Consider the following 71861-nt stretch of genomic DNA (forward strand, 5'->3'; position numbering starts at 1 on the left):
TCTTGTTTAGTAAATGCATATTGTTTACTTTACACTTTCAGATGTGTAGGAACCACTGGTCTAAAGCACCTCTGAAAAATACTGGCCACTACAGACTGGGAACACCCCAATCGAGCTGCACTAAAGCATAAATAAAGCACCGCTCCGATAGTTACCGATAGTTACAGATCAAGAAACAGCAGTTGCATTTTGTAATACTCTGACCCAGCCGTCACTAATGTCCAAAATCCTTTCCCACTTCTATCGCATCAACCGAGTACAAAACGTTCACTTGCTTCATCTTACTTCATCCTCTTGTGGTCGTAATGCTTTGGCTCATTGGTGCATAATTATCAGAGAAAAAGGTAGTGACCGTGTTTTGGGAGAACCCTGTTTGCCTTTGAATGAACTATACGCAACAGACGGGACAGAGAAATGCTGCAGAATGGAGAATTAAAACATAGCTTTGTCGGGATTAAAATGACAAGTTCACATTGTTTTGTTAGTTGTCCCATCATAGCCCTAAGATATCGAAAAGATGTTCCTGTGCCCTAGATCTGTCACGGTACAATCTACTACAGGTAATTGTTTTATATAGTCAAAACATTCATAAATTTAAGTTAAATACACAGGTGTCAATATCAATCCTTCATTTCATTTCAATATAAATCCCACTTGTAGCAATAGTGGGTAAGAAGTAGAGCACTTTTAGGTCAGAGGAAATAGGAAATATTCACCTTTATTCTATGTTCATAATGGATATTTTAAAAAGGATATATTAAGTCAATGCATTTCTATGGCGATAAAAAAGCAATGCCACGCTTATGGAAAAAGTGAAAATGCCGTTTCTTATTGAAAGGGACAGCCCAGTATTTTGTATAAGAAGTTTTAAGAGAGACTTAGTAATATTTAAAATGTACTTGGAAGATACAGACAGGAACTATGGTACTACGCATACAAGTTACAGTGTTTGTGTGTGGTTTTAAATGCTTATTTCACAAATTAACGCGGAACTATGCGACATCTAAACTTAACGCCATAATGCGAAACATTTCATCGAATAACAGAGTGAAGTACGAGCATTTATTTCATCGATTGTGTTTTTAGCAGTGGCGGAGCTAGCTGGGTGCCCGGGGTGGCGTGGGCCCCCCTGGGATTGAATAAGCCACCCCACTGAAAATGGCTGTACGTTACAAAAAATAAATACTACTAATGTCTAATTGATGGGTTTATGACTTCAAGATTAATGCCTATAGACCTGCAAGAATTCATTCTCTTTTTAATTTCTCCGATCCGATAGGTGGAGGCATTTCTCGGCAAACCGCAAGTCTCTCAAAGAACCTTTTTCGCAAAATACCAAACCACCTCTTTAAAAGTTCAAGTCTTAGCGAGATCCATTCGTTTCCAGCAATGCAATAATTTCTTGAGCGACATAACATTTGTAAAAAGAAGAACATAACATTTGTAAAAGGAGGTTGTTGTCGATGAGATGCAATGGATACGGGGATGGTGTGAATGAAAAAGAGAAATGTTATTTTTTTATTATTAAGTTGCAACTCTCAAAACAAAACAAAAAAGAAGAAAAAAAAAAAAAGAACGTCTTTTCCAAGTATCTACAAAAGAGGACAAAGAAAAACAAAGAGCGCAAACTATTCCACATTTCTTGACGGCATTCTCCACTCATTTGGTTTTTCAAAATAAAAGTTTAGGGGGGAAAAAAGTTGCAAAAAATTCATTCGGAATATATTTAATTTACAAATCGGTTGCACGTAGCGCCGCTAGTGCAACCCACAAGAGTGGTTTCATGTGCCAAAACCGTCCCCACGACGTATAGGTTTCGTACAGTGCAGAGGGAGGCTCCCAAAAACCCACAATATCCCAGCATTTTTGTCCCCCCCCCGTCCACCCCCACCCCCTCCCGACAGCCACCGCAGATTTACAACAAAAGGAATAACCCAGTGTTTTAGAAAAGAGGGTCGGGTTTTGATGACCTGGTCCCGACAGCAGACAGTTTTGGAGGAACAGGAGCAATAAGTCAGATTTTCATCGATTTTCATGTATTGATTTCTTATTAAATGTCTGGTCGCACAGTTGCCAGGGTCGGGGGTGGGGGATCTTTTTTGTTTAAACTGTAGTGAAAAGATCGGATACAGGTGGCATACAAGCAAAAATGTCCGAATCTATTGCTCCGGTTCGCTCCTCACGAAGTATAAATACTCGTCCATAATACCCTCCATTTTGAATTAGTCACCCGGACCCTTCTTTTTATCCAAAACACTGACCCGTCCCTTTAAATTTCACATGAAGAAAAAACAAGAAAAATGATTTACACAAACATACAGAATACAGCAATTTCGCTTTGTACACGCACTCACACCGAAAAAACTGAAAACGGCAACGTTAGTTTAAAAATAGTCCTATCCAGAAGAACATGATTGAACCCTGGTTTTGTTTGTTGCCGTTTGCTGTAAAAGGGAGAGTGGGAGGTAGAGGAAAGAAAGAGAGAGAGAAGGGGGAGGAGGGTGGGTTGGGTGGGAGGGAGGGGGTGTCGGGGCGGTGGGACAGCCAGCAGAGGGCGCTGTGATGTGGGAACAGTAGTGGGTGTTATTTCTTAGCCTTGGCGGCCTTGGCTGAATTTCGCGGAGGGGTGACGGGTCGACCCGAGCCCAGGCCGCCCCCTCCTCCGTACGGGTACAGCTTTTTATCGGCTGGCTTCAAAATCTGAGGAAGACAACAGAGGAAGAGGCCGTTAGTTTGGAGAAGCAGGCGGCAGCGATACGATACGAGAAGTAACTGAAGGGTTGCAGTCATTTTAGGTTATGCACTGCCTGCCCCACAAAAGTCTCCTGCTGGTTCCCTAAGTAAGGACTAAACATGATGAGTGTCCAGCTAAAATGTGGAACAGAAATAGTCTAGTATGACAATGTTTAAGACTCATTTGGCAGCTGAAATATTTCATTCAAATTATTTGGTTTGGTGGAGTCCAGGTTTATACAGGCAGGGGCAAGTCAAAATTAATGCTTTTTACTGCCCAAATAATATATTCTAATGCCACAAAGACATAAAAATCCCAGCATATTTCATTTCTTGGAAACATTTCATCAAAGGAAAGAGAATTGGACAAAATGGGAAACTTTTGAGCAAAAAAACAAAACAAAAAAACCCACATTGAACATGTTTTCAAATTTAGAGCATCATTTTGGTATTTTTAATGAACTTGTACAGTAAAAATTGCTGAGTGATACTTTTCGAATAAATTCTGATTTAATGCCAGTTTGAATTAAATTTAAACGAGGTGTCCATGATCTGAAATAACTGGACAGTTATTCTGATAATGGACACCTCAGAGTCAGAGTGCATTATCTCGCTTATACCAGGGTCCCGCAAACTCCCGAAACTATTCATTGGGGTCGGTTTGCTTTTTTTTTTTAAGTCCTGGGCAGGAGTTTTAATTTTTTTAAATCAGTTTTACCTGAAGCTAGTTCCAGCTCAATTGTTTATCGTTACTATGGAAACCGCTGCAGTGGAGTGATATACGTCTGTTAAGTGGTGACATCACAGCTCTACTTCTGTGCGAGAAACTACAAAAAACTCTTCAACACAACTATCAATATTTCTGAAACTCAACGCAGAGTTACTAAACATACTTATTTATCAGGCCCATTAGCCAGAAATGCTGAACCTACTGCTATTAAAGTAATATTTACCAAAATAGGTACATCCGGGTTTAGCAGAGATAAATGCTAATGGCGCAGCAGCTACGCTAACCCCGGAAGTAGAGACTTAAGTAAATAATACTTTTTTAGCAGTAGGTGCGGCATTTTTGGTTCAGTAACTCTCCCTTGAGTTTCATAAATATTGATGGTTGTTTGTAAGAGTTTTTTATATTTTTTTTCTCGCATAATTGCCGGTCTGCTAGGACCTGGAAGCGGAAGTCGTGACGTCAAACGCAACTGTTGCCGGGCTAGGTGTACATTATCACTTTTTAACGGACACCCTCCAGCCAATCGCAATCGAGTATTCCCCCAGACCATGGTATAATGCTTTTTTAATGTCATTTAAGGCCTTGATTTTGGCAAGATTAATTTAATGGTTAGTTTGTAATGCCTCGAGGAAACGCTGTGACTACTCATGTTTCTTATTAATTTTGTTCTCCAATTGAACTTTTATGTGTTTAATATCAACAAATAGAGTTTGATTGACGGCCTTAGGCTTTGATGACGCATTCACTGTGGCATTGTTTTAATAAGCTTCTGCAACAACAACAATACAAGCGTCCAGTGTTACATAAACCTGTCAGAGATCTTGCATTGATGGGAAAGTCTCCAGCACATCCCAAAGACTCTCAGATTAAGATTAAGGTACATTATAAAATCCCACACTGAAAATAAATGTATTTTTAGACATGAAACCCTCTTAATTTTAATCATTTTGGATCAGCAGAAATAAGTTCTTAGCACCATTGTTCAGGTGTTTATTGGTGTTGGCAGGAAGTGTCACCGGGCGAACGACAACAGACGAGACGATGCTTTTGTCAAAATATTTCACTGGAAAGACATTTAGCTCGAGGTGATGGCACTGAACTATCACTGTTTTGACAGCAGCTGCCAAGGACAATCAAGTAAAAGTCATGCTTTGTTAAGGGAGAGTTTGGACGGGTTTCTTTTATTGTTTGCAAATGAAAAACTGCAGCGTGACACATTCATGTACAGACTGTACCGTACAGTGAAGGTGATGCTAGTCTCTATTATTGAATGTTTGTCCATTTCGGAGGTAACTGATCACGAAGATGTATGTTGTGGTTAACAACTTTAGAACAAGCCCCTTTGGCCTGCATGTGCTCAGTAAAGATACGGAATGTGCATTAAAGGGACAAAGGTCTTTTAGCTGGAAAAGTGCTGTAAACAGAATCCCATGACGACTGATAACCTCCACAAAGATCACATGAGGCACTTTAAATAATCTAGTAACCGGGCTCTATATGTGCTTCAATAATAAGCCTACTGTGCTGACATCAAAGTATTGGCTCAAGCGATAAACTACATTACAATAATCGTGAAGTCTTCCATTATACAGAGCTGTACACTTATTTGGTTAACATTGGAAACATGCTCCCGGGCACGTCCTCCGCGTTAACGTTTCACTTTTAAAGATCACAAATTACTATGTCTTTGTATAGAAAAGACCTGCCCTTCTTAACAGCTACTATCTTGTTTAGAGCAGGGAAAAATAGAAATGCAAGCGTTCCTTTTTATGACAGCAAACAAATGAGCTGCATTTTGAGAGCAGAACTCCCCAAAACAGGTCCGGTGATGGTTTAATCACTTTGAAATATGCTGTGGACACATTTGAGTATTTATTGCATAACAAAGTGCAGGAAGTCCCAACCAGCAGGATTGAAGAGACTGTCTCAGTGCACAAATGAAGCAAAATACTCCAATAGTCACTTTGGAACGATACTGCAAGTTTTATTCAGTCTAGTTCTTTTCATCTTTGATACATTTTGTGACATATTTAACCGGTCAGGGTTTTTATACAGGCAGAAGCAAATGCTTTTTAGTGCCATTGGTAATGTCTAAAAACTACATTTTAATGCCACAAATGCAGCACAGATTTCATTTGCTATTGATATTTTGTTTTTACCTGTACTTTGATGTTAGGGTTGAACGATATGTACAAAATTTGATATTTCGATATTCATGCCAGATATCTCGATATTGATACAACTATGGGTTAGGTGAAAACCAAGCATTTTTCAGAAAAATAACATAAGAGTGCAGTTTCTATAGATGAAAATCAATACCGCTTGCTTTTTTTATTTGAATGTTTTGAATGTTCATATCTCAATAAATATGATAACAATATATCGTTGCTTGTTCGATGTTAATATCTTGAATGTTCATATCTTGATATTGATACGATAACGCTATTTTTTCAGGCCTATTACATGTCACTGTATACTTTTTATTAGGGCTGGGACAAAATATCGGATCGGACTTGGATCATAATACTTTGTGCTGCAATACCAAGTATCGATACTTTATCAAGTATCGCAATACTTTCAATACTTGTGTTTGGAGGCATTTTTTTCCACACACTCCTTTTCCAGTAACAGCTACACAGCACATTTGTGTTAATGCACTTTTCAATCTTAACACTTCAGTAAATGTCAAATAGCAGTTGGTTTATAACTTTGGATAACTTTTCACTGCTGACGGTCCCTCTCACAAGAAAATCTACAAAACATGGAAAGTGATGGAAAGTAAAGGCACCATGCTGACCACTCATACAGCCGCTGGGTCACTACAAGGTCAAATAGGCACAGATACACTTTTTTTCCCACACAAAAAAGCTGCATAATGCACCTTTAATCTCACTACAATACGCTGCTTTCAATCAAAAATGCAACAAATTAAAAGTCAGAAATGTAAAAGTTAAGATATCTACCACTTCAGTGTGAGAGAATTTACCATTTGAAAATCTGCATTATGATTGTCTTTTTTCATCTCAAATCCTACAGGCCAGTTGGATTAAAGGGATGTGTTTATGGCTCACCTGGAAGGAGCACATGAGCGTTTCGTCCACGCTCATCATGGCACCGGCATTGTCGAACTCCCCGCAGTAATTCGGGGCCGAGAACAGTGTGACGAGTTGCCTCTTGGCGAAAAACTCATAACCGTCTTCCACCACCTGCAAACAAAGACCAAATATCACCGCCTGGTCCGAAAGAGGGGCTGGTATTTTGCCGTACAGATTCACAGTGCCTGGTCATCTTTACCTGGTGCGCCCTGCATATTAGGTCCATGTCGTGTTTGTGCAGAAACTTGGCCACTACGTCGGCTCCGAAGGTGAAGGAGACGCCGCGGTCGTTCTCTCCCCAGCCCAGGACGTCCTTGTCGGGGTCGGCCCACAGCAGGTCGCACAGCAGGCCCTGGTCCGGGACGTCTGTGGGTCGCATCACTCTGCGGATTTGCTCCATGGACTGGAGGTCCGGGGACAGGCCTGGCCACAGGGGAGGGGACATTGGAGGTTAGACACATAGCATCAAATCTGCTCCTAAAATAAAACAACTGAAAGTGGCCCAGGAAGTTCTGATGTCGTGATATTCTACAGTCAAGTCTGTTCAAGTTGTCCGAGGGTTAATACAAGTACAGTAAGCATTAAGTCCTGACCTCCGTGGCAGCAGAAGATTTTCTCGTCGACGATGGCAGCCACAGGTAAACAGTTGAAACAGTCTGTGAAGGTCTTCCACAGCTTGATGTTATACCTCCGCTTACCTGCACACAAGCACAAAAACGGAGAACATATCAGAAGAATGCTTTTTGCCATTTTTTGCAACATTTAACCTGAATGTTTCATCGTTGTATAAGGTTAGGCCAAAAAATACCATTTATGATCATATGTTTTGGGTGGTGATGTGATTTTTTTCATATTGTGACATAATTTGCATGCATGTTATCTCGTTGACGTCTTCATATACCCTTTATATTTCAAGATTTTTGATCCAAATATAGTTTTGTGGCGCTAGGCTAGTGCATGTCTATGGTAACTAGTCTGACCCAAGCACAGTGCACCTGAGGCAAATCACTTATAACGCCAGACTACTGATGTAAATGTCTGTGTCGATAGAATCATTTTTGACATATAACTGACCTTGCATCACACGAATTACCACATTCTGAGGGACTATTTTGCAGCAGATCACTCCGCCGCTGCGTAGTTTACAACAACAAAGCTGATGCTGCTCAAATATAAGTTATTTTAAATGCAAAACGGTTATAATGATTCTATCAAGACAGACATTTACATCATTAGTCTAGCGTCATAAGTGATTTGCCTCAGGTGCACTGTGCTTGGGTCAGACTGTTTTTAATGCAGGCTACTAGTTACCATAGACATGCACTAGCCTAGCACCACAAAACTGTTCAAATATAAGGCCTGCATGAATAAAAAAAAAATATATATATTCAGAAAACAACAACACTCCGGAAAACTAGGAAATGAGGCCCTATGTCAAAAATCCGGAAATATCGCTTTAAGGTTGGGGAAAATACCGCTGAGTGGGATCTCCAACCAGTAGCTCTCCAAACCTTTCATGGTCGCTCGCCAAAGGCTTTCTACATTTCTACATGAGCTTGAAAAGCCACATCGATGTATTTTCCTTTTATTCTGAGCATTTTGGTGAATAAAGTAAAGCAATACAATTCAAGTCTATGTCTTTAATTTTGTTGAATTATTTTGATAGCACTCTGATAGCATATGTCGCTCTGATGGTTTTTGGTATGTATAAGTAGCTCTACGGGTAAAAAAAGGATGAAGACCCCAGATGTAGAGCTAATTAAAATAATAATATGGCCTTAAATGAGTTTGCCCTATCAGTTTATGGTCGAGATTTTGAAGCATTTCCTGTCTGGTGTCATAAATAAAACCAATTGCATCGTTACTGCAGTATTTCCCCTTTCAACAGTATCGCCCTGCCCTATTGTGGGGGTACTTCAATGCTTTTACAAAACTATGGAAAGAGGCTACAACACTCAGTAGCTGTTGGACCGTTCCTGCTGCACTCACACTCGTCGTAGAAGCCGTAGATGCGGTTGATGGAGGCGCACTCGTGGTTCCCCCTCAGCAGGAAGAAGTTCTCGGGGTACTTGATTTTGTAGGCCAGCAGGAGGCAGATGGTCTCCAAAGACTGCTTCCCCCGGTCCACGTAGTCGCCCAGGAACAGGTAGTTGCTCTCCGGGGGGAAGCCTCCGTACTCGAAGAGCCGCAGCAGGTCGTAGTACTGACCGTGGACATCGCCTACAGGGGGCAGCAGAGAGGCAGGTCACAAACTGTATGGATGGGAACTCAGAAAACGGACTGGGGGATCTATTGGTATTTACTCGAAATAGAGAAATAGGATGAAGCAAATGCCTAAAATGAGAGAAGAGCGATGCCACCCTTGAGTGTGCGATATAGCGAGTACTGACCGCAGATTTTGAGTGGGGCCTCGAGCTCCAGGAGGATGGGCTGGCTCAGGAAGATCTCTCTGGATTTGAGGCAGAGGCCGCGGATCTCGCCCTCCGTCAGCTGCACGTTCTTCCCCGGACGAGAGCCCTTCACTGGGAACAAAGAGAAGCAGGCAGAGTTCACTGAGGAGGCAAGCACGTCTCAAAGTACACCATGCTTCACTTGATAAAACGCTGCCGTGGCCCCAGATGGTCCATTCTTCTTCCCCGTGGCCTTAAAAACACGGTGGGGCTATGTTTCCGTTTTATGCAGCTAAAAAAACTACTGGAACTGTCCTGCTAGAGATGTGAGAAAGGCCTACAAGCCAACAATGTTCAAAACCAGGCTGGAGAGGGGTTTATTGGGCTACACATGAGACAAATGTATCTGCACTTTTAGTTTCTAATTCAATTCAATTCCTACTTTGTGTAGGGAGTATGTTAAAAAACAAACCGGTTTTTACTGATAAAAACAGATCATAAACATATTTTCTACTCATGTATTGTAATAAATGCTTTTAATTTTGTTCCCCCCAATAGTGTTTGTACTTGTCTTCATAAATTATATAAAGCATTTACTGATGGCTGACAGGCTTGCTTTTCTTTGTATTACTGCGACAGTGACCTTGAAAGTGGGAAAGCTGAGAATGAGTCATTTAGTTTTGGCCACAACTAACTTCAACTTTCATTCCTTCCTTTATATTTTTTGTTTGTTTGATTTTTACAAAAGAATGTGGTATAGGGCCATAACAACTAACCACTTAATTGATTTAGCGAGGGGTTAATCGTTTTCTGACTTACACAAACTCAGAAAGACTAAAAATGCCATGAAGATTTTGTATTTTTGATGAAAAACGACTTCGTTTTTAAGTGAGGGTATGTGCAGTATTGTGTTTCGTTCATTGCAAATTCCATAATTATAATCCGTGTCTCGGAAAGCAGAACGAGCTCCACTCTTATTGTTGCCCGATTCTAAAGTTATACCAGTAACACCAAGTATTCAGGCGTAGTGTTGGACAAGACAGTCGTTTAAAAAGCACGTATTAAAACGGATAAAAACTGTCAAATTTAATTAATCCCAGTTCAGATATACTCGCCTTTAAATGAGCACAGATGCAGCCAAGCTTTATACAGGTGCTCATCATATAATTAGAATATCGTTCAAAAGCGCATTTACTTCTGTTATTCAACTTAAAATGTGAAACTAATATATGATATAGACTGATCCAAAGTGACATATGCCAAGCCTTTTTTGTTATAATTGATGATTATGGCTTACAGTCCATTTTCAAAATATTCTAATTTTCTGAGATTTTTATTTTGGGTTTTTTACAATAATCAACGTGATAACAAATAAAGGCTACATATCTCACTTTGCATGTAATGAGTGTCATATATTAGTTTCACAGTTTAAGCTGAACAACAGAGGTAGATGAACTTTTTCATGATATTCTACGAGCACCTGTATGCATGCGATGATATTTTCACATCACAAAAGATAAGATAAGCCTTTATTGATCTCACAATGGAGAAGTTCACTTGTTTCATGAGCACTCTAGAATACAGAAAATGCAAAAATGACAGGAAAAAAGGCCATCAACTAAATAGTAAATGGAGGTATCTTATGTACAATGAATCAAAAAAAGCTTAAGGGGAAAAAAATTAAATTAGAGCAAACTATAAAAGGTTGTGGCGCAAATATTGCATCATAACTTGGCCTCTATAAAACAACACTGTGTTACAGCCGCTCCAAAGCCTGTGCTAAACAGGCACTCAAAACATGACATTAAAAAACTTGTTCAAAGACATATATATTATGACAATTTACTGACATTCGAAAACAGCATGAAATGTTCAAACATTAATATTTTCTACAGGATTTGGCCCCACAGCCAAGAGAGAATGTTTGTGAAATCTTGTGTCGAGGCAGGACATAAAACAACGCAACGTTATGTGAACTTTAGATCCTCTACCTTTGGACTGAAGCTTCTCTGTAAGAAATGCAGGGACGTCATTAACTGTTCGACACCTTCGTCTCAAAATACAAACCAGAGAGAAGTATTGTACAGCAAAAGCAAGTTAACAAAAACTGCAAAAGTATTTTATCTCCACAACCTCACAATATGCAATTTTCACAGTAATAATAACACATTGATTCTAACACTCTGTAAGGCATTAACAATCCACCAAATTACAATCCGAGGCGTTCATGATGGGATCTTGCTCTATTTAAAACCTACTAGCCTCGTTTAGACCTCTACAAATTTGAAAAGCGGGTGAATTTTGTATGAGTTTAGTTCATAATCCAGTCTAATCTGAAATATTAATGAGGCCTCGACTTGCGCTCGGCATTCAACATCCTCGAAGTTCGCTGGAGAGACAATAATAACTCGGGACAGAGACACTACAGAAGGTGGGAGAGACGTGAATGGAAAATGGCTTCAGGCTGCGCCGACGAGCGACCACACCGACACACAGCTCTGAGCCCGATGTTTGACACCTCCCACGAGCGAATGTGACTCACTGAGCGGGACGTTTCTGCAGGTAACGGAGCCAACACAGAGAGAACTACAGAGGGGATAAAACGGCTTTGATTCACAGGAGCAGTGCAGAGCCGTAGTGAAGTACAGTAGTTCATCATTCAAAATTACTGTAGCCACATTTCAATATGTCTGTCTGCGTTTCAGGATTCTGGGAGATTCCTCATAGACTGTGACGCCCTAAAGCTACGATCAAAGTGTCTGAAATGTGCAAATCCCTGTTTTGTGCCTTTTTTTTTCTGCATCGAGTTGCACAGCTTTTCTCATAATAATCCAAAGGGGCAGAAGAGACATTTCTTTTGAGAGCATACAGATAAAGATTAAAGCTCTGTCTGGTCTGTCGTTTTGGATTGAAAATGTCTGGTGTCTGTCGAGTATATGAAGGTTGAGCAATTAATTGGAATATTTAGATTCATGGCACAAACTTGCAACTCGATTATATGTAGCGTTGAAACATATCCCTTCCTTAGTGAGTGTAAAGTCACTCTCACTTGCTCTGGAATCTGAACAGCCCTACCTTAGAAACTAAGATAAAATTCCTCTCTTCCCTCAACTCCGTGGGAAAGCTGCCAACCCCTATAAAACACAGCACAACACAATCCAAAACAACCCTGTCGAACATGCGCAAAACCACAAGACACGGCTGAGAAAAGAGCAAAGGAAATGAGAGGCAAACTGGCCTGTCTGACTCAGGTCTGCAAATACATACGTCTCCAAAGGCTGAATATTTAAATAGTATGAAAATGGCCACAAATAGCAAAATCAAAAAAGCTGCAATGAAAACTAGAAAGAAACGCGTTATCCTCAGCAAATACTGCAAGTATTCTGCGTCTATTTAAGGGGATAACATGAATAATAATCTGCTAACACTTTAGACTTTAAGCCTTCACAGATATGTTCCGAAATGCATGTGCTTTTTGAGTTCGTTTAGCAGCAAATAGAATTTTAAGTGGTCATATCCTGCTGTGTATGGAGCTTAAAATAGTGCCTCAGCATTGATATCTTATGTTGTACTGGTGCTTGTCATGTAATTAGTATATCATGAAAAATGCATTCACTTCTGTAATTCAACTTAAAAGGAACAGGCCACCATTTTTCATACTGAGATATGTTCCAGACCAGACGAGTACATGCGTACTCGTCTGGTCTTTGTGCACACAAAAAGACCAAATATGTTGTTAGCATTTGGCCTCTCCCAGTATATTCCTATAGCTCCAAACAGCGGTTAAGTTAGAAGTGACCATGCTCTTCAACAGGCACAAAGACCAGACAGGTACGTATCAACTCGTCTAAGCTCAGGTAAGAACTTATCTTAGTATGGACAAACGGTGGCCTGTTCCTTTAAACTGTGAAACTAATATATGAGAGACTCATTACATGCTAAGTGAGATACGTACACCCTTTATGTTATCATTTTGATTATTATGGCTCAGCTTGTAAAAAACACATTAAAAATCTCATAAAATTAGAATATTTTGAAAATTGACTGTAAGCATCAACATTAAAACAAACAAAGGCTTGACATATCTCACTTTGCATGTAATGAGTCTATATCATACATTAGTGTCACATTTTAAGTTGAATAACAAACTTTTTCATGATTTAATGTAATGTATATGAAAAGCACCTGTATGCGTCTTTGTAAAGCTGGATTCACACCAACCACACGGTCGCTGTTTGGGGGGGGGGGGGGGGGGGGGGCGACTATTTGTCTGCTCAGGTTTCCTCTCATCTGCCCCCTTCTCATCTGCTAAGAGCAATTTCTCCTCTGAAGCGACATGAACCCCAGACCAAGCCCGATAGCCGCACAGTGCGCATGTTTGCGGCGTACGACTCGCCGTAAGCTGCAAGCAAAAGCCTCGGTCGGTTAACCCCATGTGGTGGTAGTCTCTCATTGAGTCCCAATTTGTACATTTTTCCCATGTGTTGATAAAACAGTGCTAGCATGTATTGCGAAATTAGCCAGAGGGAGGCAAATTTAGTGAGTTCAATCACTCAAAACACAGCAGAAAAGCTCTCCTTCTAATATCCAGCTGACTCACTGGCCAGTCATCATCTTTTCTCTCAACTACAGAGAGAAGGTGATGACTCAAGAACCTTCATCTTGAAAAGCTTTGCTCGAGGATTACTCAAAACGTGAATGTTGTGAAATATTACTCCAGGAATATGGGAGCAATGCTATAACATGATTTAAAGCTAAAAAAAAAAGTTAATTTTGCATGATATGTTTATGTAAGCAAGTCAACGTTTTGACACTGTCCTCCTTTTACGATGTGCTCTTGTGAAAAATATCCCCGGGGAAAGTAAAAAACAAATTGATTTTTTTTGGCAAGCTCAAGACTCAATCAAGATTCAGTTCACTGTGCACATTCAAACATGTCCAGGAGCATTAACATTTGAGAGGAGACTGACTTATGAGCTGCTAAATTAATACAAGACCTACCCGCGAACTGACTTTATAGATTTAATAGATTTTAAATGTCTCGTTCTTCTCGGTGCGTCAGATTTATGTTTCATTTGCAAAACCCAGGCCACTTCCTGCTCGAGCTGAACTGAAGAGTGTGCGACGCATAATTGGTTTCACCTAAATGTGCATCGAATTAGGGAGAAAAGTCTAACCACAAGCTGCATTCAAAATGGCCAGGTCTCAACAGCTGTGGATGTTGTTATGTAACCGAGAGAAAACAGGCTGCTTCTGTACAGTTCCGCCATGAAATGTGTGGAATCCACGTTTTAACGCTTCTCACACTTTAACTGTGAGATAGGAACGCAATCTAACTGTTCTGGAGTACCTAGTGAATCTAAAAATGTTAAACTGGAGGAGCAATGATCCATAAAGCAGGATGAAGAGAACAAGACGCCAACAAAAGAAATTCTAATGTCATCTTTGATCATCTCGTACAAGCCGGAAATGTTGATTTAACCCACTTTTCGTCCATCATTTGGAACATTAGCAGTCAGTATGGGAGAGATTGAGTGCAAAACAAAAGCTAAAGATGACGGGCCAAGAAACGTCGCAGCAATCCTTTCCAGATAAACACACAAAAAAAACTGCAAACTAGGCGACTTTCTCTTCAAAGCAAACCCGGTTCAGAATAGAATCAATGTCTCCCGATTTTCTGGCAGAGGAGCGGTTGTGTTTGCGCGTCTCTCCCACTCAAACCTGTTGGTACCAGCTGTCCCTCTATCAAAATGGACTTCGGCATTTTCTAGGTCAGACTTTAAATGGAATACGCGGAGAACAACAATTAGAAATAAAACTAGTCTCTCTCTCGATATGAACAGACGCAATTAGCAAAAGACTTCCAGTATTCGGGTCACGCAATATCTTCTGCGAAACAAAATATCCTGTCTCTCAATGGGGTTTTATATTTCCTCGTATTAATATAGCTTTCACCAACATGAAAAACACAGACCTTTTATATGGACCTAGGTGCCAATTACCCAACAAAAATCTTCCATTGTTTCCTGCAAACACCAAAACCAGTGCCATAGAATTGGCAATTAAAAAGCCCCATGACGATAATTGAAATTGAACAAAGCTGAAAATTGCGATTTCGATTAGATTGTTAGACGTTCTGTTCATTCGCATTTTGGTTTTGTTGCTTTCACTGAGTTTAAAATGTGGACTGAACCTTGATTTAAAAAGGAATAGGCTACCGTTTTTGCAGACTGAGATATGTTCTTACCTTTGACGAGTTGATGCGTACCCGTCTTTACGTCTACGCATCGAAGTCGAAGTGCTTCTTAGGTATTATTACGCCTTACAATATAGTTCCTTTTATCCACTTCGAAAATCGATAATTAGATCATGTAAACGCTCACGTAACCGTATTTAAATAGGAAAAACGTGAAAGAGCTAGGTAGCTTCCATCTTAACCGTTTGGAGCTTTTGAGGAGAGGAGGCTAAATGCTAATGCTGTCTGTGCTGTGTTTATGTGACTGAGGGCACGCATGAAGACCAGACGGGTACAAATGAACTCGTCGAAGCTAAGAATATCTCAGTATGGAAAAACGGTGGCCTGTTCCTTTAAAGACACCAACTGCAAAACTATTCGCAAAGCCTTCGTCAGAAAACTACCTTTATTCCCCCCAAAAGAAAGAGCCAGTGGCACGGATTTCAAACATTAACTTAAGTTCTCCTTGAAGCATGAAGCAACGGTGAAGGCAAACAGAGCAACTGCAGTTTGACAGCTGTTAAACACACAGTATCTCAGGTGTGCGTCCCCTGGCCATCAACATCATGAGACGAGAAAGCAAGGACATGTAAACAGTCATTACAGGCCAGTCATCGCCTCAGCGCACACAGACAAAGACGTAAGAGCCGAAGTAACAATAAAATCAGGGAGCCCCATGCAAGGATTAGATTGGTCTCAGAAAGGGCTCTTGCCAAGACTCCGCAACATACCTACAATGTTCAAAAGATTCAAAAGATTTTATTTTGTCAATTCATTTCACAATGAATCGAAATCGTTCATTCTCTCGTCCTTGTTGTGGAACAGGGGGAGTAAGGGGTCGAAGCACAGGGAGGGCAGGGAAGGGTGGGAGGATCAGTGCAAATAAACATGGAGATAATGATTGCATTGAGCGGAAAATGTGAAAAAGAACAAGCATCAGACTTTAAAAAATTGCAACCATTAGTACTTTCAAATGTCTTGTGCTTTTTATTGACCTTGTGCCAAACAGTGTTGTCATCTCTCCATTGTCACATCCCACAGAACAGAAGCAGCAGTGACGATTCGACTGGATGTGTATTTATCTGACGCACGAAGTAATCGTGTAATTACAGTTTAAAACAGAGATTCTACCAGCGACTGTGGTTAAAGTGATGTCCATAACAACATCAAATTCCCACAATGATGGGAGCAAACAGATTGTGTTTAGATGCTGATTTTGAACCAAAAAAAAAGATGGAGGGTAGGGCATATAAACTGGCAAGTAAATGCGTCTGAAGTGGCATGTCTAAATTATGCCCTCCTGGTACATCTAAATTAAATATTGGTGAACTTGTGCAACCCACCCAAACTGCTAAGCCTGGAGCGCTGCCATAGATAACTGTCTCCCAGTTTCCTTGGACATTTAAACTCCTTTACTGTTATCGAACAGACTTTAAAACATCTGTGCTTGCTTGTGTGCAAGGCTTTTCATGGTGTAGCACCAAAGCACGTCTGACGGGTTAGTGCCATATGGACCATCTCGGGCTTTGAGTCTTCAGCTGGTCCCAGAGTCAGGACTAAAACACAGGTTGCATTATGTTTTGTCCAGTTTATATGTTCAAATCCAGGCTGAAAACAGTTCCATTTAGCTTGTACTGCTGTTATGAGGACTGATCTCATCGTATGTCATTTTATGTTAACTGAAGCACTTTGTTTACGAATTGTGCTCTACGAATAAACTTGCTTAGCCTTATAGAAACAGCTAACCCTAAAATATAAACAAAACTCTAAGTGGAATGGTCAAATCCATCATGGTGGCAGACTGGAGCAGTGAATCTGGTTTTAAAAATACCAGGCGCTGCACAGTGGAAAGTAAACAGCGCTGCTTGTGACTTTAAACCTGGATTAGACCCGGCTAAGCCCCGTTACAGCTTACGCCAAAGTTAGCCCCGAGGCCATGGGCAGCGGAGGCCTACAGCAAAATACATACAACCACCACCACCACCACGGCCACCATAGCGGGTGGGACGTCCGGAAACTGAGCCAGCATGTTTCAAAAACAACATGTCTGGATAGGACGGTCCGGGGTGGACGTTGCTAGCTAGCCGCTCGGTGGGTCTTGGAGTTCACCCAGACCTGAGAGCTAATCCAATTGAAAGTGTCCCGATATCCAAGTGCTTTTAATTGGTTTGGTCTGAAGACACAGTCAGGGGACAGTGGGTTCACCTCGCTCTTATTGGCACGGTTTGAGTCATGAGGAATTGTGTGGTTGAGATGAGAAAGTGCGAAAAATGTACATTTCTGACTAAGGCCATCTGATTCTGGAAAGTGAGATTTGATTTGCAAATTATGTTTTAAAAAAATCATGATGGAGTTTGACCTGTAGATTTTGCACTTTTAGGAGTAGCCTTGGCTTTAACTTTTGAAATGATGTAATATTCACTTTTTATCTAATACAAGAATTACATGTATTTCAGAATATGTTTGGTAGCATCTTAACGAGAGGGTTAACACGTCTAAAATGACAGATCACATGCATACAGGACTTTGTTTGCAAAGCATGTTGAATTGCCTTGTATAAAAGCATTTTTTGCATGTCACTAACTACAAACATTCTATTTGATTATCCTTATTCTGACTGTGTTTTATCTCATGTCGTTGAAAGTGGAGTGAAAATGGTATGTTGTAAAATGTATGTTGATGGCCCCTTGCCGTTTGACAGCAGTGGTTCTGGGCTAATAATAGGACCCCATTTTGTCACCGCCAATGTTATTGTGACCCATTTTCCAGAGCATCAAAAATGTGTTGCAAAAATCAATACTGTATTTTGGGTGAACACCGAAACTGCAGTGTGATCAATGTCACTTTTTTTCATGCACTCGCTGCCTTTTCCATTAGTGTTCATGACTTACAACGAATTAGTCGCACTGTTCTGGCAAGATTTCAAGCCAGATGAACAGGATGCGAGATCGATCACGATCTAACTGAAAATTGCAATTTTAATGGTTAGAGTTACAAAATAACAATGGCCGCAACTACTGAAGTAACAGTATTGTTTTCCAAATAAAATATGCTTCCGCCTTGGACTCTTCTGTAAAGTATATAATCTGTTATCCCTGAAGTGTCGACCTCTATACATGTTCAGAAAGTCGAGCAATTATGGACCAGGCTCCTGAGGGAAACCTATTGTACATATTTTTAGCGGTAGGGGAAATCTGAGCACCCGGAGGAAACCTACGCAGACATGGGGAGAACTGAACATGCAAACTCCCATCCAGTTAGTACCTGGATGACAGCCGATTAGGGAATAGGTCCCCGTGTGAGTCAGTGAGTGGTTGGTGATGGTCGGATGGTTTCTTGGCGCAGATGTGTGCAGCCACGCATGTAGTTTACCAATACAGAGTATGAGAAGTGCTTTGGGTGAGGTATGTCATGTGACAAGTGCCATCCAACTAAGATCCCTTCCCCCGATATTTCAGTCTTTCCTCAAACAATCTGATGTTTTCTCATTATGTGTTGTACCAAGCAGCTAATGTATGTTTGAAGTGAATGTTGATTCATTTTGGTGTTTTGGGATTCTAGGATTTCTTTTGTTTCACTTTCAACAGGAAGTGATGATGTGCAAAACCTACGAAGAGAGAACTACGTGAACATGTAGGTTCACAGAGCATTGATCCCACGCCTACGCTGGACTAGTCTGCTGGATTGAGACCGTACTATTTAAAAAGCCTCTATACTCAGACTTTGGACGAGTAGAAGAAGGTCGACGTGTTACATAAGAGGATATTTATACTGCCACTATCACGGCCCTGACTGAATTTGGCTGAGGTCTTATCACAGTCGAGTTTGGACCGTTCTGCAGCACAGCGTCAACCCAGAGTCCAGACAAGTGGAATATTTGAAAAAATAAGCCCAGTCACCTCCAGCGGCTTAGGGCCGTGTCTGCATGTGAGGAGAGCAAATAAACACGGGCTAAATTTGCATTAATGCCTAAGAATGTAGGGGGAAACACTAAGACGTAAATCTGAACAACATCTAGATCACATGACGAGAATCTCTTGTGCAGTGATGGTCAAGACTGGAGGCCAAAAAATAAAAGGTAAAAACAGTGCAACTATAAGTCTCAAAGACACTGAGGTGAGTGCTCAGTGTAGAGACTGTTGTCTTTGATCAAGACTCTGCGAAGAAGTTAAATGTTTCATAGACTTACCAAAAGAATCTATTTAAAGACTACCATCTGAGAAAGACTTCAGAAAGCCAACTTCAGCAAAATAAAGAGGGAAAGCACCACATTGTTAATCAGAGCAGAGAAGTTAAGAGAAAAATAGACCGATATTTGCACTGAGATTGTATTCCGCATTTTTTGCACAGTCCATTCACTACTTTTTGTTTGTAGTATAGATACTACAAATAGACTTAGACACATATCTCTAAGACTTAATAGGTAGCACTGCTGACCAAGATCTTGGCTCAAGACCTTACCACCCACTACTCCAAACAGGGTCTCTACCTGATATGTTTTTGTTTACAGACAATGAAAGCAGGATAGGTTTATAAGCACATCTTACGAAGAGAACAATTGTCACATTAATATGAAGAACAAGTACTACCCTGGCTTGTTCACGGCTGCCAAAAACACTTCAGACACAGAGCACAAAGGTCAGGACAAAACATTTTATTCTCCTGCACGAAAACATGCATAGGGCCTTTAACCAAGCTACACTCAATGATGGGTCAACAAATTTCCCAACACAAAACAAAGTGACACACCCAGAATATTGATGTTGGTTGCAAAGATGAAAACAGCGTTGTTATCACTGCAGACACATTCAGATTTACAGTTCCGGCGCAGCATGGCTAAACCTGAATGTTAACCATGTTTACTACAAACCGTGGCACTGGACACAAAGACCGAACTATAATTAGCCGCTCCACTCTTCTTTGCTTCTGTGATGCAAACTCGCCCTGTCCATTCAATAAAGCGGCCCAAGGAGCAGAGCAGCTTCACCTGTTTGACAAGGACAGCTCTGGAGGTCAGCGGTTCATGCATTTATTATAGACTTCACATGAGGCTGTGCGGCGAGAGCAGATTTATGCTTGTTATCTGCGCCGCCGCGGTTACACAATCGTCATGTGCTGAACATAAAGCCAGGCCTGTTCAGCGCATGTTTACTCTGAGGACACACACCAAGGCAGAACAGAGCCTCGACTGACTGTACAAGCACAGGAGGTAAACATATAGTCAAGTTGTTACTCATTTTAATACATTTATAAGACTACATATGTTTACTTGTTTTAAAGAAAATACTGTAATGTTTCTTATGCCAAGGCGAAAGAATTATTGTGTTTACACATGGCAGAAAATGTAGAGTAAATTATGAAAAAGCTGTACCTTCAAACAGGACAAATAACCATAGAAACACATACAAAAAAGGAGGAAGCAAGTCTTACCATTTGCTGACAGCAACCACAACCACATATCGTGAGGCAGGAAAATATTGCAATAAATGATGTTACGGAAGATTTCTAGCTTAAAAAAGTAAAGCTTTGTGCGAAAATGCCGCATCTTAAAATATCACACAAAAACATGAAAAATACAATGAAGCACAAATTACATTGGATAAGAAAAAAGGTACTACGTTGTGAGAAAATGCATTGTTCATAGGGAGGAATGATATGGCCAAAATCGATATTTATGCAAGACATCTCGATATCGATACGATATAACTACAGGTTCGGTAAAAACCTAATTGTTCATCTGTCATTTATTGAAGGATACAGTAATCATAGTGACAGCCCTACACGACCAGTAAAATTACAATTGTATCCAGTTGCGATTGTTAATGTGCAGCCCTGGTAAAACCAGTCGGGCTCAAAAACAGTATTTCTAATGATTATAAGGAACATATCTGCAAGAACTCTCGCTTCGTCAGTGAAGCGCTGCATCTTTTTACAGCTTTAATAATTTACACACTATTTGCTGCCGCTCACAGCAAACACACACGTATCAGTGAAGAAAGAAGTTACGTAATTATCTCACATTATGATTCAAATGTGCGAGCTGCAGAAGGGTAAAAGAAAGAAAAAAGAAATCAAGGCACATTTTCTCATTTAACATAGAGTTGACACAAATGCGTATTTACAAGGATTCTCTTTAAATAGTCCTAGCAGATGGCGTATGTACAGAAGTAGTAACTGAAGGTTTGCATTAGGGCTGAACAATTATTATGTGCCACATTACATTAGAAGAAGCCACAATATAAAAAGGCAAAAGAGATTTACACACTTTGGTCCTGTTTTTGTATTTTTTGTGTGTGATTTTGCCCAAATTTAATGGCAAAACTACATTAGAAATGCAGCACTGTCATATTATCATCGCAATATGGAAGACAGTTAACAAATATTGCAATTTTTCTCCTATCGCATAGGCTGCAGCTGTGGGTCAAGACTAAAACTGGGGTTATGAAGTGTAAATGAATGACTAGGCCCCAATCACTGTTTGCAAACAACGGGTCATGGTCAGACACGGCGCTATAGAGATAAACTGTAATAACAATCGGACTAACAATACATGTACAACACCTTTTAGGTGCACTGGAATATCCAGAATTCAGATTTTTTAGTTAATATAATTCTCTCTGCAACCAACAAAATACAATCTCAATGGGGTTTGTGCTGTATACAATATTCTCTGTACATTAGACCTCCATTACGTTAAGTGGCAATGCTACTGGCCTTGTTTAAAATGTGCAATATACTTAGTATTGCTTCTAAATCGCAATAGAAATAATGCAATTGCATATTTTTTTGCATATTTTAGGAGTAGCCACTGTGGTGCTAAGAACATCAAAGATTACTGAAAGATGCCCTAGTGACTCGGGGGAAAAAACAACTCCTGGTAAGTTTTGATGAGAAAACAACTTTGTAACATGGTAAAAAGCTCTTAAAAAGTCGATTTTGCATTGTACCTCCCCCCGCCCCCCATTAAAGCAATGTTGACGAACTGCAAATCTGACCTCGTTAGCGAAGCATGTCTTTAAAATATCAAGCACCCTTATTCTTACGCTTCTAATATTTCAGCATTTTGAGTTTTTTTCCCAACCTTGAGCACCCATGGGAACTCTCTGTGGACCTTTAGTCCTGTTTGATTTATGGATGCTACAAATAAAACATGATGTCCTGTACAGCGGAGAAAAGTAAACAGCTTGGTGCGTATAAAAGTCCTGGCCCGGTCACGCTGCTTGAATGGGCTCAGGTCAGCTTTACATTACAAGGAGGTCATTTAAATTGATTAAAAAACGGAAATTGAGAGATGTTGAAGTTGCCCTGCTCTAAACTCTCATGTTGTCCACGTTTGTTACATTAGAAGCTAGAGCCGCTCAATCATATGAAAATTAATAATCAGTTATTTTTGTCACCGTTTCATGATTATCACGGTCATCTTTGTTGTTTTTTTTACAAAACAAAGCAATATGTTCTTTGAAGAATTAAAAAAGATTAATCATCACTGAGAAGTGCAATTCTACGATGCAATTGGATGTTGTATTGATACTTCTACGAAACAGATTACTGTATGAAGCAGTGGTGAATGTTAATGAAATGGCCTGAATTGACACACTTACTCATCGGACCGCGAGTACGCGCCGATCAAGATCAAAGGGGTGTTGTTTGGCATTTCGTTAGCACGTGGATCCGAGGGAGGAGGCGGCCAGCAGCACATTGTAATCACATCTGAGACATCTGACGGAGAGCGGAGCCGTGCCCGTCACCAACATCCAACTCCCGAAGCACCCATTCAAAAACATCCTCCCGATATAGTTAATTCTATGGCCTCATAACACAAATGTCTTCAGGGTCGTTCAATTAAGAGGATGGGTCGCGGATGAGCTCGTGGAAGAAATTAAATTTGGTTGAATCAACTTAGGTCATTACACAACTTTCAGACAAATCACACAACTTGGTGTAAGCAACTTAACCATTACAAGATAGAGGTTTGCAGTGTCCGGTACTGCTACAGTGAAATCAAAATGGGACTGGTTGCAGTTGGTTAATCGTAAAAGCTGCAACTATTCAGTAGTTAGTAAGTATATAGTATGCAGTATATAGTTAGCAATGAACAAAATATCCTTTCCTCTCAGTTTAGCAGTTTATATTTGAGTCTTCTCCCAGTGTTAAAGGAATAGGCCACCGTTTTTACATACTAAAATATGTTCTTACCTCACTTTAGTCGAGTTAATATATCCCCGTCTGGTCTTTGTCCGTGCGCTCTGCCAGGCAAACGGAGCACATACGCAGCCTCTCCCACATGTCACATAGCTCCGAAAAAGCTCACGATAGAAGCTACCAAGCTCTTCCACGTGTTCCCTATTTAAATAAAGTTACGTGAAGTGTTTTCATGCGAAGTATATTTACACAGAAATGTAACATGTCGATTTTATAAGCAAATAAAAAGGGGGACTATATTGTGAGGCGTAATGATACGAGGAGCAAAACATCCGCGCAGTAACTCCTAAAGGTTATTGACGGAAGTGAGCGGGGGAAGTCTTTAGGAGTTACTGCGCGGACGCTGTGCTCCTCGTATCATTACGCCTCACAATATAGTCCCCCTTTTTATTTGCTTATAAAATCGACACGTTACATTTCTGTGTAAATATACTTCGCATGAAAACACTTCACGTAACTTTATTTAAATAGGGAACACGTGGAAGAGCTTGGTAGCTTCTATCGTGAGCTTTTTCGGAGCTATATGACATGTGGGAGAGGCTGCGTATGTGCTCCGTTTGCCTGGCAGAGCGCACGGACAAAGACCAGACGGGGATATATTAACTCGGCTAAAGTGAAGTAAGAGCATATTTCAGTATGTAAAAACGGTGGCCTATTCCTTTAATGCAAATCTAATTGCAACAGCCTAGCCTGGTTTTACCATAACCTCGTACTCATTGCGTTTCGTACAAGGGTCTGGACCTTCACAACTGAGCTCCGTTATCAGGTGGGAGGGGTGAACTCCTTTGAAACGATTGGATCTGATTTTCGCTAGTGTTTGGTCGTGATGTACGTAATGCGCCCGAGTGAGTGAAGCAGCTCAATCATAACTCCATCATAACTCTTAGGAGCATCATTCGAAGGGTTCAATTTTAATTTCTAGACATTTGGGAGCCAAGCCAGAAGGGATTGAAGAGCTTCCATTATTTCCGTATCCGCCGCAATTGCCAAACTACAACCAGCAAATGCGGCGCAAATGCTGGACGTCACCTACAACACCCGCCTCCCCCACTCTCTGAATGGTGGGTTGAAATTCAACCGATGTAGCGCTGCCACGTGCATGTAGGGAAATTATAATTGACTGGAGTATACGGATGGCTATGGCCAGGCCCCCTGTTAACGAAAGTATATCAGTCACCAAGTGCATTTTGCGGCTGCTGGACATCTATTTACAGGAAGCAGAGAAAGAGCAATCAAGAACACAAAATGATTCTTGTGTCCAGGTGGATGTGAAAATATTTACAATTGACCAGTTAAAGGGACCCACTAACCTCGCCCTTTTGAACTACCGAACTCTGTCTTCTTCGTGTTTACTTTTGGTGGTGGTAATCCTGACTCTGCACTATTGTCTCTAGGTCAATAAATGTTAAATAAGAGCTTATCCATTAATCATGAGGACGATTTGTCCACGTACTGCAAGATTAAACTGAATTAGAAAGCATGAATAGTATTACCTGGTGTCGAAAATACAGGCCCAAATCTAAAAGGAGTTTACAGCCTATTGGCCAGTGTAATATCTCATTTGAAAGCTAAGAACTACAAAATTGATTGTGACATTATTGTTGCGCTGTCGCCGCATTTATGTACATTTTTTGTCTCTTACTTGTCTCGTTTTCGCAGTTTCTTTAATCAAGTTGTATTTTTTGGGGCTTTGTCATCATGTTTTCATCATGTTTTGGTTACCTTTTGGTTGTGTGTTTGTCTTTTTATTGTGTGATTGTTGCTTTTCCGGCTCGTTTTTTTTGTTGCTCTTTTGTAGCTTTTTTTTTTTTTTTAAATCACTTTTTGGCTGCATTTTCCTCGTTTTTGTCACCGTTTTGACACTTTTTTGACACAAGCCAGAAAATGTGTGCTATGAATTGTGCCCGCCCCCTTTCTCCTATCTGTTAACATGGGACTGGAGAAGTCCAAATAAAATCAGGTACAACACAAATACAAAGCCGTTTTTAGGCCGCGCAGAGAAACGTTGCTGTGTTGACTTGTTGGTGCAAATGAACATTGGACATTTTACACAAATCAATCAATACTAAACATTATATGCTCGACCGGAGTAGTGCCGAGACAAGGTAAAAACAGGCAAAAGTGGGCGGGGCGGAATAAGGTGATTAGAGTTCGGGACATTTCAGTTACCATTAAGATCCGCCATCTTTGCAGCTGATAGCATATCGCGATCGCTGATATTGTTTACTTCTGCAATTTTTGAGGGATGTTTTGGTGAATGGTAGGCAACTGCTGACGCATCCAGGCCTCTAACACTGTTTTATAAAATGATCAATCTGTTACAGCGCAAGAGAAGGAACGCCCTGTTTATGAACGTTGTTTTTTTTTGCCGATCATAGGATTCTTATCATTTGTGTAAAACATAAAATGCCTACCACGGCCCCCGCAAGTGACGACATGAGCTAAAACATGACTAACATGAGCTAAAAACAGTATTAAAATTGGAGAAAAAAAGCTGTGGAACAACTCCGTTAGTTGCTGAGTTACTGCTGGTAAATACATCTAACTCACGGTGGTGTCCAAGTGTTTCAATGTGATCAATAACTCCAGTATTTTAACTTTTAAAATCTCCATTAGTTTACAATTGCTGCTAGTGCCATAATGCTTAGCGATATGACATCACATTCCCCAACTGATAATTTTCTTCTTCTTTTTTTTTTATTAATTAATCAATTTCCGTATATTTATAGCCTCGGGCGCAGCATGACATTTGGTTTCCTTGCAGCAATAACCCAGCGGTATGGTTCATCAAGCAATGTGGATAGTACTGACATTGCTCTGAAGTCTCTCGTTGACCACATCCAATCAAAATCCCCTCCCCATGTGTTTAGAACATCTTGCATCCACTTTAATAAACCAAATTAAATGCCCTTGCCCCCATTGTAATCAAGTGACATAACGATACAACCATTTGCCAGTACAGTATCCAATCCAGCTGAGAATTAAAAGTAGGCTAGTGCAACGTAACATCGCGTACAACAACCCCGGCTCACACACACACACACACGCACAAAAACGAAGCAAACGCATGACAAACCGCCGACAAAATGCATACGATGTTCAATGAAATAGCCCAAACGCAAGAAGGGATAAATATCTCACCTTCCAAGAGGCGCTGAATTATCGAGTCGATGTTTAATTTGTCCGGCTCCGCCATTTTCTGTGTATTTTTGACGTTATCGGGCAGTCAAGACCTTCCGTGTTGCAGCTAGAAAGACAAGAAAAGAGTCAAATACGGGGAGATCTCTTTGTGCAAACCGATATGCGTGTGTAAAAAAAAAAAAAAAAAAAAAATACTGCATCTATTTCTGTACCGCCCTGGTTAACGGGGGGAAATCGCTAGCCTCGATCCAATCAATCAATACACTTCCTTCTCCCGAGCAAAGCTAGCTAACCTATGTAGCGCTAGCCCGGGTTAGCATTGGTTAGCATCGGCGGCTAATCTGCTCGTTTGAACGGCACACGGGCGTCAAAAACGGCATCTCCCAACCTTGGTTTGCAGTTGCTCCACTGGGGGATGCTATAACATGAATATTTATCCGTTAAGGCGCAGTCTTGACCCCGATTCCCTTCCCTCGCGTCGTCCGGTGCGCACTGTACTCTTTCCCCCAGGAACTTTAAAAAAAAGAGGCTTGTCTCTGATGAAGCGACTACGGTGACAGAGGAGGCCGTGTCAAAGCGCCTGCGTCACGCTTTCTCGGACGCTGATTGGCCCGCTGAGAAATTTGGGACTCCATGCGAGGATTTGATTGGTCTGAATGTGTGTCTGTCACGTGCGTAGACCACCGCCCCCAGCCGTCCACAACCAACGGCATCAATGAAGATTTAAACCCGGGCTGGAGGACGCTCGCGGGCCGCCACCGCGCGTTTGCAGACGAGAATGCATAAAGACTGAAGAAGTAGACTATTTGAGCAGACAACAAGAGGACATGGCGGGTTGAACTCGCTCCAAAGACAAGACATCACAAAATATCAACGCATTTTGTAGTGCAACATCTGATCCGAGTCCTGTATGAGGTTAAAATAGTAACCAATGAAAGTGACAGTCCGGAAGTATAAATGTGTTTTACATTTTATTTTAAAAAGTGCAAAATCAACCACCAGGTCTTGCATTTTGATGTAAAGTAAGTAATAATCGAAGTTTTGTTTTTGGTAAAGCCCCTCCTTCCCGGATTTCAGCAACTAATCAGAGACTAGTGTCCTCCCACGTTGACCAATGAGACGAGCTTTTCCTGTGAACCAGCCTGTCAGATCCAATCAGGAGGGAGGGGGAGGAGCTTGATCTGTAACTTTTGAAAATTATGTTCCTGCTCTCCTCATTTTGCAAACTAAGAAGGGCTTTCTGGTTTAAACAGGGAGGAATTTGATTGTTAACTTTCAAATTTCACTCCATCTCTCCTCACTTTGTAAACTTACAGACTATCACTTTAAACACATAACAGCTACAATGATATTGTGTTTGTGTGTCCAATTTGCTTCTACTTTGTTGGGTTGCAGAGCCAGCAGTCTGAGCAGAGATGCCTCAACGTCACTCTCCAGTCCAAGCACACTTCCTCCAACTTCTGCAGGCCAAGAGACATTGTCCTTTCTATGTCTTCCCCAGGGGCGTCTCCTGAGAGTTCATGCCCTGAACTCCCAGGAAGGCATCCAGGAGGCATCGTGATCCAACTCAGATTCCTAAGCCACCTCAGCTGGCTCCTTTCAACATGAAGGAGCACCAGCTCTACTCCGAGCTCCTCCCAGGTGACTAATCACTGATCCAGCATGGGACTAATTTACATTAAGCTGTTCCTTTTATGTCAGTATGCATTGCCTGCTGCACAGTGGATGTACGATTCCCTTCTCTCACTACTATGTGACACGGAATGTGAGTTACTTTTTTGTTTTTAGCCAGGAACACAACCAAAACAACACCATTAGGTTAACACTGTCATACCTTTTAATGTACAACTGCAGGATCTGAGAAATGTGGGACCTCATGCCACCACTTATAGGTCACAGGTGGCAGTCCGTATACAAGTCATTACTGCTTTGTCTTTGCAGAGCTGTTGCACACAGACTAGACCTATTTACGCAATCTAGGTTGGGCAATACACTCCTCGAAAGGATGTTTCTAGGCCCACACAATGTTGCCTTACTCTTTTAACCCATGTTGTGACGCAAAAACACCATGCACAACAAATGAGCAGTCCAGACAAAAAAGTAGGCCATAACCAATTCATTAATTCTCAACATCGTGAATGCAGTGTCAGCTGTGTTTTCAGGCTATTTATATGTGCACAGGTTATTTAACTAAAGTAGAAACTGGGGCAATGGGATTTCCCTCTCATAAATAAGTCAATGTCCTCTCATGGTACCAAACATGCACTTGTTTTGGGGACAGCAGCTAAAAGGCTTTCATTAAAATACTGTATACATATCTTGATTAATTGTGACTTAAAAACATTATTTAGGGCCCTTCAACATATTTATTTTCTTTATATACTTTTTAACTTAAAAAATGTCCATGCATGTATGGAAAAATACAGGTAATGATGTCGGACAAGATATCAAATTGGTCTGGAGCGCCCCCTGTAGGCAGCAGTGAGACTAACAGAAAATTCAAGGTTTCAGGAGAGCAGGCACTAGACTGTCTATCATAAGACAAAAAGCAGGAAGCTAAAACAGCATAATTTATGCTGCTGAAGAAGAACAGAAGTATCGAACTTGAATGAATTGACGTACAGATGTTTTTGATGAGAGAACAATGGTTAAAAACTCTTAAAAGTTGATGATGCAAAATCTCGCTTTAAAGGAATAGGCCACCGTTTTTACATACTGAGATATGTTCTTACCTTAGCTTGGACAAGTTCATTTGTACCTGTCTGGTCTTTTAGCATTTGGCCTCTCCTCCTCTCCTCTATAGCTCCAAATGAGGTGAAGATAGAAGCTACCAAGCTATTCCACGTTTTCAGGAATACTTCGGCGTCCACACAGTAAAGTGAAGATATTACTGCACGGATGTCGAAGTACTCCTGGCATTATTACGCCTTACGATATAGTTCCCCTTTTTATCCGCTTAGAAAATCCACATTGTTTAATTTTGTGTAACTGTACTTTATCGTGCAACACTTCACGTAACCATATTTCATTAGGGAAATCCGGCCCTTCAGCACAGAACCTCTGGCCCTCAAGATGATTTTGAGAAACATTATCACACAAATCAGAGAGTACTTTTAACATTATTAGAGTTAAATAGGAGAAAAAAAGGTAGAAATACTGTCAATACACCCAAGGTCATATATTATGTACAACAATGGCATTTTAAGGAAGTGCACTGGAAAAAGCATAATCGTTTTAAGGAAGAAATGACATAAATCTACTTGAATTAAGAGATTAAATCTAAGGTTTGAGTAGATTTGGTCTGGATTTAGATGACATAAAACTTCTAGTAGTAGTTATTCTCTTTATTCAGATCATTTTGTGTCATTTCAAGTGAAAAACAATTATTTGTCTGATTTCAAGTGGGTTTTATTCTTGTTCCATTGGCGTTAACATTTGTATCTTGGATTAGTTCAAATCGACTCAAATTCAACATAGAAGAACTTTTATTCAAGCAATTTTAAGTCATTTATCTCATTTAAGATGGTCATTTTTCCAGTGTTGTGCTTTACTTTGGGCTAGTAATCAGCGCCTTCGGCCCTCGGTCTATTTACAATAAAGAAAATCGGCCCAAGAAAACTTGCCTACCCCTGCTATAGTTTATCTCCCTGGTGTGATTCATGTATTTGGCCACTTCGGTGAATCACCATAGACTCACCTGGAAGTTAGTCAGGTGAGTCTGATCCATAGTGGAAGATATGAGAGGTGTACTATAAGCGGTGCTTAACAACAGATTTTCAAAATTGCTATTCTGTATAGTAATACGCCATTAAAGGGGGGGTATTATGCAAAATGGACTTTTTCAAGCTTTACATCATGTTATTAAGTCATTCCCTCATTAAAAACATGCCTGAAGTGTTGCCTTAGCACATTCACGTATTTTCGAGTAATCTGTAGAAACTCTGATGGCGGCCATTTTAGGGATAAAACGCCTGATTCCTTCAGGAAACGCCCTCGACCTCCAGGATACGCCTCCGACCTTTCGTCACCAGCCGAGTAACCAACCACTGCTCCTCAGCAGAACCCCCTCCCCGCAGTGTCTAGCCCTAAGATGTAAACAGTCATCATGGAGGATTAGCTTCATGTGTTGTGAACCGGAGTTACAGTTCTGAAACTTTTACAAAGACACACATCAGTGTTTCTGTTACCGAAACACCCAGGATTCAAACCGGTGACAAGAACACTTATTTCAGTGTCTGGTTCTGCGCTGGGCCTTGATGATGCACAGAGCCTCCGGAGAAAGCTAATGCTAAGCTAAACCTCGAGTCATCACGTGAAAACGAGAAATATGCGCACACAAAGTCAATAAAACCACCACACACATAAAGAACCGTTTAACAATGATCACACACGGAGCCTGGCTTGTTGATTTGGAAGTTTATTGCTCACATTTCATCTACAATGGGTCATAGCCGAGTGGTTTTCTCCCGGAGCTAACAAGCTAGCCGCGACAAGCTAACGGGAAAATTCACTGAATACAAGCAGCATATTATGCATTGAAAACGTCACTAAACAGGCAACTGCTTGAAGCAGCCTTTATGACGATCATACACGGAGCCTGGTTTGTTGATTTCGTAGTTTATTGCTCACATTTCATCTACAGTGAGTCGTAGCCGAGTGGTTTCTCCCGGAGCTAAGGCACTATTAGCCGCGACAAGCTAACAACCTTCACCTTCACATTCATTGAAAACCGGCAGCATATTATGCACAAATAACGTCAATAAAGCAGCAACTACTCGAAGCAGCCTTTACGATGATCACACAATGAGCCTGGCTTTACACATTTGTGGTTTATTGCAGACTTTTCATCAACAATGAGCTGTAGTCGATTATAACAAGCTAACGGGGTAAAAACCATTGTCCACCTGCACAGATAATGTCCGTCTTTTGAGTCGTATGGGCTCCTGCAGATCCTGGTGTCGTCCATGGGGGTATAGTTAGAGATCCATAGGGCAGATGCAAAGAGAAGCCTCCAAACAGCAGTTATTTTTCAGGCAAGAGCCCCTTCCAAGCGTCCGGTGTGGAAGGTTCGTTTCCAAATAATATCCTGTGTGGCCATTGTTCACAAAGTGATAAACAGTAGCTCCTTTCCAACAATAAAAATTAAAATGCACCGATCGTAGTTTCTGTTGAGACAAGCGGAGTGTTGTTGTGATGCCACAGACAGCGTGTGGAGGGGCGTGTCGGAAAGGGTCAGAGGTTCTTAAAGAGACAGGGGCCTATTTCAAGTCATTTGCTACCACCATTTTGAAAGAGCAATTTTATACAAGGCAGTTATTCTAATTTACTGCATTTACAGACCAACAGAAGGTTTGGTCATCATTGTAGTGTGCTATAGACTGGTGCTATGTGGCTGAAAAAAGCATAATACCCCCTCTTTAAAGGAACAGGCCACCGTTTTTCCACACTAAGATATGTTCTTACCTGAGCTTAGACGAGTACCTGTCTGGTCTTTGTGCGTGCCTATGGAAGAGCTTGGTTGCTTCTAAGTTCACCCTGTTTGGAGCTATAGGAATAAAATGCTAACAACATCTTGGTCGTTTTGCGTGACTGAGGACACGCACAAAGACCAGACAGTTACGTATCAACTCGTCTAAGCTCAGATAAGAACATATCTCAGTATGGAAAAACGGTGGCCTGTTCCTTTAAAGTGGACATATCATGCTTGTTTTTTGCTTTTAAAAATGCGTATCAGCCCTTCAGCATTGATATAGATCACATTAAACATGTAATAAAAGACTTTAGACAACACACATGCTGTCTAAAGTTTAAATACGCCAATCAGCTGTGTACTGATAGGCCACCGGGACCCCAGGTTTCTTTAATTAGCTCAATTTTTTAATGCGACACTCAGTGCAAAGAGCAATATGTGACATGTAGGAGCTCAAAATGGGCAAACAGCAAGGGTTCCTAAGTAAATCTGAACAAATACTTACCATTTCTTTTCAACCTTGTTTATAATCAACCAACATTGCAATATTTCCGATTAATCACCGAGTATCTCCCGTGTCTAAATTTACCTCACTGACGCAACTGTCTGTATCATCATCCGAATGTTCAGGCAAAAATAGGCCACCCACCTCTCTGGGTTTCACCATAATCTGACTTCATAAAGGTGTCTCTGCACGTCTCATTTCCCTACATCATCCCACCGTCGTCCCGCAGCGGTTTCGACACAGACGTAACTCAAATATGCAGCAGGGAGGGGGCATACATCATGGAAAAAGAGGCTGTGCCGGCATTTGTGAAGTTTGGTGTTTCATGAGTCATACAGCATAGTTACGACGATCAAATTATGACCTAAAAATATCAACAGAACAGATACTGAACATTTATAATTAGACTACATACTGTTGAGTGTGTGTGAAGCATGGGTAAACAGATTGATTATAGGTTTGTTATAGTTTGTTAAAAGCAGTTGCAGATAGTGTCAAAATGCTTCTATATGAATAATGAATCCAGTATTTAGCATTTTTAAATCCCCATTAGTTTATCATTATTGAATGTGCCACTAATCCCAGGATACTTAGCGGTTGTGACGACTAAATCCAAGAGCTCTAATCGTTTACAAAACATTTTCAAAGCTTTCCTCATCATATAGGAGCGAGCACAAAAAAAAATGCAATTAACGTTACTGCTCAGACAATGAATATTATGTTTTAGCCCCTTTAAGCCAACACACCCTTTTCCCAACTTTAAACGTTTCTGACTTATGAGTACTTTGACCGGAGGCAGGGATGGTGGTTACTACGGCAACACATCCAGCATCTATTTACGTGCTTGTAAAAGATAAACAAATGATAATGAAGGCTTTGTTTATGTTTCCAATAGAGGGGGGACAATATATATCGTCTACAAGATAATATCGAAATTGCTGTTTGGAAGATATGCAAATTTAAGATAATATCAAGTTTACCTCCAATGTGAATAAATTGAGAAAAATGGGGGGAAATGTCGGAAAAAATTCTGGAACATTTTTGAATAAATTGGGGGAGGGGGAAATTGGAAGGGAAAAAAAATGAGGACGGGGAAGAAATTGGGGAAAATTGAGGAAAAAATTGGGGAAAAATATACCAAAAAGGGCTGAAATAAATTTTAAAGAAATAGTCATTTATGGAAGCATTAACATTGCTGTTCATTGTTGTAATTTTACCTCCATCCATCCATTTTCTTCCGCTTTATCCGGGGCCGGCTTGCGGGGGCAGCAGCCTCAGCAGAGATGAGGCGACACCAGGCCAGCTCAGAGACATAGTCCCACCACCTCTTATTTTTTATCTTATTTATTTTAATATTCTTATGCATGTCCCTAAAACCTTATAGTTTAAACTTTTATAGCTTATTTTTATCTAAACTCTGTGTTATATATTTTTATGTTTAATGTCGCACGTCTCACCAAGAAAAAATCCTAGTTTGTGAACCTGTTTACAAACAAATATTTGAGTATCGGCATTAAAAAAGTATTGTTCAGGTATCGGTAAATCAAGTATTCTTAAAACAATATAAGCGAGAAAGTACTTTAGGGTTATCTTAGGGTTATCATCGACAGTCACTGTTACATTGATACAAAGCAAGGTGGTTTTGCCAAAGGACCTAAATAACCATTGTCTGTCTATTTTATTTTATTTATCAGCTACTGTACACCATCAATGTCTTTATTTTGAATTTTCTTCTCAGTGTGGTTATATTTTTGTAGACTTTAATTTGGTGGATGCCCTCTCTGTTTGATCATCTATCTTCTTGGAGTTTTCTGAAGGGGCTTTACTGCACTGATCAAACAGAATTGAGCTGAGAATTTAATAAACATGTCGACAATTTTTTTTTTGCAATATACCGCTTTTTTCAATAACCGCATGAGAAGGCAAGATTACAGTCTGTGTGATGTATCCGTGGTCTTAAGCTGCAAAACTAAAGGGGAACTCTGGAATTGGGCAAGTCCAGTCTGGTCTTCGTACGAGCGCGTGGTCCCGCCCCAAACCCTCACCTCACATTCCTGTTCAAATACCCCCCCATTTCTTCCAGTACGCTACATTTTAGACAAGCATCCGACCAACAGCAAACAACAAGAAGACATACCTGAAGTAAGAGATCAGAACAGTTATAAGGTAAGCGTCTTTGTGTTTAATGTGGGCCTACTCTGGTGCAAAAGGAATGCTTTGAATTTTACTGAATGAATGTCTTTTGAGGATTTTTGTCATTTTGAAAGGATGTTTTTGTCATTGGAGTTGGACTATTAATTCATTGGTTGACTGATGCATAGTAAATAACATTTTTAATTTTATAGTCCACGGCAATGCTGTAAGTGAACTGATTAAAATCATTGTTTGCACATAGTTCAATAGTAAAACAAGGTAAAAAGTGTCACTGGCTTCAATTTGGACAATTTGTAATAGACAAGACGATGAATGTGAGCACAATTTTGGGCGAATAGACTAATTACCCGCAAGATATAAACTAAATGGTGTGATCTATGCAGAGAATATAATGCACGAATAGTGTTGGACATAGAGTTGTGAAAGTAGGTTTACATAAATGAGCTGCTGATGATGGAGGAGGAGGAAAGGCGGCACTGTTGAGGGTTAGCAAAAGCACATCAAAAGAACTTGGAAACGTTAGATCAGTAAGATTTGGGAATGACTGTCGGTCGCCTACTACTACTATCACATGCAAAAGGTACAAAATGAACACTGTAGAAAGTAGGCTATGCAAAACAACTCATACAGAAACCTTTTTTTTGAATGAGAAAAGGAAAACTAGGGCAGTCTACCGTCATCAGAGGTTTCTATTTTCTCTGAATGTGCTTTATTGCAAGGAGCTTATTCATTTAACAAGTAAAAAAAACATGAACAAAACAGCCTTCTTCAGGGAGAAAAAGCAAAATAGAATCACCAAGAAAATCTATTATTTTTTATATAAACACAATCTTAGGCGGCTACGAAAACAAACAATTGTTCCACATTTGTCATTGCAAGTCTGTGCCTCACGATTCATTCAGTGGGTGTTCAAAAACAACTTTAGCGGTCACATTTCTAAGGAGGGGCCTGGATACCTGTGTAAAAGGTGGGTTACACTTTGAATGGGGCGGTGATAGCGTCTGGTTTAGGCTTGTCTCAACACGGCCCGTTATAAAGGTATCCCCGGGCTACTGTTCCTGTATGGGCCTGTCAGAGGGCGTATATGCACCCACAAGATATGCATTCACACATGAGAGGAGCGCCTTGGAAATCCAGCTCCAGGATATGAAAAGTACATTTGCGATGATCAAGATAGATGAAGAGCTGTGATAGTAATAAAGCAACATTTTATTGAGGAATTCATATTTTATTGGATTAGAGACACTGCATTAAGGCACTGCAGGAAACTTGGTTTGTTTTTATGTCTTTAGGCAAAGTCTTTTACTCAGAATTAAGTCCTGGTTTTCATTTCTGTTGTAAATTCTTGTCCACGTAATAAGTACATAAAGAGAATTACATTTGTATTAGTCTATACTGTAGGGAGCAGCAAAAGGAGGAAGTTGTGTCTGAGTTCTGGCTGGTGAATGAAACACCACCAGGAACTGCCCTAGCCATAGGTGACCCAGACGGCCGCCTAGGGTGTCATCTGCTGGAGGGGGCACCGAATTGGGCTTTAATTTTTTAACCCTATTCTCCCGCCATTAACAACATCGCCAATTTTCGGACATAACTTTGGATCAGAAAGTGATAGAGACTTGTGGTCTTTTGTGTTGAAAACTAGATATAAATGTAGCCCACCATGGTCCTTCTATGCGTTTCATCACCCACATGCTCTGTTTTATTTGTTTTGTTTTCAAATTAGTAGATAATCATAATATAACAATAATCCATATCCAAAAACGTGTCCAAGTGCGAAAGTTCATTCTTGCCTAGGGCGCCAAATTGGCTATAGGGCTGGCCCTGAACACAACAGTCTTTTCAAACCACAGATTTTCATATTTGTGTCAATTATAAACTATAAAAAAAAAGCTTAGAAAAGCTTGTCTTGTCTTTCAATATAGTTGAAAAAAGTGGAGTTTAAAGAGACTAGATGCAAGTTGGCCATTTTATGTTCACTACTGCCACCTCAGGTCTTGCGTAACTGCAGCTTCTATATTAAGTTCATGCATGACTACACTTTGGACCCGAAGTAACAACTTTTTGAGTGACAGTGCAGGATTTTAGAGGGAGTTGTGGTGAACAGGTCTGAGCTGTGTTGTAAGCACATTTAAATACCAGACTATTTCCGTGGTTTTCCGTGAAGCATCTACGTATCTGTTGCCATGCTGCTCCATTCCTTTTGTTTGTCCAAGTGAAGTGTCAAGCTTGTAATGTGAATTTGTGTGTCTGATGCAGAGCTGTTGAAATAACTTTGTCCCCTCTCTGTCTTTTTTCAGGATGGGTTCAGTAGGAGTACAGATTGTGTGTGTTGCCCTCGGGGTCCTGGGGCTCATCGGGGTGGTCGTGTGCTGTGCCATCCCGCGCTGGACAGTGTCGTCTTTTGTGGGCTCCAACATCGTCACAGCACAGGTAAGAAACACTTGATGCAACTGTAATAAGACTGCAAACATTGACATTGGTAGCTTTCCTGTTGCACCTTTATCACCACTGCAAACACTAGTCAGTGGGAAAGATGGCGGTTCGAATCTTATTCTCAGCATTTCACACTGCCATTGTGGCCATGTGGACCTGTTAAAATGTGTGTGATTGTGGTGTTGCTCAAAATAGCCATAGGTGCAGAACAGCAACCATATTTCTTTCCATTTGCCCACTGTCAAGACAAGTGCTGGACTACTATCACAGATATAAATCAAGACAAGATCAAGATCAAGACATGGGCTTCAACCAGGACCTAAGCACTAATGACTCGTGACTTGATTTGGAATTGGTGACTTTGTGATTTGAGAAGAGTGATTGTTTGTGATTGTTACCCAACTTACATTAACAAGGCAGCAAAAATGTAGCCATACCAAGACAGTAGAAATATTCCCATGGAGGAAAAAGTATTAATAAATGATTGTATTCACTGGCCCCTCCTGGAACCACCTGCTTAACTTGGTGGAGGAGTTTGAGTACCCGAATGATCCTGGAGGCTCTGTTGTCGAGGGCTTCGTGCCCCTGGTAGGGTCTCCCATGGGAAAACAGGACCTAGGTGACGGGTCAGACAAAGAGTGGTTCAGAAGCCCCTTGTGAGAGACCAACAGGCCCGGTTTGAACCAAGAGGCCATCCTTCCGTGGACCCACCACCTGCAGGGGGAGCCATAGGGGCTGGTGCAATGTGATTTGGGCAGCTGTGGATGGATGGATGGATGGATGGATGGATGGATGGATGGATGGATGGATGGATGGATGGATGGATGGATGGATGGATGGATGGATGGATGGATGGATGGATGGATGGATGGATGGATTCACTGGAGTGGGGGACTTGAAATTCTACTATTCTACAAGGACTTGGACTTCCGAGAGACTTGTTCCATTTGTTACTAACCCAAAAAGTGGTATCTCGGTGACTTATCTCTGGGGATTCTGGTTCCCTCCATCAACATATCACTAGGTCTGATCAAACCAGCTCTGGTCAGATCTGCAGAAGGACTTCCCAGACAGTTTGCCAAAGTCTCAATGAAGGATGGGTCCAATGTAGAGGACCAATTCTCTAACAGAGACAATAAAGTATGCCTTACTTTTTAACTGTTCCTGTAACTTACTGTACATCAAACTTTCTCCACAGAGCACGTACAAAGGCCTATGGATGGAGTGCGTGATTCAGAGCACGGGGCAGCAGCAGTGCAAAAGCTACGACTCCCTCCTGGTCCTGGCCTCGGACCTGCAGGCCGCGCGAGCCATGACCATCATCAGCGCCATGGTCAGCTGCATCGCCCTCCTCATCCTCTTCTGCGGGGCCGACTTCACCACCTGCGTCGAAAACGAAGACGCCAAGCCCAAGATCAGCCTCGTGGCCGGGGTGGGTTTGCTGATCGGCGGCCTGCTGGTGATCATCCCCGCCAGCTGGTCCGCGCACTCCGTGGTGCGGGACTTCAACAACCCGATGATAGGAACTCAGAAGATGGAGCTGGGGCCGTGCATCTTCATCGGGTGGGGCGCGGGGGTCCTGCTCCTGTTGGCGGGAGGGCTGCTGTGTTGTTTTAGCCGACCGAAGAGCAGCTCAGGCGGCACGGCTAAGTACTACAGCAACTCGGCCTCTGCCCCGAAAAATTACGTGTGAGAAAAGTAAAAAAAAACTTACAAAAAACCTTGAGTTAAATGACTTAAATTTGGAGTATTGTTTTTGAGTAGCCTTGACTTAAAATGCCACCACAAATTGTTTACTCAAAGTTAGTAAGTATAGTCAACTCAAACGGACAACTTTGCATAAAAAATGAACAAAACATACTCATGCTGACTTTAATTAACAATATTAATGCAACTTTTTTCTCTGACTCTTAAAATGTAGTTGAAAGCATTGCAATTTTTAGTAATCACAAAATTACTGAAAATTACTGCTTACAATTAACAGAAACATTTAGATTGAAAAACGTACAGCTAATTAAAGTCAACGTGTTTTTTTTTATTGTAGCATCAACAAGTTTAACTCATTTGGATTTTTGTTTTGTTTATTGGTTTACTGTTTGACAGGTTTAAGTATTCTTTTTTATCTCATGGAGATCCCCACCTAATGGTTGTTTCTCATAATATTCTGAATTGAGGTCATTTAACTTGTACAGACAGTTGTTTTGTTTCTTTTGGGTATAGTCTTTATGTTACAGGTAGCCCGCACTGGATATAGAAACTTTCTTTGTACATATATAAAACAGGTATTTCACAATGGCTCCATTTAAGACATGTTTTAGACTGTCTGGACCACATCGTTATTATTTTAGGTGTGGCCAGGTTCTGAGTAATGATCATAGTCTGTATAAATGACATCTGGATTCTATTGCAACATCAAGTTCTCATTAAGTTCTCCAGGCAAAAGTCCTAGATATCCAAAATGGCCGCTCTTGTAGCTTTTCTCGAGTGAAATGCCTCTTGGTTTGTCTTTGATGTACAGTCTATGTGAACAACACAACAGTTTCGTAGTTTCACAGTTTTTATGTTTTTGTACATACTCAACAATTACTTACATGTTATTGTTTTTGTTTTTTTAGTTTAACCTTTTTAGCATTACTGGGATTTAGCTTTGTACTAAATGTGCTTCCTATTATATCTGTACTTTTTGTTGTGTTTTGAACAATTGATATCAGTTGCACTGTTTTAAATCCAAAAACATGTAAAGCGAAGACAACAATTTTAGCTATTGTACAAAATATAACATTGTCCAGCAGTCTAGATCCGCACAAGTAGTTCATAGTTAGCTTTCTAGCGTTTCATAGTTATTTGTTTAATTTTCTACTGTTTTAATGTCAACCAAAGGCACCTCAGTTGGCCTCAGGGAGTATCGTTGCCAGATCTGGAAGGCTATATCTTATCATTTTCTTATATTCTGTATGATCTAAAATACTAGAGATGCACCAATCCGATACTGGTATCTGATATCGGAGCCGATACTGCTTTAAAAACACAACTTTCACAAATTAAATCTACGTGAATATGGGCAGGCTGTACAGTAATGTCACTTTGAAGGGCATAACCTGGAGAATTCAATCGCTAAATTAGCTTTGAACTCTGCAAACGTATTTTTGATCACTGCGCAAAATGCTGCGGCTAGCAACAGCACGCTAAAGCTAGCGTCAGCATGCTAATGCTAACAAAAGCTAATCAAGGCTGGGTCAGAAACATAGAAGTAACTACAGAAGCCTAATGAAATAAAATTGGCCACGTGTTGGTATTTTAGTTTATGAAATAACTGAATAACTGATCAACATATTTTTAATGCACAAGTTAAGTTTTATAATTATCAGATCACTTTATGTGAGTTGTATTTGTTGTATTTTAATGTAGCCTAAAAGCCTGTCATGTAGCCAAGGATATATAAAAAGGGATCCTTGTTAAATGTTTTCCATTTGTTTATATATTACAGAATACATAGATAGAATTGATAATTAATCTGTAACATCATAAGAAAAGATTAGACTTTATTGATCTTAAATTGGAGATACATTGAAGAAAGGAAATATGAAACATTTTTAAAGAGCCTTCCAGACCAGGTAACGTCAGGGACCAGTTACTAAAACATAATGACCCATATAAAGCTTTCATTTTGTAACGTTTCTTTATTTTATATGAAATTGTGGATGAACAAATAAAATGGTTTGATCTTACTTTTGCCACGTGTATTTTGTATCAAGAGCGTCAGATATTTCTGTTCACTTTGTTCACGACGAGAATGGATAGGAAGGAATCACTTAAAGCAGCAGTCCGTAACTCTCCAGAAACAAGTAAATATAGCAACTCCAAAACAGAAGCGTGTTTTAAAAAGATGTTTTATTTCTGTCAAAATATATTAAAATGGATCCAGTTTCAGATTTTGACAAATAGTTTGGTCCTCAACAGCAACACACAGCATCTCATTGGTTTTGTGTAATCAGAGGTGGGTTTTGAGGGAAAAAACTAAATAGTAGTTTTATCACAGTACTTTTTACCTCTACTTGAGCAATGTTTTGTGACTGAACAGCGCTCTGTAAGTGACAAAAGCTCTCAGGCTCATAGGAAAGTTCGCTACTTTTTACCTCTACTTGGGTTAAAAAAATTTCAAGAAACATTATTCAAACTGGAGCAAATTTACTGGCTCCACCTCTGCATGTACTGTACCATTAACGTTTGACTCTAAACAGACTTGTTAAAATACAGTTTTAATGCTTGCTCTCCAGCTCCTTCACTCGTTTGGTCAGTGCTTCTACTTCAGCTCTAAGATCCTTCAACTCCTTGTTCAAAGACTGGACTTCCTACAGAGAAAAACAAGGAGACAGAGTGCCTTAGTTTGCAAATGTCAACACTGATTTTAGGATTTATCATTTTAACAAAGTCAAAAGCTCAAAAAGTCAATTTAATATAACAGGCATTATATATTATTTAAACCTCTTTAAAGGAATAGGCCACCATTTTTAAATACTGAGATTTTCTAAGCGGAAAGAAAGGGGAACTATATTGCAGGCGTAGTAATATCATGACGCCTTGCAACATAGTTCCCCTTTTATCCGCCTAGAAAATCGACATGTTTAATTTTGTGTGACTATACTTGGATCGTGTAAGGCTCATGTCACCATATTAAAAAAGGGAAAGAGCTTGGTAGCAACTAACTTCAGCTCAGTTTGGAATGTCTGTGCTCTGTTTACATGACTGAGGGCACGCGTAAAGACCAGACAGCTCCATATCAACCCGTCTAAGCTAAGGTAAGAACATATCTCAGTATTTAAAAACGGTGGCCTATTCCTTTACAAAGGACATATCAACATTTATTTTGCTTGTAATCATGTTACAACTGTTGATTTGAGCTTCTTACATTTTTTGGATGAGCCTGAACCCCCCTGCACATTTTTAAAGCCCATCATCCATCACTGAATCAGGGCAGTTCATTGTGGTGCCATTGATTTGGCAGCATCCAATAAAATAAAAATAAAAAGTTTATTTGCCATTTTATTACATTTGATGCCCACTGCTGCCAACAGAGGACGCTCCAGGCCAATTTGATATGTAAGCTAATATAGAACTCACTCCTAAAGTGCCTTTTCCATACAATTTTTTCAAAAAATAAAACATTACATATAAATATTCTCACCCCGCCGCTTTCGGCCTGCCCGGCCCCTGAGCCGCTGGTCGTCTTCAGGAGACTCTTGTGGACTTTGAACTCTTTGTTTTTGGTGGTGGCCGCAAAGCCGTCCTTCAGAGAGATGAGGACGGGCGGGGCTTCCTTTCCGGCGAACCATTCGTCCGCTTCGATTGACGGCTCCGGACCAATGGTGTTGGGGTACAAGTCCTCCTGGAACAAGTCCGACTGTGCAGGGAGACAGTGAGAGTGTTATATTCTTAAACACTGATCGCTTGATTGATAAATTCATTTTATTCATGGTCTTGGATGCTGCACTGGAAAATGTCTTTGATTTAGAGCACATGGATACACAAATTAAGACAAATGTAGAATTAGCAGTGAATACCAAAATGTACAAATTGTTTAGATTAGCTCATGGGTAGGTTATAATACATGTATTTGCAATATCAGCACATAATGCCCTATATCTATATTTCAGATAAGTAAAAACAAATTTAGACAAATCTTTACCTTTCGGGGCACAGTCATGATGATGGGCTCACATTTCCGTTCATGAAGTTTGTAAAACCTAAAAAAATAAATGAACATAATTGTTAAGATTACTTAAATTCAGAAACCAGGAAAACCATGACATCCTTTTCCTTTCTTCAAATATCTGCTACCATTTGACAATCACAAGATTTTCACCAGGGGAAACTATAGCCCCTTAAAGCACCCCCAAGCAAGCGCCAATATTTGTTCTTTTCTCTCCCTCTTCGTCTGCTTATGTCTCTCCCAGTTTAAATAACACCACCATGAGCATTTTTACCTGGCAATCTCGCACTTGTTGACCTCCAGGCCTCTCTTGGGCATGTACCCCATCCCCTTCTGACTGTCTTTTGCGCTGTACATGGACAGGTAGTGCACGTACGGCGCCTCGTCTGTCACTTCGAAGTAACGGATGCTGCTGTCACCCTGAGAATACAAAAAAAAATATCAATAAACAATCAGATAATTGCACAAAGTCACTGCCAGTATAGTATAAGTGGTACAAAGAGAAATGTCTTGCCCATAGACAGAACAAAAGCTAAGTAAAAAGATGAGACCTAGCTGCCAGCGTGGGGCTGGTGCTCAGGGACCCATCTACATGATGTGGAGCCAGGCTGGTGGTCAGAAACACCTGGCTGTAGGATTAACGTATTGTGCATGTTTTTACCACTAACCCCACTAACCCATGCAAACTCCATACAGAAAGCATTGGAGCAGCGTGAGCTACACGTCACGCAAGGGCTGAGTCTACAGTGAAGATCCCGCCCTTATGCCCTTTTTAGGAATAGCTGGGGAGGGGGAGTCTGTAAATTCGCCATGATTTCCCCTTCGACCGTGGTCATTAGGGTAAATGGGGAGGAGTGAACAGAAGCTGTCCATTTATATATACAGTCTATGGGATAGACCCAGTAGTTACTGAGATATTAGCTGTAAACCCGGTAGGAAGAAGCTATCATAGTCGCCACCTGAGAATTGCCGTCGACCACCACAATTTAGAACCAGGATCTTGTAATGTCACATGAACATAACCCATAAGTTCAGTTGTGTGTGTGTAAGCAGGTGAAGCGAGGGCGATACCTTTCCACAGAGGTAGACGACGTTTGTGTCTGGGTCGTAAAATGGCAGCAGGACTCCACTCCCAGTGTCCAGCTCCTGAAGAGTCAGGGGCTCAGCGAAGTTTTTCTGTAAACACAAGACACACACACAGCCCATTATGAGAACAATGTTGCTCAAAACATTTTTCCAGAAGTGTGTGTGTCTCAAAGTGTCATTTTTCAAACGTTCTGAAATGTTTTGTGTTGTGCCACTTACATAACAAGTTTGAGAAAATGTGCCAAAGCAAATCTGACTGTCAAACTGTAATCCGTTTGTGAAACAGAGAAGAGGAAACACTTACAATGTATCTGTTTGATCGCAGTTCCTGGAAAATCGTCAATTATGGGATTAAAGTGTTTAAAGGTGTATTGTGGAGGTAATGCGTAGAGGTGAACAACAATATGTCGCCTACAAAGTAATATCGAAGTTGATGTTTGGAGGGTTTGCAAATTTACAATATCGAGTGTAAGCAAAATGTCAAGAAACCAAACAAAAAAGTTGCAAAAACTGATGCTAAACAATAAAAATAAAACATAGCTGATGTGTAATTTCTCTAAAAACTGTGCGTAGTGTTGTGAACTTTTGTAGTTTGTTCAATACAGACATTTTTTGAGTGACAATGCAAAAAAATATCTCTCACCCCTAATATGGGCCAGGAAGAAGTGCATGTGTGCTGCTTTTTCTTTTCAGGTAAAATACTTTTTTAACTTAAAGCCACACTGCGTAAAATTGTACCAAGTAAATACTATTGAATTTATTTAATGACAGATATTTTCATTGTCGAAAAATACCCCATGAATGTACAAACTTTTGCTTTTACTGTGAGCGGCTCAGCTCTCCCAAAGCATGACTGTAACTTTACCGGTGTAACAGGCCAAATCTACCTCCGCCCAGATTATACTATATTAAACTGTATATTATGGCCTAGTCCAGACTATACCCGGGGGAGTAAAATAGCCTAGGCTAGTCTGGACTAACCCTTCTGGGCCAGAATATACCTGTCTAACCTTTCACAATCTGACCAGATGTTCAGAAGTTATTGTTGTGTTCTCTATTGTTAAAAATAACCACTAAATAACCATTAAGGAGAAGATAGAAAAATACATGACCGTTTTCAGAGATTTTGTGATGAAAAAAATAATAATGTTGATTTGACTTTTGAAATGTGAACATTGGGAATAACATAATATAGGCCTAGCTAATATTGCATCACATGTCAACTGCGTATGTCTTGAATTACCATAATAACTATAAGCCATGAAGCCATAAGCTACTGATTGATTTTCAATGAGCCGTGCTGAAAGACTAATTTCTGCTCTCTGGGACAGACAATAAAGTTCTATTCTATTCTATTCTATCCTAAGTGCTGTTGTTTTCGCACCCTTTTACATTTTTTTAAATTGACGGCACTAGCGAGTGATCTTCCCTCGATGGACGGAGCTAACTGAGCTAAGTGTAAGTAAAATAACTTCATTAAAATACAAATTCAAAACTCTAAAGCTTTTTTAAAATCTAAGAATTACTTTGCAAAAACAGATATGTGCTATTTAAAACAATCAGGTGACATTTGTGATAAGGCCCAGTGAAAGTGTCTTGCCCAAGGACACAACAACAGCTTGTACCTGCAGGAGCATGGACTTGAACTGCCAACCTGCGGTTAAGGGACAACCCACTCTGTCACCCTAAGCTACTGTATAATCTTTGCTTTATCACTTAACATTACTGTTATCATTGGGGGTATAATCTGGCCTGGTAATAGCCTGGGCCATAATATACCCCGGGGGAAAAAATGGCCTAGGCCCTTTTAACCCTGGGTATAGTTCAGATCTGGGGTAGACTCTGGCCTGTTACACCGGGAGTGGGTGTGTCTCCAGCGAGAGATTTAAATCCATTCTTTTTCTTACCCACTGCAAAAATATTTTCTGTGTCTGGCTGTACATTGGGAGCAGTTTTTTTTTACGGCAACAGTATTGTCCAAAATGTTACGCAGTGTGCCTTCAATGTCTAAACAGTTAAATGCCAGGTACAGTGCACTCACAGGGTCCCACAGCGCCACCTGCCTCTCGCTCATGCGACTGAAGCCTGTGCTCAGGATCTTCCCGTCGGACATGAACACGGCTCGGACCGGTCTGGTGCCTTCATGAGGCTTCTCCTTCTCCTGTGGACGGACAAGAATGAAGTCAGGGTTAAGGATAACATGTACTTTTAGGCTCCTGTCGGGAGTTTTGTCTTTCAAGGCCCTGGGCAAACCTTTCAGGAGCGTTTGGTCAGAAGCACTTAGCTGGGGTGTTATAAGGGGGGTCATATAAGATGTACAACACTGGAACAGAAAGTGGTGCTTTACTTTGGGCCACAATCGAGGTCTAGTCTTTTAACAAATCGGCCTGAGCAAACTTGTCTTTCACTTTTCTTAAGCTGTGATTCTCAATTATACTCATACTAATTTATATATACAGTCTATGTTCTCAACTAGGTGCAACGAGCCTATTCAGGGTCACAATGTGACAATGTTTTTTCAGTATTTTCCATCTGAAACTACATGAAAATGTTAAAATGTATGTTATTTGGTTGTTTTGGTCATAAATTACAGTTTATACAATAATTAATAATAATATATACATCTATCATATACAGTGTTGGGGAGAATACTTTGAAATTGTATTGAGTTACTGAATACTGAATACTGCCTTAAATGCCTTAATTGTTTTGAATTTTTTTTTATATATTTGTCCAATCACAGTACTGTAATCTGAATACCTAGAACACGCCCACAGCCCCAAATAACATAGAGCTATGAATATACTTCTGAATATGAAACTGAAACTTTATTAATTAACTGCAATGTATCCCTATTCTAAATACCCTCAAATTGCAGTAATTGTGGCCATATCGTCTTTGCTCTGCCTGATCCCGTCAGACCGTGGAAGCTGAGCAGGGAAGGGCCTGGTCGGTACTTGGATGGGAGACAGTTTGGTAACTTTACCAGAATACAGTTATTCTATATAAGTATTCTAAATACATGTATTCAGTTACTCCCCAACTGATCATATATGAATTACATTTTTATTTGGGTCAAATATACTGTCAATGGTCACGGCTCGTCATCCCAGACCATCATATAGACAAGTTAAGCAGTGTCTTCCACATGGGATAGAAGAATAAACCTTTGGATCAGTGTGTAAATCGTCCAACCAACTGATCAACTGTCACCTACAAATGTTATAACACATCTGAGACAGTAGCTCACCAATATAACCTTAGAATTAATACATTTTTAAAGTTTAAAGTTTTATTTTGTTAGAGGGAGGCTGATGCACTCACAGTGATGACGGTGCCTTTGCGGGGGTCCAGGATCCTTATGCTCTTGTCTTTGCAGGAGGTCAGGATCTGAGAGCCGTCTCGGTTCCACACGGCGCTGTAGATCATGTCTGTGTGAACTGTGTCCATCCGAACCATGGACTCCCCGCGAGCCACGTTCCACAGAATCAACACGTTATCACAACCTGCCACAGGGGAAGGAAGTCAATATGTAAATGGTTTCAACTTATATAACACTTTTCTACCTTCATGAGGCCCAAAGCGCTTTACAGCAAGGACCCAGTCACCCGTTCACTCTCTCATTCATACACCAAAATACACAGACACTGGAGGCAAGGTGGGTGAAGTGTCTTGCCCAAAGACACAACCACAGTGTGCACCTTCAGGGATTCAAACCCCCGACCCGTTACCAACTGCGCCACTGTAGATATAGGTACATTGATATAACGTTGGCTCTAATTTCATCCATCAGACTGCAGTGTTACTCTGACTCCACTAGATGGCAGCAAACAACGTATCATAAATGGTCAGGATGTTGTACAGAAATGTGCCACATGTGGCTTTACAACACAGTAATATCATTATTAATATAATGGTTATGATAGAAATATTATGGTATCTCAGAATGACATTGCATTTTGCTGCCCTTTCCTCCCGATAATTTACAGCATTTACTCTGGGTTAGGACAAATCTTTATTTTATTTATTTTTTGCCATAAAGTAAGAAAACAGATAGATTATGTTTTCCTAAGTACACACTGGGGGAGTGATAGTAGTTGAGTCCTATAAATGAGAGGTTGGTGACTCGAACCACACGCCTCAGGCCTGTCTGAAAAATGGTTTGAGTGGAAATGTCTGTGCATTTGTTGAGGTTTACGGCTTTAAATCGTAGTTATCCATACAGTCACTGTTATTTGTTACTGCATTATGTAATTTTAAGCTGCAAAACACTACAAATTATTTCAAATAGAGTTAAATAATATAATCAGGGGCCCTGTGGGATCTTTGAATAAATAAAGGCGTCTCCGCTGTATGGCGCTATTTGGAAAACGTCACTATCCATGGGTCCCTTGTTTGAGCTGCCTTGCCAGTTTTACAAATATTTATTGTAAGATAAGGCGAGGCATGTTTATTTATACTGCACATTTCATACACAAGGCAACTCCATGCCCCTGGAATGATTGGAATGATTGGAATGATTGGTAAATGTGACCACCAAATCAGCTTTACAAATTCAAGTCAGCTTTGCTACTTCTGTCATAAAAAGCAGGGCCGAGTTGATGCTCGAAGCGTCACTCCTTTGGTGTGAAGAATAAAAGCTTGTTTGAGACGGTCACAAGCTGTGCGGACTTTTCATCCTCTGAGCACCATGACATTCCTGTGCTCTAAAGTAAAGCGCCAGAAGTTTGTTATCAGCTTTATTCTATGTCGTAGTGAGTGTCTGCTGTCACCTGCAGTCAAGAGCACGTTGTGGGCCGTGGGGTGCCAGCTGATGATGCCCACTCGCTTGGAGTGACCGTCCAGTTTGACCACAGGCTCCGTGAGAGGCGAGACCAGGCCGCCGTCAGGGATCTCCCAGACCTAGAGAGGGCAACACGAATCTGGTTGATTCTACTTTCTATATGCAGCAGGAGAGTTCAATGCTGTGAATCCTCAAGCATGACCTAGTTAATTTTGTTAGGATTAAAGGGAACTCAAACAGTGAACTCTGAGGTAATAAAATAATAAATGAAAAGTCAAAATCAAGGGTCACTTTTTGGACAAAGCTAATCAGAAAACTGTGGCCCAACACAAGGCAGTGCTTCATATCAGTAGAACGGCACCGCCCAGATTTAAACTAATGAGTTTTTAAATGAAATGACCATGACGCTGCAGTCCTCTGATCCGCTGGCGATGATGTTGTCGTTGTGAGGACAGAACTCGATGTCCAGCACTGGCCCAGTGTGTCCACAGACCGTGGGGTACGACATGTCCACGCGCCCGGTCTGAGAAAAGATGTACAGACAGAAGATTAGACAAAAGACAAATTAGACTGCTATTATTACTGCACCTACAGCAGCAGAACAGTTCCTCTGAACAATCCAAGGTGGACCACACACCATTCACATAATAATGAATCACTTTGAAATGCACCTGTAGTATTTTTTTTGTGGCTCCCTAACTTTTCTCTTTGAAACTCCCTGCGTGTGTGTTGGAATCACATCGAGCTTCAAAAAACGCAGCTCCCACAAATGCATCAAAACATGAAAATAATTGCCAATAAGCATTTAAATACAACAGATGTTTTCTGCACTTGGTGGCCTTTCTCAGTCATATGCAACATTTTTTTTTTTTTTTTACCATTTGCTCAAATAATATCCGACCCTCTGTCTAGATAAGGCGGTCCCTTGGTTTGATCCCAGGTTGAGAACCACTGCTCCAGAGACTAACCCTGAAAAAGTTACTCTTGACCAAGATCTGGATCAAAGGTCTTTAAGAAACACCACATTTAAAGGGACTTTTAAGAAGTATCTCCTACTACAAGTTCTACTACTACTACAACATGATGTTTTTATCTGATCTTTAATTAACCAGAAAACTCCTGCAGAGATTGAATAATCTCTTTTTCAGGGGACCCTGGAGCTTGGACAAGACCTACCTTGTATATTATATAAATTTTTAAAGGTAGGGAAACTGGAGGAAACACAGGGCGAACAAGAAAACCCTACACAGAGAGAGGCTTCACGAGGTTTAGAAATGAAGCTGGAACTTTCTTACCATTATGACTTCTACTTCTTCAATCATTATGACTAACAATAAGAAACCTTTAAGGCTTTGAAGGTGAAAACGTTCAACATATAATGCATAATTAATAGTATCTACGTAGTTACTTGATATGTGGTTATTTCTACCAAAACCTCTATGCGCTTAAAAATAATCTCATACAGGGGAGAAAAGCATCAGCTGATTCAAATTTATGTCTTTAATTTTGCGAATGGACAGAGACAGATCTTTAATGATTATAGCCGACCACAGGTTTCATGGTAATTAATTGTAATTCATTTCATTTAGTCATTGGACTTGGGAATTTGTATGAGGCCAATAAAAGTAATAACTGGACAGTGTCCTCACATAAGGGTTCATTCATGTGGCAGTGGCACTTTGGAACTACAAGGAGAGAGTGCATTTATATGAACGCTTCCATCTCCTTTTGCTATGTTGATATATCTAATGTCGCTGGACACTTTCAGACTTTTAGCATCCCCAGATCATGCAGAATATCTCTTTAGCCTTTCTCTTAGCCTCCTAAATAGATCTAACCTTAGCATCCTTCGACCCACCTATTCACTAACCCTCCTCTGCATCGTGTTCAAACCATCTTAATCACAACTCTATCTCCAAAAACCTCTTATTTGAGCTGTTCCTCTGATGCACCTCTATTAGGGTGCATCATACGCCCCATATTTTTTTAACTTCAATGGATCATTTTGTCCCTAGTCTAGTTTTGTTACATATAAAAAAAGAAAATGTATGGCATAGTTTGGTGAAGTTTGAAATACATTTAGGTGGTCCACCATTCAAATGAATGTTTTGTCAAAATATCGAAAATTTAGCGCATATTTCCAGTTTTTCCAGTTAGGGTCTAGTCCGAGGAAAGGTGCTTAAGAGTGGGTCACCGTGTCCGAGGGGTGTGCAGGGTGTCCCTGGAGGTCCGGAGGAGCCAGGGGTGCCCTGACCGGGGTAGGGTTAGTGGATGAGAGGGGGGGTGGTTGTGGTGGGTGTTGGGGCCTGGCTGGAGGTCTTGGGACAGGGGTGGAGGTTTCAGCCCCGTCCTGAGGCTGCTAGGTCTGGGCTGGAGGTCTCAGACCGGCCCGGAGCTGATGGGAGTGTTGGAGGTCTTAGGCCCAGCCTGGAGCTGTCGGGAGCAGACTGGAGGTCTTAGCCCCACCCTGAGGCTGTTATTGTCAGGCTGAAGGCCTTAACCCCAGTCTTGAGGCTGTTAGGGCCGGGCTGGAGGTCATAGACCCGGCCCGGAGCTGCCATGAACGGGCTCGTGGTCTCTGCCCCAGCCTGGAGCTGTCGGGAGTGGGACGGAGGTCTCAGACCCGTCCTGAGGCTGTTTGCACCACGCCCAAGGTCTCTGCCCTAGCCTGGAGCTGTCGGGAGCGGGATTGAGGTCTCAGACCCCTCCTGAGGCTGTTAGGACCAGGCCCAAGGCATCAGACCCGGCCTGGAGCTGTCAGGAGCAGACTGGAGGTCTTAGCCCCACCCTGAGGCTGTTATTGTCAGGCTGAAGGCCTTAACCCCAGTCTTGAGGCTGTTAGGACCGGGCCCGAGGTATCAGACCCAGCTTGGAGCTGTTAGGACCGGAGGTCTTAGCCCCGGCCTGGACAGGAAGTAAAAGCTTGTAGCACCTGGTATTCTCAGGCGGTCTCCAATCCAAGTACTAACCAGGCCTGACCCTGCTTAGCTTCCAAGATCAAAAAATGGTCTGGATTGTTGGCACTCAACAGCTAAATCCCAAAAACAGCGCGGCACTCAATGTGTTGACAGTCAAAATGTGCTAAATCTAACAGCCCTGTAAAACAGTTTGTGAAGGTTTAATACAAAATATGTTGTAAAAACTCACTTTCAAAGATTGCAAACTTCACAAACAACTTGAATAAACAAGCAAAGAATAGTTATTTTATCAAATTCAATACCATTGTAAAATATTAAATAAGTAAAGAGATCAACAGCACATAACATTCAGCTAAATTAATTTTGCCTATGCTTCATAATGCAAATCTTGCTTATTGAGGTGGACCCCCTAAACAATGTTGGAATTAGACAAAAAATGGTAGAAATTCTTCTTATGACCAAAGGAATGTTTTAATACTGGGAACATGATAATTGGTTGACATTGGGGCGTTTGATGCACCCTAACCTCTATCCTCAAAGAACAGAAAAACCTTCATTTGTTTTCGCAGCAGATGCTGTGTAGCCTCCTCTGTAGTAAGTGTTGGCCCACATCCTGTCTCAGCGCACGACCAAACATGGTAAAAACTCAATAGCAGCAAACGACGTGTGACGCATCATCAAACTTCCTTTTTCAGTCTCTGCCATCGTTTGAATGTTCGAATGTGGTTAGACAAACGCTTTATATGGTCTGTCTATGTGCAACTCTAACTTCGTTTCATTTAGGTCAGGCTTGAGAAACAATGTGCGAAAACACTTATATTGTGGGTCCCGTCTTGCTGCAGAATTCAGGGGCGCCAAACTCTCAAGTATCAAGCATTGCTTTGGCAGACAGAAACACAGATGATTTTGATGAAGAGATGTTTGATCATTGTATAAAGATGATCAGCATAAATATGTATTGTACATTCAGGTTACAGGGCACACAGGGACATTATTGATTTAACCAGTGAAGGCGGCGTTTTTAGTAGAAGGAAAAAACTGAAGCATCGTGCCGACTTGATGCTCCAGGGCTGGGCACCGTCATGGTATTAGAAAAAAAGTTTAGGTTCTGTCGGTATCAAAAGAATAAAAGTAAAAGAAAGCAGGCACCAGAAAACATATGATATCTTTCAGCAACTTTTGGTGCATGCTGGTCCAGGGACAGCATTAAAGGAAGTTACTTGGTTGTTTCAGCTCAAATAAATGATACAGATTTAAAATAGCCTTTTATGGAATAAAGTAGCATTATTATTCTGTGTTCTTGTTCTATATGACGAATATTTTAGTATAGGTGTCGTAAACTAAGTATCGTTACTATTGTTAAGTACTAGTATCATAAAAAGTGGAGCCGTACCCAACCCTATCAGGAATAGAGCAGGTGGATTTGGCTTCTTTGCATGTGATGCGAAACTGTAGTGCTCACATAGACAAGGGAAATCCAAACCAAACCTTTATCATTAACATATGAAGTGGAGTACTGCATACTGTACAGGTGGTAATTTGTTCTACACATTATGTGTTTTCAGTAACTCAAATTTGTCTCATCTAACAGATTAAGTGACATCCTGTCGGCCACAACATAATCATTGAGGTTATGATACCATGATTTGATTTTATATAAACTTGCAGTAAAGGTTCTTCTACATGAGCGCCATCTGCATCAGAGTCATGAGGGCCAACGAAAAATGTTTCATATTTTGATCTATTGTCGAACTAGACTCGGTGGGCGTTATTTCTGGTGGTAAGAAAGTGTTACAGTCATGATGTTTCATGAACTGAATGTTCGTCCCACAAGCTTGGGCTGTCGACGGATAAGGTAAAAGTAATGACACAAAATGGGGGACATGTGAAACCTTTCCACAGGAAGTCTGTCGACGGCCCTGGCACAAGCGCATACCATTACGAAACGTCAGGTCCCCTCAAACATATAGCTAAGTAGCCGTGACTGGGACCAAGCAAACTCCTACAAAGGACCCTCTTGCTGTGGAGCCACTATGCATCCAATTAACTTCTACAATATATAGTTGGTGTATGTTGAGCGTTGATTTTCCGTACCTTGTTGAGCGGCAGCACCATGAAGGCCCCTCCCCCGCTGGCGTCCACAATCATGGCCACAAACTTGGGGTTGACGGAGCAGAAGTTGCTGTCCCAGGTCATCTGAGAGATCCTGATGTCATCGTAGCACTGGTCAGTCTTCACCGCCTGACCGAAGACGTGCCGAAACTTACTGCTCCGCACCACCCTTCGAGACATAGTGAACTGGGACAAAACAAACCATATCAATGCATGAAGATCTAAATGAAAACATGTACATATGTGGTTATAAATAGTGTTTTGGTCTTCATTATTTTAGAGATTATGGAAAAAGTCCTGTTGTTTTGTACAATGCAAGTTTTTTCAGTAAGAATTCACATTGTCCAAGTCGTACCTCGGCTGAAGTCAAGGTGAATGATCAAGGGAAGCAGGTTCATTTTGAAATGCTTAAAATGTAACAGGAACAATGTCTCTGCACAAACACTGGTTGTGGCAATATTACATTACATCAGTTCGGGATTGTGTCCAAAACCAATATACAATATAAAATACTGGCCTTTTTGGTGGGTCTTTCCACTACTTTTTCATATTGTTTTTAGCTCATGTTATGGACAGTGTTTGCTAGTCCCCTTTAAAATGGCGGGTTTCTATGGTAACGTTCAATTTATATAGATACAGAAGGCATTGCGTTATAGAAGGGGGCGTGGCTTCGCTGAGGAAACACAATTTTCCACTTGTTGTAGCCATTTTCTGGTGGAATATGAAGCTATTTATCTTAAATCGGGCCCATATGGATATTTTCTCACAGCAGATTGTTCAGTAGACGGCAGTCGTAGCTAGCGCTAGCTAACCATTAGCATTAGCACAGTTTAACATGAAGCATTGTGTTAGAATTCTCCGTTATTTATGTATTTATGGGCAGTTCAACCCCTTGGTCCTCTCCATGTCTTTGTATTTTTATTTAGTAGAAAACTATATTCATAATTCAGCGTTTGTTAAAGTATTTTTTTAATAATTGATTATTTAAAAAGTTTAGTTTAATTTTTTGCCAAATTGTTTCCTCCTGAACTGTTTTCAAACATGACCATATATGGGCGATTCTAGGGATGCCGTCTGTATCTTCTTGTCAATCTTCACTCATTTATGCTCAAGCGCTCTGGGTCATCCTAACGTATAGGATACTAAAGGCGAAACAGGGCCCTCGTGGGTGACTGGGTGCTCCCATAATTACAAGACGAGGAACTCAGTCACCCAAGAATGAGCTCGGGATAGAGCCACTGCTCCTCCACACCAAGAGGAGCCAGCTGTGGTGACTCGGGCATCTGTTCTGTGAGAGAAGTCTGGGTGTTGTTGCTCAGACTGCAGCTTAAATCCCTTGGAGGGCATAGTGAAGCATACATGGGGTGAAGGGCCACAGATCAGTGCCATGAAACCTACGACTATGGGTAAGTGGATTTAGCAGCGGCTTAAACTGTGCCCCATAAGTTGTTGAGGTTAGAATTTTTCATCATTATTTTATAGTATATATGTCGTTCCGGAGTATAAGTCGCACCAGCCTTGGCAACTACCTGGCCTGCACCATTTACAAGCAAGACATTACAGATGTTTGGCCACGTGTAGTCAAAGGAAACCAGCTACATCTCCATGGAGACGAGTTAGCAAGATCTGATAAAGGGTGAACCCACTCATAGAGAAGACACATGCTTATTATTTTAAGATAATGAAGATATTTTCCATCAATAAACACCCACAATGCCTGTATTTTTCTTCTACTTATTGCTTGAAATGTGACAACTATAAAATAGACTTTCCTTTTGAGGGATAGGCTACTGAACGTAAATATGAATTGGGTAGTAAAGCCCCCACACGGAAAGACACCAAAGTGAAAAGCTGAAAAGAAGAGGAACTATCATCTTTCACAACTGCTTCCTGTGTCTATCCGTGACTGGCAAAGACTCTTCAAACTCCTAACTTCACTACACACTGCCCTCACTTACAACATCTCCAAACAGCATTTATCCAGGACTCTCCCAACCTGACATTCCCATCAGTTGAACACATCTGTGCACGTTCTTCCACCTATAGGCGACAGTTAGACCACTTCCTTGATTGCGTGCATCGAAACCACAGCCTTTCCTCTCACACCTTATAAGTCACTCGCGCAACATTTTCTCACACCTAGACAAAAAAAAAAGAAAAGAACAGCAGTATCTTCATGAGAAATCTCCCCTCCTTACCTCCATATGTAGCGGTAGCATCGATATAGCTTCCTCGAATAACCCGTTAGTTTTGCAGCCACATCACAAGATCCTTCTCCCCACTGCGTTTGGGCCCTAACCTAATAATCCAGTACAGAATGGCTTCTAATTGTATCAGCAGACCATGATGCAGGTCAATCAGAGAGGCCTGCTCCCCGCCTAACCCGCTCAAAGTGGTGGAAAGATCAGAGTAAGCAATTTATTATGTAGGAAACCGTTGATATGGTGTATAAAGAATGCCAAAGCGCTTAGCGAAGTTTACGTTGAGGAAGTGTGAGGGCAACAGATTTAACATTGGTAGTATATTATTTAAGGATTATAGAGAAGCTGGCTCGAGGCTTGATTTTTACATAACTTATGAACAATAGCAACATCTGTGCAAGTGCTCGACGTGTGCTGGTATTGAGTGCAATAGTAGTACTTGAATGACGACATCACAGGGTACTTTTACTTGAGAAAATATATTATAAAGTCACATTACTCTTACTTGAGTTGCGATAGGCCTACAAGTTCAAAACACTTTAAAGACATAGTGTAAGGCTAAGGGGACATTTACTAGTATTTTTGAAATAATGACAAGGAAATCATGTATTGTTCCTTTGCTAGAATACAATGATGGAACAGATTAAGTGAGTTTCAATATTCCATTTTAAATTAGTACATTTTGTCATTGTAGGTGTGCAATTTCTATGGTCACAAAAAGCCTTAAAGGCAAAGGCTGCAAATACTCTTCATGCCGTCTGCAAACTTCCAAAATGACCACCACTACAAAAACCTTTTACTTTAAAGCATTACAAACATCTACAAGGCATGTGTATTAGTTTCACAGTTCATATTTCAATCTTCTTCCAAATGTCCGTGCATCTGGAAGTGTTAAGAGGTATTTTTGATTCACAGCCAACAGCACATGTGTAACTAAGGAAGCTGCAAGGTCACAATGTCACTTGTCTACTTTTCTGCCTGAACGCGGCATCCTATACTGGAAAAAGCTTCTGTGCTGAAACATGATGAACCACAGGGATTCTATTTGTGCTAAACTGAAGAATTCCAATGATGCAAAGTCCTTATTAAACAATTTCAAGAGAGAGAGAGAGAGAGAGAGAGGGAGAGAGAGATGTGGAAAGTAGCTCAAGTTGAGGAAGTTGCAGAGTTGTAGTGTTTGCCACTTCCGAGTATTGCAAAGCTACGTTGAGTGTTTAAACATTTGAAAAATTGAAGAAACCCCAATGAAAGACCAATGCAAATAAATCTTTCTGAGTTGCTTATGCTTTTGTTGCAACCTCTTTAAGCTTTCCACATATTGATCATTCATAGTTTATTTCATACCTATAAACCTTTGAAGATAAGTGACAGTTCTTAATAAATGACGAAATTCAATTGAAAAAATAATGTAGAGCAGTCGACTTCGGACATATTTGGATCTTACCTGGTTGTGATGACGGGCAGATGAGGCTGAGGAGTCTGCAAAGCCGCACCTTGTCAGGAGAATGGGCGCCCAAAGCAGATGATGGTGTTTGAAGAGCAGTATGGAGGAAGTGAGAGCCGAGCCCGAGGTGGAAGTAGGAGGCGGCTGTTTCTGGGTCAAACGCAAAAGAGAGAAGAAGCGAAGTTACTGATGCAAGGCAAGGCGTGGAGGAATTATTACCTATTATTATATGCAAAAATAATAAAGTGACTGATGAAAATGAGGCTGCCAATCTGCGGCAACAGGTTCTCTGATCACCACCCGGCACCTGCATACTAAATTAATTTATACACATTAGACAAAGTGGATGATTGCTAGAGGATATGAAACCTGTGTTGTGGCCTGGAGAAGTGTCTATCCCGTCACTGTGAGGAACTTGGAGAACAGTCAGTGACCCCAAAATCTCCTTCACCACTGCAGGAGAAGAAAAGAAACCTTACAAAAGACTTATAAAAGGTCAAGCAGAATGAGCTTCATTCATAGACCATCTTTGTCTCCCACATCACCAGCTGCACGGCCCACTGCAAACCGCACAATTCAAACATAGTACCTCTAATTTGAAAAAGGATAGGAATAAGCTAGAAATATAAGCAAAGAGATGTTTGTAAGTGATAACCAATGAGAGCAGCCAAAATATTTACTCAAGTAAGAGTAAGTAGAAGTACAAAGCCCCCTGATGGAACCGCCACCTTAACGTGGTGGAGGGGTTTGAGCACCCGAATGATCCTGGGAGCTCTGTTGTCGGGGGCTTTGTGCTCCTGGTAGGGTCTCCCAGGGCAAACAGGTCCTAGGTGACGGATCGGACAAAGAGCAGTTCAGGAGCCCCTTATGAGAGACCGACAGGCCCGGTTTGAACCATGAGGCCGTCCTTCTGTGGACCCACCACCTGCAGGAGGAGCCACAGGGGGCTGGTGCAATGTGGTTTGGGCAGCTCCAACAACTGCCCCCACGACCTGGCAACGGAAAAGTGGAAGAAGATGGATGGAAGAAGTACAAAGCATTAACCAAAATGATTGATGTAAATTGTTGCTACAATATTGATTTGAGGCCATACCCCCTTTGCTCTGCCCGATCCCGTCAGATCGCAGAGGCTAAGCCTGGTTGATACTTGGATGGGAGACCGCTTGGGAACAACAGGAAGCCTGGGTGAATGTAGTGAGTGGTTGGTGGTGGTCGGAGGGGCTGGTGGCGCAAACTGGTAGCCTCGCTTCCATCAGTCTACCCCAGGGCAGCTTTGGGTACAATAGTTGCTTACCACCACCGACTATGGAGTGAATGAATAATGCAATGTAAAGCGTCTTTGAGTGTCCAGAAAATACAGTGCTATATAAAACGAATGCATAATTATCATTTGAGTTCATGTTTTAGTGTAGCTGTAATCCCAAAAAGCATAAAATAATGTCAAAGAAAAACTTGATATCAAAAATAAAAACATGCTGAAACTAGATTAAACAATTTTAACATTCTTAAAATTGAATACAGAAACATTGATAAAAGTTTCATTTGCATGTGAAATAGAACTTTTGACACTTAAGTTACAATTTTACAGAGGAAAAAGTAACCAAATGTTTTATTTGAGTAATAGTCCTGCAACTTCAAGATAAAGTAGAGTTAAAATGTATACTACTCTAAGTACCGTCTCTGCAATACAATGAGCAGAAACTGAAAAGGTGCATCCAATGACCGTTTCTAATTCAAGGTTTCATAGTAAATGCTGCAAATAAACAAGTCTCCCAGTGTGACTAACATATTTGTGAACATTTATGTAAAAAAACAAAACAAAAACACAGCGTTTTAAAAATATAGACTTCGTTTATTGCACAATCGTTGCTGGAGGAGGGTGAGAGCCTGTCTGTTACAGGGGGCTGCCATCTCAGACAAGGGACAACATTAAATTTATGTTTCAGATTCATCACAGTGGCCGATTTCACCACTTCTTTTTGCGCCGATAAACATGGACGTCCACCAGAGGGAGCCACAGTCTATTGAAAACGAATTACAGTAACAGACAGACCCTGCATGAGCTCATTTCTTTGTCCAATAGAAAGGTAACATTTACATTGAGTGGTGTCAGTAGTCTTCACAACACGTATAGCTTTTAACAGGCTGTCCGGCGCCTGTGATCCAATATAAAAATGTTCCTTTGTTAGTTTCCTTACATTACATTATAATAGTTTAAGTTAACATACACACAAAAGGACAAAGACCGGTTTTGAAACTGGATTCTGCCCCCAACATGGTCCAAGACTCCTTTGATTTGTCAATAATAATAATTTAAAAAAACAATCTTCCCAAATTTGCTTGTTGGATCCTCTTGTCTTGTGAAACTCATACTGAACAAAAAACTTTTGTATATATAGGAATTAATCAATTTGAATGCTATTTACATTAGTATTGGAGCTGATAAAAAGGTTTGGGTGAAAGGCGAAACATCCTCAATACAAAAAAACAAAACCCAGGACAGATAATAAACCTTTTTCTATGGTTGTTTACAGTATTTAATTATATATATATATATATAATTCAACAATACAACTGTTCTGTCTCGAAGATTTAAAGAAAAATCCCCAAATACAGGTTTTTACAGGGCATTTTAGACTAGGAAAAAATAGATGTAGTTTAATACGACTTCATTTGTAAATTTTTGCACAGCATTTATATAAAACTTAATCCAAATGTGGCACAACCCTGTATAAACATTACAAATTACTTGGTATTAATAATAATAATTTGGAAACAAGGCAGCAAAGTGCATTATCCCATGCTGGCAACTATGTTTTTTTTAATTACCGGTTTATTTCAATATATTATGATACTGTGCTGAAAAGTACGACCCATTAAACAATGTAAACTTTCTTTTGAATAGACAAAAGTCCCCAAAAATTGCATCCATTAAGAAATTACAGCTATCAGTTGCATAAACTAAAACATGTTAACAAACAATTAAAGTTTTTTTTATTTAGACATCGCTTCATTTTGCAAATTAGTGAACAGTCGAGAGTTGATCCACTAAACTCGATCAGGGAATCAGACAAGGTGATCCACTATCCTCAATCCTTTTCGAAATCTCAATCTGACATCAATGAGTGCGGGGAGTATTGGCCGCCATGTTGGTAAGGGCAGAAATCCCGCTTGTTCGACTGTTATTCAGCTACTGTGATGGCTCCCTGAGAAGTGGGAGACCCAGCACGTGTTTTAGCCAAGCCCTCAGAACATTACAATAGCTGCTGCTGCTGTTTTTGTTGGACCATAAAACGTAAACTTATCTCAAAGGTCGGTATAATAATAACAATATAACAATGCATAGATAGACTGGGAGGTATTAACATGCCTGTCCAAGAACCAATCACTATAGTGTCTCCTCGGTACGTTGTCTACATTAATCTAAAACCACTCCAGTATATAGGGTTACAAAAGTTCAGACTCGACTTTAAATATTTAGTTTTCGATCTCTGTACATAAGGACGTTGAAGATGAAATAGAAGCATGGTTAACTCACAGCAAGAAGAATCACGTTTCGCTCTTTGGAAAGCCTTTCATTGAGTGTTTAAGATGAATTACATTTCTCTGCTAAAGGCATTAAATGTAAGTAAGTAGCCTATCTCGCCTTTTAAAGAACTGTCTTAGTTACATAAAGCAATCCACTGGCAATTCACATTTCTTTAAGGCCTTACACCTGATTTCTGCTAGTTGTGGAATAACATATTTAACCATCTGTATATTGTAAAAGCAGACGTTTGTGAAAAAAGACCGTTGTGCGCTGTGCATCTACAGCAATTACAAAGCCTTTTTTTATGAACTAGCAGCGAGTGATTGTTTACTGTGGCAGTATTGCTCCCTGAAAGTTGTGAAAAATGCCCAAACTCACCCCTGTGAAGTTAGTTAGTAAACTTGTATCACAACTAACAATGCAAAATGTATGTGCTCCCTTTTTCACTGTTTGTATGTATTAAAAAAGAGGTATAAGGCCTTTAAGAAGTAGAATTGTTTCTGCCACTGATGTCTAAACTCCATAACTAAAATTAAATTGTTGAATAGTGGTTTAACCCTTTAATGTTACTCCCTACACCCTTTTTTGCATTTTCTATTTAAAAAAAAATAATTTATAGACCTCTGAGTTGCCTGCCTTAAACCAGTCCAATCTAAACCAGCACAAACCAGTCCAGCCAGACCTGATCTAAACCTGGTCGAAACCTCCTCTAAACCAGTAAAAAACAGCTCTAAACCTGTCAAAACCAGTCCAAACCTGGTCTAAACCCGCCCAAATCTGGTCAAAGCCCGTCCAAACCAGTCCAAAACTGCTCTAAACCGGTACAAACTAGGTCGGAACTGGCCCAAACCTGATCTAAACCAGCACAAACCAGTCCAGTCAGACCTGATCTAAACCTGGTCAAAACCTCCTCTAAACCAGTAAAAAAAACTGCTCTAAACCTGTCAAAACCAGCATAAACCAGTCCAAACCTGGTCTAAACTGGTCTAAAATTGCTCTAAACCGGTACAAACTAGGTCGGAACTGGCCCAAATCTGCTCTAAACCAGCATAAACCTGTCCAAACTATTCCAACTCCAACCTATACTAGTCCAAACTGGATATTTTGAGTATTACAAACTTGAACCGAATGGTAGCGATAGGCAGAATTAGAAACAACACATGATTAAAGGGTTAAAAGGGTCATCAATTTTGCCATTTTAAGAACTAATTGTGTTTCAAATGCACTTGGAAAGTTAATTTAGAGTATAACTTAAACAGTCACTCCAGATTAAACCCTCTTATTTCTGTCATCCCTGATTTAGACTAAACACGACTTTTCCAGCACGGCAAACATAGGCTACTACAACTCACACTAATCATTCAAATAGACGAAAAATCTAAATGAGTCCCCCATAGTATTCATGGGTATCTGAAGATGCCACATTGATTGTGACAGACACTTGTAAGTCATACGGCATGTGACTGTATGGACGATTTACTGTAGAGGAACAGTAACGGACGGTGCCGAAATTACACACAAAAAGGCGAGCTCAATTTCTCAACCTTCTTGCTGTGAGATGAGTAATATTAAGTTAGTTACATTTATAAATCAATAAGGTATGGCCAAGATCAGTGTAGTTTTGTTGCTTGTTTGTATGTTGGTTTCTGTCAAAATGGAAGTACTAAAAATGAAGCTTTCAACACTACCCATATATTAGTTTATGCATTTAAGCATACAAAAAAGTAGTTGAATTCTTTGCCAACTGATTTTTCTTACCCCCAATTCTTTGAAGAGCTGTCATACTCTTTGAGCCAGCTCCCAGCCCGGTCAAATTCATGTGGTTGTGCTAAGAATTGGAAAGTCTTATACTGTATCTGGGATCGGCGAGGTCAAGCCCAGGGGGGAAAATGTGTCAAAAATGCTGCATGTTTTAATGTGTCTTAAACTCCCTTTTCTATCATATACAGTATGTGGGATGTGAAAGCAAACTTGCCAGCCCCTGTTTAATATGTTGAATTCAAATAAATGTTGTAGTTAGATGCTGTGTTATAGGTTGGATATATAGTTGGGGATTAACAGACTGACCATTAGAGCTTTAAACTAGAAAACAGCAACAAAACTTCTCCATTGTCCATAATAGATACTGACCAGAAACTTGTGTTTGTTTGAAATTAAGTTACCGTAATTTTCTCTAATAATTCTAACATACTCCCATGCATTTTCATTCAGATGCCATGACATAATTTTTTCGCCTCGATTTTCCTTTGTAACCCTTGTTAAAACTAGCAGACTAGCATGTAGCATTTTGACACTAAGAAAAGAGGGCTGTGTGCACAATGTGAGAAACCTGTCTGCACCTCTGAGCGTTGGTTAGCGCAGGAAGCGAACTCAAGACACCAGGACATCAGTGGGTGTCAAGTGCGAGCGTTGGCAACGAAATAAAACGAATGTGCGAACAAAGTCATTTCAAAGCTATTACACTGAAAAAAAAAAAAAAAAACACACCCAAAAAGTTGTTCCCTTAAATGATCAGCTAAAAACTAAATAAATAGTCAGAAAGCATTTGCAATAACACACAGCGATTAGCATTAACAGCTAAGGGGTCCATTCCTGTGCACATTGAAAACATTATGAGCCAATAGTGCAAGTCAAACCAAATAAAATGAGAAAAAAAATGAGAAATAAATAGTAACGTCACACTACAAACTTAATTTTTGTAAACATTTTGGAAATTGGCAAAAACTAGAATTACATTAAAAACAAACCGTTAGCAAAACAGAAAAAAGTGCCTCTCTTATGTATTTTTTATGAGCAACAGCAGTAGTTGTGGTTAATAATCAAACCCCTTTACTTCTACTTCTACATTTTAGTTTCCCATCACTCTACTGTCCGACGTCTCTATTAACAATTACCCTGTTTTTTCTTTTTTTAAAACACCACCCTGGATGTTTTTTAGCGGGAACAATATTGCGCGGGGGCCTATACGGCGGTTTGTGCCGAAGAAAAACATGTGCCAAAATGAAAAGTTAATCCAGGATAATCTCAACGACGCGAAACATTTCCGCGATCTTTCACCCAGATTAGGAGGCAGGGCTTTCACAATACGGCTTTATCTGCCTAATGCAAAAAGCCCTATCACTGGAAATAAATACGCAAGTTGAATAATGCAATAAGTTGAACGATTATAGCGCTTTGTTTTTGTTATGTTTGGTCGAGTAGAAAGCTTTGCTCGAATGCAATGATATATTAAAGTGGACACATCGTACATTTTGAAATAATGTTTGTGTGAGGAAAAGAGTGGCTGGTCAGGATTTTAAATTGGCCTGGTGTGCCCTCTGCAGGTAGATGAGGGAATGACACATGATAGAACAGCACCAAAGGGAAGAGAATTACTCATAACTGTGGAAGATAGTGAAATACTACTTCAGGTGTGGTCTTAATGAGGGGACGTTGTAACATGGCAGCAATTTTACGTGGCCTATTTTTTATGCATTAGATTCCTGTTCTGTAAAAGCACTTTTAATAACTTTTGTGCTCTACAAATGAACTTGCCTTACAAACTCAAAAAGCCAATTTTGCATGATACTTCCCCTTTAAGTTTCAGTGGACAACTTCATAATTTTTTCATTGTTGTGAGAAGCCTGTGGAGTTTAAAGGGACTATACTGAGTTTAAAAATGTTAAAATTTAGTACTTTCATCCCCCTACATGCTTCAACAATGTCCTAATGTGTAGAATAAGCCCAGACCTTTTCACCACAACTGCCTCTAAAATCCTGTCACTCCAAAAGTTGTTAATTCGGGTCTGAAGTGCCGTCATGCACGAGCTTAATACAGAACCTGCAGTTACACATATGACCTGAGGTGGCAGTAGCGAGTATAAAATGACCAATCTAGTCCCTTTAAGAACGGCCTTTAAAAAAAGAATGGCCATATCCTGCATATGGGGCTTACACATAGACTTTAACACATCATGTTGGGTGCCTCAGCATTGATAGTTTACATTTTATAAGAAATAAATATCAGTAAAATACAGGCGCTAGAGCCGGTGAAGACTTCGACCGGGGCGCCTCCTGCTGGCAGCTGTAGGAATAACTAACGACAAAACATAAACTTCAGTTTTGAATCATGGAGTGGTTTTATGTTGAAATGAATAGTGTAAAAGCTACATGCCTTTCGCTGTGTTATAGGTCGGATATATAGGGGGAATCAACAGACTGGCCAATAGAGGGCGCTTTAAACTAGAGAACAGCAACAAAACGTCTCCATAGTCCATAATAGATACTGACCAGAAACTTGCGTTTGATTGAAATTAGCAAACCTTAATTTAATATACTCCCCTGCATTTTCCTTTGTAACCCTTGTTAAAACTAGCAGACGAGCATGTAGAATTATCACACTAATAAAAGAGCGTGTGAACACAATGTGGGAAACCTGTCTGCACCTCTGAGCATTGGTTAGAACAGGAAGCGAACTCAAGACACCAGGGGCTTAAAAATTTACTTTAAAACATTATGTTGGGTGCCTCAGTATTGATAGGAATATGTAGGAGCTGTAGGAATAACTAACAACCTAACCTTCAGTTTCGATTTGCGGCATGGTTTACAGCTTCAGCACAGGCGCAGAACCGATATAATGTTGGATTATGGGCTTTAATATTGACGCAGTTGTATTCAGTGAGTTCAGAACATAGTCCGAAGATTACTTAAAACTGCATGGATGTAGTGACATATCACCCCAGGTCTGTCTTTGACGAGAGAATGTGGTTCAAAGCTCAAAAATTTTGATTTTGCGTGATATGTCCACTTTAATACACAGTTGAATTATTTTTTTTCATTATTTTGGAGAAGTCTGTGGAGAGCCTAAAATAAAATATCAGTGCATTTTATAACACATATAACTTGACGCATTCTTTAAGTGCATATTCGTAGGCTTCACTTATGTCACCGACCGCCATCTTGAGTTCCTCAGAGGCCACGTGACTGAAACCCACAAGGTACAGTACTATGCATAACAATAGTTTACGATCTTAACATGAAAAAGTGCATCTGCCATTAAAATAAACAGTTTTGGCAGCAAGTGGACGAACAACATAATATGGCGTAGAGCAGCGGTGTGCGTTTAGTTCGTAATGCCTTTAAGTTAAGTGCTTCTTCTGGTTTACACATGGTTTGCATCCAGTTAAGAAATAATTGAGTCCAACTTAGGTCTATTTTAGGCCTTTGTTAGACCTGGTTTAGTCCTGATCCGATTCTGTGATTTATGTAAGGGATAATGCACAACGAGGTGTCCATTATCAGAAAAAACTGGCCGACGCAGTTGCTTCCGCAGATTCCAGTTATTCTGATAATGGACACCTCAGAGTGCATTATCCCGCTTATACCATGGTCCCGCGAACTGAAACTGTTCATTGGGGCCTGTTTGCTTATTTTTTTAAGTCCTGTTATTTCACTTTTTAATCAGTTTTACTTGAAACTAGTTCCAGCTCAATTGTTTATCGTTACTATGGAAACAGCTGCAGTGGAGTGATATACGTTTGTTAAGTGGTGACGTCACAGCTCTACTACCGGGTCTCGAGATGTGCGAGAAACTACAAAAAACTCTTTAGTACCACAATCAATACTTCTGAAACTCAACAGAGAGTTATTGAACATACTTATTTGTCAGGCCCATTAGCCAAAAATACTGTACCTACTGCTACAAGAGAAATATTTACCAAAATCAGTACTTCCGGGTTAGCGAAGAAAAATGCTAACGGCTATGCAAACCCCGAAAGTATCGACTTTGGCAAATATTACTTTTTTAGCAGTAGGTGTGGCATTTTTGGCTAATGAATCTGAGAAATAAGTAGGTTAAGTAGCTCTTTGTTGAGTTTCAGAAATATTGATGGTTGTTTTTAAGATTTTTTTTAGTTTTTTTTTTTTAAATTGGCCGGTCTGCTAGGCCCTGGAAGTCGTGACATCACACTTAACAAATATATATCACTTTTTAACGGACACCCTCCAGCCAATCAGAATCGAGTTTTCACCCAGACCATGGCATAAGAGGTGGTAATTGGCTTGAAAAGTTTGAAAACGACACTGGCGTAGAGTCCACACAGAGATGAACAAACATCTTCACTGACGAATGCCCTTACAATGAGAGTTGGCCCGCTCTATGGTAAATCTGGTCTTGCAGTCCCGGGTCGCCCAAAGACCGCTGTGCTGTGAGCGTTGTTTGAGATTAAACTTTTAAAATGGCACATTCACCATGGAGCACGTTCTCTCTATTGTGTTTGCTGATGAGACTGTTTGCCATTTCCAAGAAAAAAATAAATAAATAACAATTGAGCAAAACAGTAGCAGCGGTCCAACCGAGGTACAACTCAAAAAACAAGACAGGAATGAACCCTATAGCCTCCCTGTCCTTACACACAATTCATTTAGAGGCAATGGCAGAAAACAATCAGTGCATCATGACTAGAGGCTGAGCACGGTTTAAATCTACGATACCGATACTTTTTGATACCTCCGCTGCGGTATATATTATCTAGAACGATAAAACAGGTCAGTAATGTACATAAACTCCATTAGGGCTGCATCATATATCACTGTGGTCTTCATTCTGACTGAGATTAGTCATGATTTTGCTTACAGCAGTTTAAAAACCTCATATTGTGCAGCCCTAATTCGATAAAGGACCATTTCTTTGTAAAACCATTAATTGACCAGTTTTTGTTACCAATAGGTTATAAATTACCGGTATCCTTTTTTAAACGTACTCAGCCCCAGTTTTCTCTCCTTGGTGTTGGCGCTTCAAAACGAAAACTAACGTTATTGAGAGATATGAATGTGCTGCATAGGTAACTACAGGGACAACAGAGCAGCTGAACGAATGATATCTGTAAAAAGGTTATAGTCGGACAGATACAAACTTTATATTAGACAGGGTTGGGCTTTTTGCGGTGGCGACGTTGTGAGAAAGTTGAAATGGAGCACTTGCCCAGTCGGCTTCAATGCAATGTAATATTTGTGGCTGCATACATTATTGAAGATCTATATTAACCTTTTACTCCCCACTTTAACCGAGCGCATAGTGTCTCCTGTTCGGCTTTATCCACCTCTAAAAGCTGCTCGACTGGAGAGCTCGGCCAGTGTGACGTCTAATTTGAAAGCTCAGACCTTCAAAACGGTTCAGAACTATTTGTTGTGGCTTTTTGTTGCGTTTTCATCAGGTTTTTGTTGCTCTTTTGCCACTTTTTTGTTGCGTTTTCATCCTCATTTTCATCGCCATTTTGCCGCTTTTTACCCCCAAGAAGCTCTTAGATTTGGGTAAAGCCGAAGTGGTGAAAATGTTCTCTGTTCAGGTGGGGGTTAAGAGATTAAAATATCAGAAAGACCCCATAAAATGTCCAAATTTAGTCCTGGTCTGTTTTAGACAGAAGATAACTTCACAACAATCAATAGGCTCTGTGCACTGGAATATTCTTGGCTAACTTCCTGTTGGCTAGAGTAGGGTAACGGCTACTTCCTGTCTACATTTTAACATAAATAAATGTAAAAAACATCAGAGAACTTCAAGTATTTACATCCAGTGTGAGTTATGTCAACATGTTGTGAAGTAGATATCCAACAGCTGCATGTTTTCAGCCACAAACTCTTTCAACAAGACACGGCTGACTCTCCATAGGGATAAACAAGGACAGGAAACAGTCGTTACCCTAGGAAGTTAGCGTCGCTTTGCTATGTAATATCCTGTGCACTGAGCCTTTATAGCTAAAGCCACACTACGCAACATTCAAGGTCATTTGTTGCTACGTCATAAGAGGAATTAACAACTCAAATCGTAAATAGCAAATAAAAACGTGCTACTAATCCTCAACCGGACACGACAATGCGTTTGTTGCAGTGTGTGTTTGCATAATGTTATTTTTCACCAATAAAAACACCCGTGCGAGAGTAGATGCTGTTTTTTATTCTCTGTATCGGGTGAAATGTTACGCAGTATGGCTTTGAGGCTAGATTATAGTTTAATTTGCACAGTGTAGTGTTTTTCATTGGTTTAAATGGGGTCTATGCTCTCCTCAGGTCCACAGTGAAAGGACGGTTTGAACCACACAACACATACTGCCACTGCGTCACTGGGCAAGTCACTTCCCCCACCATCTTGGACGACAACACCAGCCGGTCACGAAAAGCCCGACCCTCCTCTGTTAAGACATGAGAGCGCACGGCCGTCTGCACAGGCCCTGTCCAAACTAACGCGCGTGCCTTCTCCGGCGTCCTTGCTTTGCTAATCCACATGCAAATATTGTAGGTTTTTCTAGCCACGGCTCGTTGGTCCGGAGCCAGGGGAGCATTATCTTCGCGAAGAAAGAGCAGCGAAAACCCAATCTCTCGTGGGAAACCGTGCACAATGCTGCTTTCTTGGACGTTTGATTCAGAGCCACGGTACAAAGACAGGCATTTAGGGTTTAATTTATCGACCTATTGCTAAATATGCCCCCAATTTGAACCAAAACACGCTCAATTATTTTCGCTGCTGCATCAAAGGGGGCGGCTCACAATGGGATCAAAAGCTGGAGACAGAAATGGATTTTCCGGTTTTCTATGACACAATTTCAATGTCGAGGAAAAAAACAAATCTGTAAAACAATAGTAAGTCTAGATAGAGGCCCCGAAAAAATATTTATTTAGCCATCTGTTTTTAAGTGATTTCAATTGAGTTTGTGAAAATTGGTCCAGGGCATGCTTTGTCAAAGGCTTGTATTGTTTCTCACAAGCTGTTTGAAAAGCTCTTTCTTAGATATTTTTTACAGATATTGGCTTGCTCATTCACATAGTCACCATACGACATGGCAATTGTGTCAACATAGCCTGTTCATACATGTTTTTGTTCAACTTAGCGTCACTTTTTCTTTCATAATTTCATGATTTTGTCTAAAACCAAATAAGAAGTTGTTCATGTGACTAGAAACATGACTAAAATGTCCAGATATTTAGTCATATTTTTGGTCAACTAAACATGATTAAAAAAAAGTGAAAAGAAGAGACCAAAATCATCCAACAAACTTCCAATGACAGTTTGGAGGAGCCTCATATAGATACAGACGGCATTGCGTCCTAGAAGGGGGCGTGGCCTCGCTGACGGGGAAGGACGTATCTTTTGGGAGACACAATTTTTCGGAATATAAACCTATTTATCACACACATATGAAGTCAAGTGTAAATTGGGTCCTTGTGGATGTTTTTTCACAGCAGATTGTTCAGTAGAAGCGAAAAAAAACGGCTGCACTAGCATGTAGTTAGCATGAACCATCATGTTAGCATTCTCTGTTATTTATGTATTTATGGGCAGTTGAACCACTTTGCTCCTCCCCATGTCTTTGTATCTTTATTGAGTAGAAAACTATACTGATATTTCAGCATTTGTTAAAGGAGTTTTTGAATAATTGGAGAAACTTGATATTTTCCTCCTTTTTGTTTTCCCCCTCAACTGCTTCAAAACATGACCATATATGGGCGATACCAGAGATGCCGTCTGTAACTATCATTTAAATCCACCGCCGTGTGGGAGGAGCTCAATCTTTAGCAAAATCTTAAATATAATTGTGTTAACTATTTTTTAGCATAAAGTTTGTCTAATGTGTCATATGGACTTTTTAACTCGCGATTCTCACGGGATTTGACCCAGATCACCAAAACGCGCTAGTGCTTGGCCAATCCATATTTATTTCTGCTTCTTCTCTTGTCATACCTGCTCAAGTGTGCATTCTCCCTCAATCAATAAACTCCTTCAATCAGTAAATGCCGTGTGTAGCTTTTCCTTCATCGAATACAGTCGGGTTGCTCTTGTTAACGTAGCAACCATTAGCCTGGAACGATCCGCAGTGTGGCTTTAAAGCAATTTAGACACTACTTTATTGCGGTGTGGTGTTGAATGAGACACGCCGCGACAGTTTCCTGCGCTTGTTCTCGCCAGCAGCTCCGGCAGAGTGACAGAGTGACGGCTGCCGCACACTTCGACGGACAGGGCGTCTAACATCACCTGACTGCTGCGAAGGCGGCTACAGGAAGCAGTCAAAACGTCACGTCGAGTTAGTCGGACTCACGTTAGCTTTCATCGGAGCTGTTGGAAACTCATCAGACGCAGAGAGTGAGAATTGTGTCACACATTGGGGGCAGGGTTTAGCAGTAGGTCATGGCTTCTAATAGTCATGGACTGGGTAAATTAAACTTTTAATTAATTAGATCCATTCAACCATGTGTAACTAGCTTCAAGGAACTCTCAACGGCGCTGTAGATACAGACGGCCTCTCTGGAATCGCCCATATATGGTCATGTTTGAAAACAGTTAAGGGGGAAAACAATTTGGAGAAAAATGTAAACTTTCTCTAATTATTCAAAAACTACTTTAACAAACGCTGAATTATGAATATAGTTTTCTACTAAATAAAGATACAAAGACATGGAGAGGAGCAAAGTGGTTCAACATTCCATGAATACATAAATAACGGAGAATGCTAACATGGTGCTTCATGTTAGCATCGTGCTAATTCTAACGGCTAGATAGCGCTAGCTACGACTGCCCTTTTTTCACTTCTACTGAACAATCTGCTGTCCATAAACATCCATATGGACCGTATGTGATAGATACGTTTATATTTCGCCAGAAAATGAAAAGGGTTTGAAATATTGTGTTTACCAAAAGATTCGATTTTCCTCCTAGGCGAGGCCACGCCCCCTTCTATAACGAGATGCCGTCTGCATTTATGTTCATGTGGTACCATTAAGGCTGCAAAATATATCGCCAAATAAATATTAGATCAAGCCAAAGTATATTGCAAAATCAGTGTGGCCTTTATCTGTCTGTGATTCACACATTTTTGCAAATACAGCCTAAAACAAATCATAATTTGACTAATTTAGGTGGATTTTAGCCTTATTTCAGTCTTGTTTTGACACCATTTCATGTAAAAATGAATTACTTGTAATTCTTGTTGAAATTTAATGGAACACACTGTATTGCAAT

The 71861-nt window shown here is 40.5% G+C and overlaps 3 protein-coding genes across 3 annotated transcripts; 1 reads left to right on the forward strand and 2 right to left on the reverse strand.

Moving 5' to 3' along the window:
- Window positions 1-2535: 2535 nt before the first annotated feature.
- Window positions 2536-27057, reverse strand: ppp1caa (protein phosphatase 1, catalytic subunit, alpha isozyme a). Its single transcript, XM_079564565.1, has 8 exons — window positions 26915-27057; window positions 26527-26632; window positions 8949-9080; window positions 8548-8778; window positions 7152-7256; window positions 6758-6981; window positions 6535-6669; window positions 2536-2700 (listed from the first exon to the last, which is right to left on the reverse strand). Exons 2-8 carry the CDS (start codon window positions 26579-26581, stop codon window positions 2584-2586), a joined length of 999 nt encoding a protein of 332 aa, XP_079420691.1. The 5' UTR covers window positions 26582-26632; window positions 26915-27057; the 3' UTR covers window positions 2536-2583.
- A 9896-nt stretch (window positions 27058-36953) lies between these two features.
- Window positions 36954-38781, forward strand: cldni (claudin i; the record flags this gene model as incomplete). The annotated part of the gene is made up of 2 exons (XM_079564908.1): window positions 36954-37085; window positions 38287-38781. The coding sequence occupies 2 exons, from the start codon at window positions 36954-36956 to the stop codon at window positions 38779-38781; spliced, it is 627 nt and encodes a 208-aa protein (XP_079421034.1).
- A 2393-nt stretch (window positions 38782-41174) lies between these two features.
- Window positions 41175-57492, reverse strand: coro1a (coronin, actin binding protein, 1A). The gene is made up of 11 exons (XM_079564503.1): window positions 57343-57492; window positions 53680-53883; window positions 49068-49190; window positions 48657-48786; window positions 47209-47390; window positions 45926-46045; window positions 43870-43974; window positions 43073-43218; window positions 42775-42832; window positions 42274-42489; window positions 41175-41440 (listed from the first exon to the last, which is right to left on the reverse strand). Exons 2-11 carry the CDS (start codon window positions 53875-53877, stop codon window positions 41348-41350), a joined length of 1371 nt encoding a protein of 456 aa, XP_079420629.1. The 5' UTR covers window positions 53878-53883; window positions 57343-57492; the 3' UTR covers window positions 41175-41347.
- Between the last annotated feature and the right edge of the window lie 14369 nt (window positions 57493-71861).

This window comes from Gobius niger, assembly GCF_951799975.1.
Source record: "Gobius niger genome assembly, chromosome: 10".
NCBI classification, from domain to species: Eukaryota; Metazoa; Chordata; class Actinopteri; order Gobiiformes; family Gobiidae; genus Gobius; species Gobius niger.

Bases quoted from the DNA above. Each gene is read 5' to 3' on its own strand.
- ppp1caa (XM_079564565.1), bottom strand. From the start codon at position 26,581: ATGGCGGAGCCGGACAAATTAAACATCGACTCGATAATTCAGCGCCTC. The intron at 6,982-7,151 runs GTCAGGACTTAA...CCCTGTGGCCAG, and splicing joins AATCTTCTGCTGCCACGGAG to GCCTGTCCCCGGACCTCCAG. The intron at 6,670-6,757 runs GTAAAGATGACC...CTTTGTTTGCAG, and splicing joins TAATATGCAGGGCGCACCAG to GTGGTGGAAGACGGTTATGA.
- coro1a (XM_079564503.1), bottom strand. From the start codon at position 53,877: ATGTCTCGAAGGGTGGTGCGGAGCAGTAAGTTTCGGCACGTCTTCGGT. The intron at 48,787-49,067 runs GTCATTTCATTT...TGCCCTCTCTAG, and splicing joins CAGAGGACTGCAGCGTCATG to GTCTGGGAGATCCCTGACGG. The intron at 43,219-43,869 runs GTATCGCCCTCG...TTGTATTCTCAG, and splicing joins TCGTCTACCTCTGTGGAAAG to GGTGACAGCAGCATCCGTTA.